The 72,089-nt window shown below is 38.5% G+C and overlaps 1 protein-coding gene across 2 annotated transcripts; it reads left to right on the top strand.

Annotated features, from left to right (window-relative positions):
• Window positions 1-20,692: 20,692 nt before the first annotated feature.
• On the top strand, window positions 20,693-58,051 carry LOC132605991 (uncharacterized). Of its 2 annotated transcripts, none has more exons than XM_060319290.1 (4): window positions 20,693-20,768; window positions 22,930-23,141; window positions 24,425-24,573; window positions 57,802-58,051. In XM_060319290.1, the coding sequence occupies exons 1-4, from the start codon at window positions 20,714-20,716 to the stop codon at window positions 57,863-57,865; spliced, it is 480 nt and encodes a 159-aa protein (XP_060175273.1). In that variant the 5' UTR covers window positions 20,693-20,713; the 3' UTR covers window positions 57,866-58,051. The 2 variants fall into 2 exon arrangements, with proteins under 2 accessions (XP_060175273.1, XP_060175272.1); XM_060319289.1 differs by lacking the exon at window positions 57,802-58,051 and adding an exon at window positions 24,654-25,040.
• The last annotated feature ends 14,038 nt before the right edge of the window (window positions 58,052-72,089 follow it).

The raw sequence follows: 72,089 nt of genomic DNA, 5'->3' as shown, positions 1-72,089 counted from the left end.
AAGGCTAAACACATAGTCTCTGTCACAAGTCATATTAGTTCATGTTTTATTTACCCATACACATACATCGGTACCCTCACAAGTGCTCGACACCTCATGAGTACGGGACCCCCAATACCCCCATTATGCCTCTTGATTAGATTAACCAACGCATAACACTACATAAAGGGTCTACTAAGTTTCAACTTGCCCAATCTGAAGCCGACCAGTCACTCCGCGGCCTTCCCTTTCCTTAAAGCTTTCAAATGAGCCCAATCAATTCAATTACAATAGCTACATGAGAATATGAGTCTAACGGTACCCATAAAGCCATACTAGGAAATTGTGTCTAAAAAGTCAACCTAAAATTCTGTCCCAAACGCTGAAGGTCAAAACGGTAATTTATCGTAAAATCGAGTTCAACATCATCAAAAAAGTACACTATGAGGTCATACAAACCCAATGATACCATATTGCTATATTTTAGTCCGAATTCCAAAATTGAACCCAAAAGGTAACTCCAACCCCACAAGGAAAAAGCTGGAATTTAAGCCTAAAATGGACTTACCCATAGAATAGATAGTTGATATCCTAAATATCATCAAGCTCTAATCCCAAATGGACCTTCAATATCATAAAATCTATCAAACCCACTTCTATGGAAAAACTTTATCATCTAGTTTACAAATCATGGATTGAAGCATAAACTAACGAAAGAAATCCATGAAAATCACTTAGATTAAGGCTTAGATCATACCACAACGATGAAACTTGAACTTTGCACTTGGAATCTCTTAATTTCGAGCACGATAGTTTCTAAAATGGGTTTAGGAAGGTGAAACAAAATATGGGGGTTTTATTCTGTTCCGGTCAGATTTGTCGTAGCGAGCTCGAGCTAGTCTCGCGAACGCGGTACCTGACCCGGCCCGACTCATCGTGATTGCGACATGGCCATCGCGAATGCGATGGGTAAACCAACCCGACCCAGACCAAAAATCATCTACATGAACGCGACCCCTCTGGTCGCGGCCTCTCGGGAACGCGAGCCGTTCTTCGCAAATGCGAAGAAGGAAACCAAATCAGCTGAAACCAGAAAAATCTGGTTTCTCCAATTCTCGATCTAACACAAGAAACTCACCCGAGACCCCCCAGACATAAACCAAATATGCATTTCTATCATATAACACGCTACGAACTCGATCGCGCACTTCGAATTCCCAAAAGAGGTCATCTTGACCCGGGGTTGACCAAGGTCAACTCTAAATCATCAAAAACACAACTTTTCAACCAAAGACTCAAATCATACCCGAACACCTCGGGTCCCGAACCAAAGGCTTGACTAAGTCAAAAATCACCTCCCAGAACTAATGAAATCGACGAAACTCCCAAAATTACGCATTTAACACTGATGTTGACTTTGGCCAAACCTTTAATTTCATTAACTTAGAAAACTCTAATTCTACTAAAACAAAACCAAAACCCACCCGATAACTTCAGGAACTGCGTCACCTATCCCCGCAAGTCACAAGTACCAAAACAAACCACGGGAAGGGTATTTTAGGGGCAAAAAAGCAAAAGCTCAAAACGAACAAGCGAGTCATTATAAAGGAAGAGTTGGATAATCAGTGGTGCACGGAGGCAGAATTTTCACTAACAGGACTCACGATATATTATATACATATACACAACAAATTAACTTTATATATATAGACACTGTGATAGTCAAGATACATTCGATTGCACGCCCAAGAAACAATTCTCAGGAAGCCCTTGTTTGAGCACCAAGGCTACATGAAAACTTGTTGACTCATTGATTCAATATTGATAAGTTAATGATACAATGGATTTATTGTTCCTCTTCATGGATTTCCTCACTATATTACAAAAAATAGGAATTAGCGATGAATAACTTTAGTCACTCAATGATTCACCTAGGAAATTGGTGAACATCTCTTTTCTTTATAGAACTTGCTTTTCCTCCACGAGGAAAGTCATTTTCCTGATATTTTAAGGAACTTCTTTTCCTAAAAAAATGTTTGTCACAATACTTTTACCAATCAAATATGAAAAAATTAAAAAAGAGAAAAAAATACACAAATTTTAGTTTATAAATAAATACTAAGAAAAGTATCACCTCTTATTATCTCTATACGAATGAAAAGTTTCAATAATGTATGAAGAAAAGTGTTTATGGTTATAAATTTTTATATCAAAATCAATGATAAACATTGTGTCCAAAATGTAATGACTTGCATATGACGTGATCTCTTTTCTTTCCCTTTATCAATGATTCTTGTAATATATTTTTCTTTTGACATCAATTCTTGCAAATCCAACATAATCAACCTATATAAGTTAGTATGGTAAAACGTCTACGCCTTTTTTTATTAGGAAAATTTTAGTAACACCTTATCTCTATGTAGTTTCAAAATAGAAAGCACTAAATTTGAAAGTCTATGATCACGCTGCAACCGTGTGTGAAGATTTGAAGTGACCTCCATTTGGTTGCGCCACGACAAAAATACTGAAACTGTCGCTATCCAGACGCAATCACATGAAAGCAAATCGAGCCCAATTTTTGTAGGATTGATACAATTTACACTATTTTTAATTTATTTTAGAGTCTGGTTCAACTTTTTGAGGTGCAATTCCACAACTATTGTTTTTATATTATTTTAGTTTCTAGTGGAGTTTTTGTTGCATATTTTAGAATTTGATGAGACTTTCTTGGTGTGTATGACTAATTTTTTTTTATAGTTCCAAAAAGATTTAACAAACTGAATCCGTTAAATATTTGACGGAGACAAAAAATATTAACTTTTGAGAAACTGAAAGGACCAAAGTATTTATTACCTACTGAAGGGACTATTTTAGACAAACCCATACAGGACCATTTTTGTCATTTGTCGAGAAATATCCCCTGCTAATTTATGAGACACAATTCAGATTTCGATTATCAAACTTCTTTATATTTATCGTGAATTTGGACATACAATCTTTAAAAAAAAAAAAGCAATTTACATATTTAGAAACTACAAAAAAGTACTGTAAGTAACAATAATTTTTTAAATAAATTAACCATAAAACTTAATAAGAAATAGAGCCCCAAAATTTTGGGGGCCCAAAGCCACTGCCTTAGAGGTTTTGGCCTTGAGCCGGCCCTATCGAGCGACAAGCTCATCTCTTAGCACAATCAAACTTCTATATATAATTCTCTTCCTTCCTAATACACATAGAAACAAAAACAATAACATATCTAGGATACCCAACCAATTTCCATCCATGTAATAACACAAGAACAAGCCTCAAAATAGTCCAATATGCTAAAACATCTCAATTACAATTTCCGACATTTGCTTCGAAAGTTCTCAACCAAACAATATAGCTGCGACTTGTATAAGCTCAAATACATCTAGAAGAAGGTGAATCTTACTTCAAACACCAATAACAACCCTTAATTTGAGCTAACTTCATCTTGAAGAATTCCCCAAATTAACCACAAGAATGAGAAGGACAATCTAACATGCAACATGGGATTCCTAATGTTTGATTTACGTTGTTTACTTGGGATTTCACTCTTGGATCATATAGGAACTTTGGCAGAGAGTTTTCAAATGTTTGGGATCTACAACATATGAGAAATGAGGTCAAAATGAAGGAGCACCAAATATATACACATTTTAACAGCTATATCGCCTAAATATATGGATTGTATATCCAATATACGGTCCGTATTTTGGACTGTAAGTCATACTTGCAATTTTCTAAGCTTCTGATCTATGAGATACGGTCGAACCCTGACAAAGTACTACATGTACTTCATATGTACGGTCCGTAAAAGATGGCCAACAGTCCAACTTTCGATGAAATGTTTCTCTTCGATTTCTTTAACCTCTAAACCTTCCAATTCCCACTGAATATGATCTTAAACCTATATAACTTAGGATTAAACCACTTATAACCTCAAATATAATCTCACTCTCTGAGCTTATGTCGATTAACTTAAAACGAAACTTAACGTATGAAAATATGGAATGTAACAAGAGTATTGATATGGCTCCATTTGATGCTTTATATGGTAGGATATTTTTCTCTCCGATTGTTTGGTTTGATGCATTCGAAGTGAGAACATGGGGTACCGATTTGTTGATAGATTCCTTGGATAAGGTGAAGTTAATTCAGGAAAAGCTTTTTGCGGCGCAGAGTAGGCAAAAGAAATATACGGATCTGAAGGTTTACAATATGGAGTTCATGGTTGGTGATCAGGTTTTGCTGAAGGTTTCACCCATGAAGGGTGTAATGAGATTTTGAAAAAAGGACACGCTAAGCCCGAGGTTTATCGGTCCTTTTTGAGATTCTTCGGCCTGTTGGTGAGGTTGTAATGACCTAGTGTCTTTTGATCATTTTACCCTTCTTGACCAATTCTCGAGACTATAAAGCGGTTCTAGTGAAAACTGAAGGATTTAGAATCCTTAAGTGTATGTATTTGACCAATAGTTGACTTTTGGGTAAACGGATCATTTTCGAATTGCTGTCAATTTTGTGAGGTCCGAAGGGTCGATTATGACTTAGTGGGGTGGATGATGCGGTTCCCGAGGCATTTGGTTGTGTTTTAGGTACTTGGTTGGAAACTCGATCTTATCCGTTTGGAGGTTGACTTGCTAAATTAGACCATCGTTGGGAATTCTAAGGCTACAGGTGAGTTCGTAGAGCCTTTTTATGTGTTTGTGCATATCTGGTATGTATATGGGAGGCCTCGAATTTATGTCAGAATTTTGGGAAAGACTTGTGAAAAAACAGATTTTTGCTGGTTCTGGTGTGACCGCCATAACGGGCTTAGTGCCGCCAAAGCGGTACCGCCATGGCGGGGTTTTGACCACCATAACAGTGGCATGGACTTTCTTTATACCACCATGGTGGATGGTCTAATTGCCATAGCGGGGCCGCTATGGTGCAGTCTTGGCCTCCACGATGAGGGATGGCCTTTAATGATTTTCGCTATAGCTGAAGGCCCAATCACACTAGCGGGATCAACATGGTGCTCCTGGCAATCGCTGCAGCGGATCGACAGTACCAGAAACTCCTTTTATATTCCTAGGTTCGGACCATTAGTCCAATACTTCTAAAACCTAATTCTAAGATCTTGGGGAGGTGAATATTGAAGAGACTTGGTGCAATCATCTTTGAGGGTAAGTTCTAAACCTTTATCTTTCTTATCTACCTTCCTTCCTTGAGTTTCCATGTTGGTTTAAGGTCCTAGAGTGTTGGGTGTTGAGACTTAGATTCCTAATAATGAAACCCTTAGTACAAATTATTTATTGTTGATTAACTTACTGTTTTTATAATCTAGAAGTGTAGATTAACACATTCCAGGATGGAATTGTTCTATTGTTCAACAATCTATTTATGAGACTTAGGGTTTCACCCAAATTTGGGGTTTTTGACTAATTTATGAAATTGAAGGGTCTAAAGTGATTAGAAGCCCATGAATTTGAGGATTATGATTGTTGGGACTAAGGGTAGGGTAATTCTACCCTTAATTTCCAGTTTTACCCATATGATTCGTTAGGGGTATTTTGGGTATTCTTTTCCAAATCAATTTGTCTTCCAATTAGATGGTCTATTACTTACTTAGCGTTGCTATGGCTAGACTATGAGTGTTCCGAGGCATTACGTAAAGGGAAAGCTTAGGTGGAGTGGCTCGCGTTCCAGTTCTGCATTCGAGGTAGTTTACGGCTTACTTGAGTTAGACTTTGATTAATAGATTGTATATATAGTAGAATTGATAGGAGAAAGCATGATTAGGCTTTAGGGCATGAAGTCAGGTTTGATATTATCTAGGTTGGTATGACTTCTGATTATGTGGGCTTGTCGCCATTACTTTATGTATTGAACCATTAAGCGTATTTATTGTGTTATTAGAAGGAAGGGGTTGATATATATACTCTTCGTGTTGATTGAGATAGCTTGTATGTTTCATGCTATTGTTGAGTTGGTTTATCTGAGTCATGTTATGACTTATGGCATTGTGACTTGTACTTCCTAAGCATTGATATTATTGATTGATTATTCTTACACTGGAGTGGTGCTTCATATTGGGTTCTAGACTTGAACCATATCTTGAGACTCAGCTTGGGTATGGACACGCACACACACACACACACACATATAAGGCACATTTGACAGGGGGGTGAGGATGTGGCCTAGTTATGGGCTCGTGATCCGAGGTCAGTTTTGGAGCGAGTGGTACATGGACACCATAGGTCCCCCCCCTGATCATGAATATCGTTCGAACAAGGCCTTTAGCATGTGTGTACGGATGAGATACTTGTAATTAGTTGCATTGCATTGGACATCATCTTATTCCTGTAATTCATTTTTGATTAGTGGTGGTGGTGGTGGTTGTTGTTGTTGTTGTTGTTGTTGTTGTTGTTGTTGTTGTTGTTGTTGTTGTGTTGTGCCTATATGTCTATCTTGTTGGTTTTACGAATGTATGCATGATACTAATCTTAGTTGGCCTATGATATCTACCGGTATATAGTGTTTGTACTGATACTACCTTACTGCACCCTTTTTGAGTGTAGATTGCATTTCGGAGTCGTCTTCTAGACCTCGCATCCAGCCTAAGGCTACTTCATGACCAGATTCGAGGGTGAGCTCCTATCCATGTCATGCCGCCTGAAGATCTCTCTTTATTTGATTTCTATTCCATTTCCAGACATTATTGTTATATTCAGACACTTATGTATTTCGTAGACATTATTTATCATTAGAGTCCTTGTACGAAATTTTTGGATTTTAGGGTTGTAATATGAAGTATTCCGCACTTATTTACTGTCCATGGCATGACTTAGACATATTATTATTGATTCTATTGTTCTTTAAGTTGTAATCGGATAAAAGAATGATTAATTGGTTATGGGGAAGGTTCGCCCACCAGGAGGGGTTAGTGTGAGTGCAATCATGACGGGTTGGGTCATGACAGAGGTAGCCTATGAGTTGGTATAGCCACAAGGTTTGGCAGGTATTCACCCTGTATTTCATGTCTCTATGTTGAAGAAGTACCATTCCGATGGGACGTATATAATCCATTGGGACTAGGTGTTTTTTGATAAGAATTTGTCATTCGAGGAAGAGCCGGTGGCAATCTTGAATAAGCAAGCTAGGAAGTGGAGATCTAAGTAGCTAGCTTCAGTAAAGGTACAAGGGAAGCACCGATGTAACGACCCGCTTGGTCTTTATAGTCCTTTCGGCACTTTTGACCCTTCCCCGAGCTTGTTTAGCTCATATTTAACCCGAGGGGACCGTTGACACGTTTTCTGAGGTGTTTATATTTGATTCGGGTGAATTTTTGTGAAATTTGATCTATAAGCGAAAAAGAGTTGACTCAAGTTGACTTTTGGGTAAACGGACCTTTTTTGAAAATTTGTCGATTCCAAGAGGTTTGAATGATCATTTAGAACTTGTGTGCATATCTGGTTCGGTCCCCAATGCTCTCGGGTGCATTTTGGGACTTGGGTGAGGTAGTTGGAATTGAGGTATCGGGGGTTAACTCGGTCAATGAGACCTCCATTGGGAATTCTGAGGCCACGAGTGCATTCGTAGCGTGTTTTTATGTGTGTATGTATATGTGGTTTGCGAGTAGATGGCCTCGGGTATTAGTTGGATTTCAGATTAAGAGTGTGATTATTTTTGGGGAAAATCTGGTGCTGGTGTCCTCTTAGGCGGCACCCTTACCACCTTAGTGGTACTGCCATAGCAGCGGGATGGGCTGCCACAGCGGCTAAGAGCATTTGAGGCCCGACTCACAGCGTTCTGAGAGACCGTCGAGGCAGCGGTCCCGCTGCCGCAGAAACGGTATCGGGCCTGGTTATTTCGTTAATTGTGTATTAAAATCCCTAAGTCCCTCATTTATTACTATTCCGAAATCTGAGCTTTTGGGAGCAAAGTTAGGATATTCTTGGTGGTAAGTTCTTCTAATCTCTTTACTATTCCATTGTCCTTAATCAACTTAGATTTCCTTTATCTTGATAGTTCTTCAAGTGATTGAAGATAAAAAGTGGGTTTAATGAGTATTCTTTCTAGGCTTCTAAATCATGATTTGTTGGTTGGGTAAGCTTCTCTAAGCATTGAATTGATGATTAGAATCCTTTATTTCATAACTTCTTCCTAATTAGTGGTTAATTTATTGAATTGGAAGTTAGAGTTTATACCCAAATTTGGGGGTTTTGCCTAGATTTCGAATCTGAGTAAATTGTTGATTATTCTAACTTGCTATTGATGGCCTTCCAGGTAAGTTACGGTTTACCCTATGGTGAGACTTCGTTTAGCGAAGTATATATTTAGACGATATTGTCGGAGAAATCATGTAAACCTTCGAGTATGAAGTTGGGTTGGATATTGTCTTAGATTGGTCCCTGTTGTGTGATTGGGGTTAGCCACCCTATTGTGTTGTGACTTGTCTTGTTCTATTGTTGTTGGTTTGATGTCACATAGAGATAGTAGATATTAGAGACTATTGATATATCTTGACCACGATATTGTAATATCTTACTTATTGACGTTTGATACGAGGATAGTGTTCTATTATGGCTTATTGTGTAGCCTTTTTCATGATATTGTCGATGTGCCCATGCGTGGTACTTGTTATACTGATTTGATTATTGACATTTAACTCATACATTGCACGCATTCTTATCCTTCATGATAATTCTTTTTTTGCATGAAAACCACCAAACCAAGTTTGGCAGTGTTTTATTAAAAATAGAAAGTTTTCTGTACAAAAGTGTAAAGAAAGAAAAGAAAAGAAAAGCCAAATGAAACTATCCTAAAAAAAGAAAAAAAGATAAAAAGAACTGAAATGTGAACCACATCCAAAAGCTATATGGATACTAATCTACTGCAGATCCTCTGGCCTTGCCTTGATACCATCTCAAACACCTACAAGCTCTCACCAGGTGCTATGGTTCAAAGTCAAAAATATTCAGGCTTCCAGGATGGAGTAGAAATCCTCCATGTTCCTTCAGATGTAGCTGCTATCTCCTTGTGTTGATGGTGACCTTTGTTTGCCATTGTCTCAAGTTGCCTGACTGAACCAATCTTTAGAAGTCTTACAAGAGAATGAGCTTCAAGCTAATACCACTCTTGTACTCCTGCCAAAGATATTGTCATACAGGTCCATGTGCTATTCATGGCATGTTGAGATGCAAACTTGTTACTGCTACTGCTCTCCAGATTGTTATTAATCTCCAGGAATGTGATGGTCCTTAGCTAGCCTGATCCTCATGTATGGTATATGTGACTTTTCTGTATTTAGAATTTTCCTTGCTTTCATAGGAAGTGAAGTAAAACTCTGAAAATGATGATCACCTGCAAAATCAAAAGCATAGTTAGTTAAAAAAATCAGCCAGTCCATTTCCTTCTCTCAGAACATGCTCCACCCTTACTTCCTTATCCCTCCTCAGAGATATCATTTATGATTATTGATATACTCCATGGAGTCTCCCACTGACCAGTTAAGATCATCTTCATAGTCATTGAATCTGTTTCCAACACCACTGGTAACAAACTGTGTGTAACACAGTACTTAAGACCCTCATGTAGTGCCCTTGCTTCTGCTATTAAATTTGAACCATCTGGTATCCTTCTTACTGAAAATCACCTACTGCATTTCTAATACAAAAGGCCACAGAATAGTCCAGGATTTCCCTTAGAAGCTCCATCAGAATTACATTTATACCATCCTGGCTTAGGAAACTCCCATTTCACTATCTTGCTTACATTTCTTGGCCTGTATGCTTCAAAGATTTGTAGAATTTGAGGTATGCATCTTGGAAAGTTGATCTGCCCTGGAAATCTCATTCTACACATTTGATATATGATCATGTTTATCTCATAAATCACTTTGTTGATGGACATCCTCCCTCCATGTAGGACTGTATTTCTCCACTTCCATATCTGCCACATGGTGACCATTGGAATAGCTTTAAAGATGGTTCTGAACTTTGAAGGACAATCTGTATTCCACCAGACTTGAAGGAGCTGCCTGACTTGTTGAAACTGTGCTATGATGCCAACAACAGTTTTAACATAAGTCCACACTTTTGTAGCAATATTTCCTGTAACAAACAAATGATCCACAGTCTCATATTGCCTATGATCACAGCAATAACAGGTTGCCTCAGTATCTACCCCAATCCTTCTGACTACCTCTCCAACTGGTATTTTGTACTTCCACAACCTCCAGAAAAAGAAGGATATCTTAAAAGGTATCCCTGATATCCACATATTCTTAAAGACATCTGACTTGACTGCTTTGCTCCTCATTAATTCCCATGCAGTGCCTACTGATCCTTCATGATATATTGTTGATACATTGATGATACTTGAGGAAACACTGTGATGAGTTGGGCTCAGTTGGATGAGACTAACGTGAGGATCGATATCCAAAGATCGTCTCGAAATTGAGGTGTGCGTAGTGATTGCCGAGGTTTTTATCGGAATCGTGAGGTAGCAGTTGTCTAGGTTTGTGCCAGAACCGTGAGGTATATGGACTTCGCGGGTCCCCCATTGGTTGTGCTGCCGAGATGTGATGTTCCATCATCGGAGTATATGTGTACACAAAATTGCATTTCATTCACATTCCATGTATAATTGCATTGCATTGCACCATGACTTCTATTGTGATATTTTTGTGATGTAATTGTGATTATACGGATTCGGACTGAGTATTTGAGACTTGGCACAATTGGGTTTAGATGCTAAACATAGGTGATGACGTGTACTTGAATTCTGGCTCGTGTTTGACTTTTGCCTTGTTGATTTATCTGTTTATCCTACTTTATTGACTTGATATGTGTTAGTTAAACTTAGTCGGCCTATGATACCTACCAGTATTTTTTGTTTGTACTGACCTGCACTTACTGCATTCTTTTATGAATGCAGAGTTCCAGGTAGGATCAACCTCTGCTTCTCGTGGCTGATTGTGGTGCGAGAGTTGTTTCTTTGAGTCTGACAGGGTGAGCATGGGGACGTCCGCCGCCTTGGAGATTCTTCCTTTATCTATGTCTTATTTTGTATTCCGAGACATATTCAGACTATTGATGTATTTTGTTACTTTCAGACTTGTAGTATCTAGTTAGAGGCTCTTGTATGGTTAGACCAGACTCTGGGTGGATTTGATGTATTTCCTTATTGCCGCACATTTCAATATGATTATCGTCAGACTTACATATTTCTATCTCTTCCGCTTATTTATTTATTATTTCACGTAATTAAGATTGTTGCGATAAGGGTTCACCTACCGAGGTGGGAAAGGTAGGTGCTCGCGCAACTTAGCTAAATTGGGTCATGACAGTCCAGTTGAGGAGGCTACCTGGGAGACCGAGGCAGATATGCAAAGCAGATACCTCCAGCTGTTCTTTGATTCCGGTACCTTTCACTTGTTTCTTTTCTGTTCGATTGTTTAATGCGTATCTGATGTAACTACACATTCGGTCGTTTGGGATTTTACCTTTTCTTTTCCTAAACTACCCTTCCCATAGTATTTTTGGTGCTTATGAATTATGAGGATGGGTGGTACGGTTCTCGAGTCAATCGCGCGGGTTTTGGATTGGTTTGGAGGTTTTTGATTTAAAAAATGAAAAGGATTGACCAAAGTCAACATCAGGGGTTTTTATGTTATTTTTGAAGTTCCATCGATTCCACTAGGTCTAGAACATCATTTATGACTTAGTTGAGCTTTTGGTTCAGGTCTCGAGGCATTCGGGTGTGTTTTGGGTCTTTGGTTGAAATTATGGGATTTTAATGTTTTGGAGTTGACCTTGGTCAAATCCGCGTTAAGATGATCTCTTTTGGGAATTCTGAGTGCACGAGCAAGTTCTAGCGTTGTTTATACCTAATTTGCATATTTGATTTGTGTCCGGGAGGTTCCGAGTGAGTTTCCGTTATTCACTCCAAATTCGCGTGGGCCATCTCCATCGCAAAAAAGAAGTGGGTTGGGCTGGCCCAGGCGAGAAGCCTCGCATTTGTGTGACTCTGTCCGTGATAGTGAAGGCCAAAATGGCTGGGCCGGGTCGCGTGTCTTCGTGGTTGTGGAAGCCGGGCTTCCTTGATCATGATGAAGAAATTTTCACTGAACAGTGATTTATTTCGAAAATTTATGGGAGACCTTCATTCTCAAATATTTGGAGTTCGAGAGCTCGGTTTTGGGTGATATCAAGTTCTACTTTCAAGATTCTTCATTCGGGCAAGTTTCTAACCTTTATCCGACTTTAATTCATGTTTCATCCATTATTTTCCAATTCAATCCATGATTTTAGGAATGAGAATAAGAGTTTTCTATAAGTTGGGATTTTGATTAAATAGTTAAATTGAAGGCATATTTATGATTAGATTTTCATGAATCTTAGGATTATTAGACTATGGGTAATCTATTTCCACTATAAAATTCCAGTTTGCTCTTGGGGCTCAGGTTTGATTGTTTGGGTTCATTTTGGGGTTTCGGGTAAAAGTATGGCAATATGGGTGTCCATAGATTCGTATTCTAACGTAGAGTTCATATTTATTAGACTTTGATGGATAGGAAGCACTTCGGAAAGGAAAGGCTCCGGTGTGAGGGTTCGTGGCTCCTGTTGGGCTTCAAGGTAGGTTATGGTTTATTCTCTAGACTTCGATTGGAGGGCATATATAGTTTATAAATATTGAAGGGGTATTGGGAGTGATAGGGGTTCTACCTTAGTGATTGCAATAAGCACTTGGGTGGGTACCGATGTATATTGTTGGGTATTTAGATTGACTGGGAAAGCATGTTTGAGCCTTCAGGCATTTGTTATGGTGATAAATCCACTTAAGTTGGTATCATTGGTATTTATGTGGGCTATGATGGCCGTGATTGACTTATATCTACTATGATTGATTTTCTTAGCTCATTGTTCCACATCTCGTATAAATGATAAAACGAAATTATGTGGACATATATGATTTGACATTTGTAACTTACTAATGTCACATATCCATTCTTGAAATTCATAATATTGTTGGTATATTATATTGCTCATGTTGCACTCATTCCCTACTTATGTGTATATTCTTGGATGAGTTATGATAAGGGGAATATGAGATGGTATAAGGACCGAAATAAAGGTAAGGTTATTGTTCTCAAAGTTCGGCAGTAGAGTCGGGCGGTATAGTAAGTATCTCACATTTCGGCTGTAAACTCGGGCGGTACAGTGAGTGGTCATAGTCCAAAGGAAAAGGACCTCGAGCGGTACAGTGACAGGTATATGGACCTTGTGAGTCCCCCATGGGTCAAGACTAGATGGAATGACCGCTAGCATGTGTGTACCAGGTTTGTTCTTGGCCAATGCATTGCATTCACGCATTTATATATTCATTTTTCTCTTACCTTCCTAATGTGATACTTGCCTACCTGTTTTAGAGTGAATATGAATTAATGACGTAGTTGGTGAAGCTAAGTTGAATTGAGCTGATGAGTGTGTAACTTGAATCTGTAAATTCTGTTTATCTGATTTATTGTCGGTGTATGATACCTGCAACTACTAGTGGTTGTACTTGTTGCACTTTATTTAGGTGCAGATACCACTCCATGTTTCAGTTTCAGGCCTCGTGGCTGATTCCCGAGGTGGTCCATTAGAGATTTTAGGGTGAGCCATAAGATCTATCAGCAACCCTAGATCACCGTCTATCTTATTTTCTGTCTTTTCTTTTCTATCAAGACAGTTATTACTACTCATTATTCCAAACTTGTTATAAATATTTAGATGCTCATGTACAAGTTTAGACCAAGTTTTAGGGTTGTAATTTCTTAATTACTTCCGCACTTATTTATATTATCAAGACTGTTAAGTAGTACTTTATTGTGTTTTACTTCCGCATTTCCTTCTTGAAAATGGTTAATGATTTGAGGATAGTCCGTCTACCGGGGGATAGTGTAGGTGTCATCATGATCCGTGAAATGGATCGTGACAGAATACGTGATGGATATTTTTGTAATATATATATTCTTTCAATTATACACTTACATCGGTCAATATTTGAATAAAATCACATTTCATGGATGGAAACAAATTTAAGATTCATGAAGAACTGTATTGCATTGGTAATGTATATGTATATATAGTTTAAAAGTCGATGCACTGACGATAAACAAAATTTGATACAGTTGATTATAATATACTACAATTATTATTGGTAAATCTCTATAATAAACATTAATTGATATTCCGATAAAAGTACAAACTTATAACATGAAAAAAAAACCCTCTCCAATGATTATATGGAAATGGTAACAGTCCTTTGACTCAAATAACTCGATATTAAGGTGATTAAGATCTCATTTGCTTTTATTAAGATTAAAATATCTGAATTTGAATACAAATATGAATATTAAGATGTTGGGTTAGGATCTGAATACAAAACAATAAAAGCTATTTTTTTCTCGACACTTGAATGTATAAATCTTGTCTTTATTTAAAAATTAATCAATATAAATTCAAATAAAATAATAAATAAATCTTATACTCTATCAATAAAATATTTTTTTAATAATTATTTGACGGTCGGCGGCTGTGGTGAGACCTTTTCCCCTCCAAAACCCACCAATTGCAATATGAAAACGTGACTAAATTGGTCCTAGTTACTCTTCGGGGCGAAGTGGAAGAAGGGGGAATTCTCGAACGCAGAAAAGGATCTCATGAATTTATCTTGAATTGAGATCTTTTGGCTCGATTTTATCCCTGTTTTGCTAAGGGAGCAACCCCATTTTTATCTTAAATTGGTCAAAATATGTGGACTTTCTTACTTTTCGTGGAGGATTAGATCCATTAACTGAGGGTATGTGGTTGACTAATATTGCCCATCACCATTTAGCTATTGCAATTCTTTTCGCGATAGCTGGTTTGTTATCTTCTAATTCCCCAGTTTCAACCTTAATTGGAATCAAATCATTTTGTACAGGCTTGCTGCTGAAACAAACAAAGCTAGAATTAAACATATGTTATAAAATAAAAGCAGTGCAATAAATTAGAGTAGCAAAAATGAGGGGAGAGAGAAACAGAAAGTACTAAGTTTTATTTCCATATTGATCTGTTTTTCTCATCTATTACATAAGGCTATTTATAAGCCTTTACATAGTGTAGTTGCTTGGGCGAAGATGTTTGCTACAGTGGAAACGGCCCCACATGGACATCCACTTGTTTATTTACAACACTCCCCCTTGGATGTCCATTAATAGATGACGTGTCTCGTTAAAACCTTATTAGGAAAAACCCTGTGAGGAAAAAGTCCTAATGAAGGAAAAAGAGTACACATATCCAGTAATACGCTTTGAGAGCTGCCTCATTAAAAACCTTACTAGGAAAACCTAAATGGGACAAAACCTTGGTCAAGGGAAAAAGAGTACAGTGTGTATTTGCTCCCCCTGATTAAAGCATCACATAATTCTTGACGATGATGTAACAAATCTTGTATACCAACTTATCATATCTTGAGATTGACAGAGCTTTTATCAGATCTGTCAAATGATCATTTGACGAACTGGTTGATGATTTGCATCTTCCTTTCTCAGATAGAGTTGCATTATCGTCGTATAATATTGTTGCAATCAGGACAAGTACATCATGACTTGCTTCATAATCTGTTGTTGTCTTTCTATGATTTGACTGTCAGGACAATAATCCTTCATGGAAGTAGATAACACATCTGGATTGAACTCTTATGTCGATCAGATGAATGCCCTGTATGTCCAAAACACTTGACAATATTTGTTAGGATAAACACATTCATGCCATACTTTCATTAGCAGTATGCAATTGATCGTATTTCAATATCTCCATATAAGAGTAAATTATATCATGCTCGTAGTTATAGCGAGATATATAAGTGCATCAATTGCATAAATATATGGTACTTCAGGACCAATTCAATTTTCTTATTTCAACTTCTTTCAGCAGATAATGTACTGCTTTTGTAAACTCTTCAAGAGCTCCAATAATATTCATATGAAAGGTTCTGACTATCATAAAGAGACAAGGGTAAACATAGTATATTTGTATCATTCGTCAATGAATATACATTAAGGCGATTTCAGTACATCAACCTTGATTCATTTAACCCATTTAAGGATTGTAAACCAGTTTCCCAAGAATTTGTATATGCTTCAAGCATTTTTTTTTTATCCTTCAAAAATTTTCGTATAAATTTTGTCAAGTAAGCCCTATAGGCTATGAAAACTTCCATCATTATAAATTGTGACATCTTTTAATGTCTGGACTACAGGTCCAATCGCTTACCAAGATGCACATTTCACTTGGTAATTATTTCTACGTCAGCATGCTTTAAGAGACGTAGAACTCATATCCTCACAATCTTATAGAATATTGCGCGCCATACCGTATCAAAGATATCGTCGATGAGATATCATCTCGTATCGGTTCGCAATTCGACATAACTTACTGAGATCTCATCACTTCATTATTTTCAGGTACCTAAACCTCTCATAAGGTTTATGAAGTGTTATGTCGTAGCTCTTCAAGAGCACATTGCCTCCTTATTATGATCATTTGCTCCTCCCTTTTTCAAGGATTATTATATTTGGAACCGATTGGTCTACCATGCTCCATGCACGCCGTAGGCTTTGTCCTTCAGGGACATTAAGAGCATTTTGCAGATGAAATATGAAATAGTTGGGTCGGCAAATGCTTCCAGCATTTGACTTGAATTATTTGAGGATCATACTGATGATAATTCACAACATATTTCTTAGCTGCTTATTCTCTCTCCCTTATTTTAGTGACATATGTCCCCATTTTCTTTGGGAAAATTCATCTGTGTGCATCATGGTATATCCATTAATCATGTACCGCACATCAAATGCTAAAAGATGAAAATATCTAGTTCCTGACCCTGAACCAAATATGAGGGGAGAATTTATCAAAATTTATTGATCTGAAGCATACAAGTGTTGTTGTATGCAATATATCATATCTCAGACCAACCTGAAGCCCTGTTCTCATAAGCAATGGTTTAGCTGTATTATGGAGGCATCTAATGCCAAACCAGCTTAGATATAAACCAGCATTATCAATATGATGGTCTTGATTATATATTCTGAAAATTGTGCTTCCAACTCAATTATTTTGAGTAAGCAACTTTATAAATGTCAAACTTCCAGTTAACAATAAACATATATGTGACCGTCTCATAGATGCATCTATTTAAGACATCACATTGCAAATGAAGGGGCCCATATTCACCTTTTATATTTTTCAGAATTTTGGGGATTCAGTCCCAACATTAGCTGGTGTAATCAACTTATCATGAGAACAAGCAACACAAACAAATTCTTGAAGAATCTTCTAGTTCTTTAATATATTTTAAATACTCAATTAGCACATCAGATTTAAATCAGGAAGACCAAAATGGTCTTGTCAACTGATAAAATTATCTGTACCCATAAACTTCAAGTTTACCATGACGAGTGCTATTTATTTTAGTAAACTTCTGATTTACTATTGCATGAGATCTTATGTCATAAACTTCTAGTTTATCGTGAAATGTAATCCATCATGCTCGGGTAACGTTTCATATATGTATTTCTTACCCGTAATAACTTAAAGATATTTAATATTCCAATCATTTGTAGTCCCAATATGATAACCATTTTTATTGTTAGTAAACTTCAGGTCTACTACAGTGTTTCGATCGTACCAATTACGATATACGATGAATGATATTATCATATATAACATCTTCAAGAGACTTCAATTTATTTATCATAATCAGATATTATTTGGACATTGCTAGTGTCATGATACTTGTAAATAAATAATTAGCTCTTCTGGAGCCTTTGATCATTAATTTCTATTACCAAATATTTCTTAAATACTTCTGGTACCATGAAAGAAAATTTCGACACTACTGATGTCACGAAATAAACATTGAATTCTAAACTTCAATATTTCAAACATCTCCTTCAGGGAGATTCATCATTAACTGAGTATTTTGTATCTAAGCTCAAACACATAATAATCAAATCCTTCATAAAGAGATACATTAATTGTTATTTCATTCAAGGAAATCAATAACAACTAACCATAATGTATTAATGTGGTTATAGGAGAAAGCATTCTACTCTGCTTCCTTTTGCCTTAGAATGATACTTTAATATGTTTCGACGTACGACAGGTATGTGTAGCAATGTTTGAATTTCATACCACAAAAATATAACATCTACATTCCTTGTATTTTATCCCTCCAGGAGATAGGTTGTGGTATTTGTTCATTCACTTCGGGGAACGAAACTTGATTATTTAAATGTGCTTGAAATACGACGTTCATCAATAGCTCGTTATTTTGCTCAAACACAAGCAGACATTGCTTCAGGATATTTCTCAGATATTTTACTAATTCTTTCTGCTTCAGGAGTAACGTTTCAGAGTTTTACTACTTCAAGAGTAAAGTTTCAAATTTTACCACTTCGGGAGTAAAGTTTAAAGGTTTACTACTTCAGGAGTAAATTTCAACGTCTTACTGCTTCAGGAGTGAATTTAAAAATATTTACTAATTCAGGAGTAAATTTCAGAATTCTACTACTTCGGGAGTAGATTCAGAGTTGTACTATTTCAGGAGTAGAATTAAAAGCCTTACTACTTCAGGAGTAAAATTCATAGGCTTACTACTTATGGAGTAGAATTCAGAGTCTTACTATTTCATGAGTAGAGCTCAAAGTTTTACTGCTTCGGGAGTAGAATTCAAAGTTTGCCACTCGAGGAACAAATTTATGAGTTTAGTACAATATTCAAAATATTTCTTTTCAATTATTCTACCTCTTCTGGAGATGAATCATGATACTTTCACAATCAAATGCACGTTCATATTTATAGGCCTTACTACATACTATCGCATTCACTTCAGAGAATGAATATGTATTTACAACATTTATCAGAAGTTTTCATTCTTCAGGAATAAAACATAATTGTCTGAACGTACCTTAAGCATATCAAATTGTGATAGCTTATAATCTCTTTTAAGATATTGCTACTTGTGGAGCAAATTGAGGCATACATATTTAGTCCCAACAATAAGCCCATAAAAATAATCCCACTTCTGGTGGTTATAGACATAAATGAATTTAATCATAACGAGATTTAATAAATATTATCACTTCGAGTGTCTTGTAAACTTCTCATTCTTAGTCATTTAAGGGATATAAAATTAACACCATAATCCCTTGTAACAATATTGTTCTTCAGGAACACTTTGAGGCATAAATGGTCTAGAACTAATTAGGTTCTCTTAGATCCGATGAATCCAACAAAGTGATATCATTAGTATAACAAGATTAAAAACAAGTGGAATAATAATTTACTCACCTGGCTTTCGGAGCAATTGCTGCTACTATGAAGCACTGCAAGATCTACACTTCTTATACCTCTGAGCCTTACAGTTAACAAAGACCAGAGCTTCTTCGCTAATATCATAACATCTTGTTGATAATCTTTCACTCGTGTAATTAATTGCACAACGAGCTAGATAGAAAATTAAACTTAAAATGGAAGAGTCTCGTGCTAATAACGTGTTATAAAATAAAAGCAGTGCAATAAATTAGAGTAGCAAAATGAGGGGAGAGAGAAACAGAAAGTACTAAATTTTCTTTCCATATTGATCTGTTTTTCTCATCTATTACATAGAGCTATTTATAAGCCTTTACATAGTGTAGTTGCTTGGGGGAAGATGTTTGCTACAGTGGAAACGGCCCCACATGGACATCCACTTGTTTATTTACAACAACATATACATAGTGCACTGAACTGTTAACAATAAGGACTGCCAGCGCACCATGGGAAATATTAAGGATAGTTTTATGTCTCTACTAAAACGTAAGACTAATTTAGTGATCTTATCTAGGAAAGTGCAACAGTACTGAGAAATATCCAGAAAATGACAAAAAAGGTCCATTATGTTCAAGAGTATGTTGAAAATAGTCCTTTAAGTTTGGCAAAAGTTCACATTTGAAGTTTGTTAGATATTTGCTGTATGTTAAATTTGAAGGGAACTATGAAAAAAAGAGAATTACTAGAAACTCACATTTAGAGGTACATTTTTTTCAATTTCTGCTATTTTTTATTTATTTGTAGAGTCTGGTGCAACTTTTAAGGTGTGATTTCTATTACTCCCTCCGTCCCAATTTATGTGATATAATTTGATTAGACACGAAGTTTAAGAAAGAAATGAAGACTTTTGAAACTTGTGGTCCAAACAAGCCATAAATATTTTTGTTGCTATGAATTATTACATTAAGGGTAAAAGATGAAGTCTTAAGTTAAATTATTGTATCAATTTTTTTTTTAGATAAACTAAAAATAAAAGTTTATCACATAAATGGGGCAGTGGGGGTATTATTTTTATATTTTTTTAGTTTCTAGTGTAATTTTTGCTACATATTTTAGAATTTGATGAGAGTTTTTCTTGTTTATGGTTAAATCTTTTTTTCACAGTTCTCGAAAAATCTATCAAACTGAATTCGTTCAATATTTCTAGTCTCCGGAGACTAGAAATATTAACTTTTGACAAAATTAAAGGACCAAAACTACTCAGTATATAATTAAGGGATTATTTTGGACATGCCCTCAAACATAAGGGACTATTTTTGTTATTTTCTCGAGAAATATCCCCACTAAAACAATCTGTGAAACGGCATTTTAACCATAACAAGATGGGGCTCAGATTGCTGCACACTCTCTCTCTACACTTTTCCTCTTCTATTACAAGTAAGATTTTATACAATAGTTCTTATTTCAATGACATTATGTTTCTTGGCTCATGAGGTTTAATTTGTTTCTGGTTTACACCTGTAAAGTTAACACTGTTATCCATTATTTCCATTGGTTAGAATTCAGTAGCTTCACCAGCTATAGCATTTAGTTTTGTATTTTTTGTTGCCATTACATATTAAAATGAATACTCTTTCGTCTCAATTTATGTGATGATGTTGGATTGAGCATGAACTTAAAAAATAAAGAAAAACTTTTGAAACTTATAGCCTAAAATAAGCCCTGCGGCTATAAAGAAGCTCATTATCTGTAAAAATGAGTATTTTAGAGTTAAATTTGTTACTAAATGTAGAAAGATGTTATACTGTTTTAGACTGACTAAAAAAGAAAGAGTGTTACATAAACTCGGACAGAGGGAGTATTAGAATAAAACAGGTACATATGGAGCAAATTGGACATTGAAATTACCATATAGTCGACCCTAACTAGCTAATTCAGGATTGAGGCATAATAGTTGTTGTGGTTGTTTTACTACAGATGAAAATGTAGCGAAAACTAGTTTATGGGTTTGAAAGGTATTGGTTTGTTGGAACAATTGTGAAGTGATTGTAATGGATTTTGTCCATATCAAAGTCGATTTCATTTAATGTTTTGTATTGGGTGATACTGAAACTACAATTTACTTAAAATGGTGTAATATTGTTCGTTTTGAGCCAAACCCGCATGGTTTTCCTCGAAAAGCCTCACATTTTAAGAGGTCGTTTGACTCGCGGACTAAGTTATCCCTGGATTATTGGCCCGGGACTATAATCTTTGGACTAATTTAAACCCATTGGGGTGGTTGGATAAAATAACACCAAGTTTGATGGGATAAGGTTGGATATCCATAATTAAGTTTGTTCAAGATAAATTTATACCTTCAACCAAACAAAGTAGAAGTTTAATCCCAGACATAATCCTGGAATATCCCATCTTATCCCATGAACCAAACAACTCCGTAAGATTATCCAACACCTTATAAGTAACTTACTTTTGTTTTTCAGCTACTGATACAGGACTTTGTCACACACAGTTAACATGTAATTATATATAAGTTTGAGTATTAAGCAAGTTTCACATGGTTTTGATTTGCTTGTCCGTATCTGACTCTTCCCTTGCTTCCCTTGTTTTCCTTGTTTTTTTTTTGAGCCGAGGGTCTTTCGGAAACAGCCTCCCTACCTTCCAAGGTGGGGGTAAGGTCTGCGTCACTTTACCCTCCCCAGACCTCACGTTGTGGGATCCAACTGGGTATGTTGTTGTTGTTGTTTGTATTAAGCAAGTAAGATTCACATAGGGAAGAAATTTCTAGTTATGCTGGCAATAGGTGAAAAAGCGTTGGAGGGCATAGGATTCTATTGTGACAACCTGCAGGATTTACTGGTACTCAGTTATAGGTATGCAGGAAGAAACTAAAATTTATCAGAGACAGAGTTCATTAACAGTGATTTATGATGCTGCTGTTGTTATCTTGATGCAGTTTTGATCCAATTTCTATGCTTGTTTTAGAACACAAGTCTAAAAAGTCTTCTTTTTTCTATTAAACTTTGTGCCTAGTCAAACAACTTCACATAAATTGGGATGGGAGAGTACCAACTAAGAGGCACATAATAATGAATTTGCTGTGTTTTGTAAATTAGTAGGTAAGACGATTGTTAGCAAAATGATGGTTTCAAAATATTTCTCTTTTCATCAATATCCCATGATTTGAACATGTTATTATGATTATTTAATTGTCTTAGCGCTGAACTTTTAAAAAATTGCTGCTTATTTGTTATCTTGACTCTTTGGATAGGCATAAACCCTGTGTGATACAAAGCATCTTAACCAAGTGCTGTGTAGTAACCAAAGCCTAACTAGTGAAGAATTAGTCCATTTGAATTTATGTTGAAGACACACATAAACAGATTGAAATTATTGTAGCTGAATCAAATGCAGAACATGCTTCCCAATTTGAGTACTTTAACTACGTGCTTTGTTGCCTTAAGTGACTTATCGTTAGGTGTGTAGTTTCGGTTTTCCTATCCACTGACCTATCTATTAATAGAATTTTATATTGATGCATGAAAAAGTAGCTAAATTAATATTTTCCTATAGCTTAACTTGCCTTTGATCCTTGAAGCAACTGGGACGTTGAAAGCTAGAGATTGCAATGCCTTGTGTACAAGCATTTCTCCTCGTGGTTCTACCAAGTTAAAAGCACCTGCTAGCAGAGTGCTCAAGGTATCTTCCGCGCTTGCAGAAACAGCAGCGTCTATTGCAGTTGCGGCTACAGTTGTGGGGGCTGCGGCAACTATTCTTGTAAGGAGAACTAAAGCTTCTGAAGTAACTGAGGTGCGTTGAAAGCTGAAAAGAGTGAGTTCTTTCAATAGAAATATTTTCTTATATACTAGAGCAGCTTAAACAATATTGTTAGCTTAAGGCTGAAATTACACTTGAAGGGTATTTTCTGATACTGATCTTGGAGTACAATCAAAATCTCCTTGCCTTCTGAATGATCCCAGAATGAATACCTTTTCATTTTTGACCTGTCAGCCGAAGTTAGATACGGGTTCTAGCCAAAATGTACAAAACATATACAATGATTATGTATATAATATGTATATTTATGCTTAATATACAAAATATATACATTTGTCAGCTATTATTTTTTAGGGCAGCCCAAAAAGGTAATTATCCCTGATTTTTATACCTAAAAGTTATGAGAAGGATTGGCCTTTTCTACCATTGTTTGCTGACATTTTTATCTTTCAAGAAAAAGAGGAAACATATTTGTCGGTAAAGGGGTTCAAGGAAAAAAAGTATTCAGCAGCAGAAATCTTGAGAGTTGAATTTTCAGTCAAATATTGCATCAATTTGTATTTAGATATCTATCCTGCTAAAAGTTTCCGTTGCAATGAAAAAGGAAACAAAATTTGTTTCTTGCCATTAAGTGAGGTTAACCGTTAAGTTACCAATCTGTAGCTGGTTATTTTCTGCTCCTCTCGGTTTGATTTTTGATGTATCTCATCCGTCTAAAACACTAAAATAAACCAAGTTTTGCCGGGCTTCTGGTCAGAAAAAAATCAGAATTAGTTTTGCATTAATGATGGAAACAGTTCTTTCAGGTTAAGGGAACAACTTTACCATTTCATTATCCATTTTCAGCTGGTTCTCTGTTTGAAGCAATGATTAAAGCTTTGTGCATACATTTTTCCAAACTAACCAGAAAAGTGGAAAAATATTATGCAGAGTTGTTAAGTTTAAGGGTGTGTTCGGTATGTAAGCAAAAGATATTATCCTAAAAGCATTTGTATATAATGTGGACAAGTACTATGGGAGGTGGGAGTGTGTGTGTGGGGTGGGGGGGGGGGGGGAGGTGGTGGTGGTGAAGATGATGTGTGTTGGAGGATGGGGAGGACACAATCAATGTGGAAAGCCACTTGTGGAACTTATTTTCCTAGAGAAAATGTTTTCTAAAACTTTTTACAAACCGAACATTGGGAAATTGAAAAACATTTTCCTCCATACCGAACACACCCTAAGTAGGGCGGGAAAAAAATGATTTGTTGCTCAAATGCGCTTGTGATTATGCTCTTAGACTACCCCTTTTGATTGTTGTTCTTACCAATAGACAGGCCCCGTCGATAATCTGTGAAGACTGTGGTGGCTCTGGAATTTGTGCCGAATGCAGAGGGGAAGGATTTGTGCTAAAAAAGATGTCCGATGAAAATGCTGAGCGATTAAGACTGATGGCAAAGAATGCAGCTACCAGATATACAGCAGGGTATGTTTCCAATTTCATTCAGCCCCACATACATATACACTGATCTCTAGCTACACGAACTCATATCATGCATTTGGCAGGCTTCCCAAAAAGTGGAGCTACTGCATGAAATGCAATGCTGCCCGATCCTGCAGTTCATGTGGGGGCAGTGGGAAGTTTAACTAATTGTTAAATTGCCCTATGATATCATATCAATTCAATTGTGTTGCAGTTTCTTCTTTATCAGAAAGATATTGTGGCAATACACTGGGAAGAAAATTGAAGAATATGTAGGCGGTAATTCTATGCATATCCTGATTATGAATAGTTTGTCGATAGTTCTTTTGGAACACAGTGTTCTTTGGTAGTGCCATAGCTTTATGTCCATTTTCAAAATTCAATTTGTTAGTGTCAATTTGTATGCTTTATAGAACTGTGGCAACCACGTCCTATGAGATACATGGAATAACATCATGATATTTTCATATTGTTGATGATAATACAATTATAATTGAAAAATAAAATGAACGAAAGAAAGAAAATATCTTCACATTGAGGCGTTGATATTTTGCTCTCTTTAAGGAGATTCAAGCTAACTGCCGCGAAATCTTCACCGACTGTTCCCTGCAGGATATTACAGCCCGGCAACATCGTATAACTCAAACAAACTTTGGGCAAGTTGTTGAGTCCAAAACTCCACCAAAAGACACACATTCCTTCAACAAATAAAACTCTCTTTTTCACCTCACTTTGTTCTTATACTCTACAATATTTTGCACTTGCCATAACAAGGTAAGAATGACTTATTTATACGCGTTGAAATTCTTCTATGGAATATATTGTAAGAAAGTTGTCACGACTAACTCGTGAGGGCACCCACACTAACCCTCGGTGGGCGAACCCTTCCCTTAAAACTATCTCATTTTAGTCAACATTCATTAATGCAGAAGTAAACAGATATTATACGAACAGTCTTAATATAATAAGTAAGATCAGTGCGGAAGTACTAATAAATAATAATGTCAAAACCTGGTCTGAAACTAATACAAGAGCCACTAATGTACAAATACAGTCTTGTAGAAAATACAAGTACCAAACTAGAAATACAGTCTCACGAATAAGAAAAGAAAGGCATATAATGGAAGAGTCTACGGACTGCAGATCTGGCAAGTAGCTCACCCAGGAAATCTCTGTCAAGAAGCTTCGGGATCACTTACTAGGTCAGGAACTAGAACCAGCGACGAACTCTGCACTTAAACAAAAGTGTCGCAAGAGTAGTATAAGTAGAAACACAGTTACTCGAAGATATCATAGGTTGACAATGATTAGTTCACACATATAAATAGACGTGAATTAACAAGCAGAGCAGATAAGCAGTCAAACATAGACACAAATCAATATTCAAGAAAGTCCCACAGTAATGATGTCACAACAGATCTCAATAACTCAAGTTATAATCCTAGGTGGAGACTTTAATCCAAAAGTCCGTCAAGTCATTAAGTAAGTCCTCACAACAAGCAACAGCTCAATAAATCAACATCCAAGAATCTATAAGTAAATGTGCCATGCGATGATGTGGAATGAAGTGTAATGATATGCAACGCAATTCAATGCCTCCCAGGCCTCCTCTTAGTAACGTACACACATGCTAAGGAAAATGTCTCATAGCCATAAACCATGGGGGGACCCACGAAGTCCATGTACCACTCGCGCTCCGGAATGTACCTCGGATCACAACCACTCTCTTCTGCTCCAGTAACAACCTCGGGTCATGGGCACTCTCTCTCGCTCCAGAAATGACCTCGGATCACGAGCACTCTCTCCCTTTTATGCCTTTCGGCAAGGACCTTGGAGATATCAAAAGACAAAGAGAACCATATCAAATACATGAAAGGCACAAATATGGCGACAAACCCACATAACAACTGACAATAACAACTTAGTCGGAATACAACTCCACGCCATGCCTGAAAGCCTATCATGCTTTTCTCGTCGATGACTACTATAAATATATGATTCGCTAACCAAAGTCTAGACATAAGTAAGCCGTAACATACCTCGAAGGCCAAACAGGTGCCACGAACTAGTTTGCTAAAGCCTTTCCCTTTTGAATAGCTTCCGAACTATCAAAGTCCAATGGAAGAAATCTCAAAAGCTCCAAAAATTTTCCCCACAACATTCTCTAGGTCTCAATTTTGTGAATCGAAAGAAATGACTTCAAATTGGGAAATTATATATTTCTGATTCCCAGCAATTTCGCACCTGCTGATCATTTTCCGCTAGTGCGGCCTCGTATATGCAAGACAAACTTCTTCAGATACAGCCTCACTTAACAGCTCACTCTAGTACTTGCAGACCAAGGCCCGCAGGTGCGGCTTCAAGTCCGCATTTTTCACCAAGTTCTACCCAAAATTCGAAACTCATCCGAGACCTCCCCGATATAAACCAAATATGGAACCCACTATAAAAATACGCTACGAACTCATCCGCGCCTTCAGAATTTCCAAACGAGGTCATCATGACCCGGTCAACCCCCAAACTCCCCAAACAAGGTTTCCAACCCAAAGAACAAAATGCCTCCGAGTGTTTTGCAAATCGAACCAAACACCCTACCAAGTTATAATCAACCCTCCGGACCTAAACCGATGAAAAACCCAAAAAGACTCATTTACTCATAAGTCAACTCTCTTCAACTTAAAAGCTTCTAATTTCCTCAAATTCCATCAATACTCACTTCACTACCTTGGGAACTGTACCACCATCACCGCGGGTTAAAATCACTCTAATGAAGCTAGGGTAAGGGTCAACGGGGTAAAAGGGTCAAAGGGCCTAAACGACCAAACAGATCGTTACATCAGATACTAATTAAACAACCGTTCGTTCTCAATCGGAAAAGCGAGACAGAGAAGGAAAGTACCTAAATTAGTAAAAAGATGAGGATATCTACTACGCATATCAGCCTCGGTCTCTCTTTTGTCCTCCTCAACTAGACAGTGCTTCCATAGCACTTTCACTGAAGCTATCTCTTTTGATCTCAACTTTTTCACTTGCCTATCCAATATCGCTATCGGCTCCTCTTCAAAGGACAAATTCTGATCAAACAATACCGAGTCCCACCCGATTATATAGGACCCATCTGAATGATACTTCTTCAACATAAAAACATGGGCCACCAGGTGAACACCGCTAAGCCTGGTGGCAAAGCCAACTTATAAGCCACCTCACCAACACGTTGAAAAATCTCAAGGGCTAATGAACCTCGGGCTTAACGTTCCCTTCTTCCCAAATCTCATCACACCATTCATGGGTGAAACCTTCAATAGAACCTGGTCACCAGCGATGAACTCCAAATTCCGACCTTCTTGTTTGCATACTCCTTTTTCCTACTCTGAGCCGCAAAAAGCTTTTCCTGAATCAACTTCACCTTATCCAAAGACTCTCTCAACAAGTCAGTACCCCACAGTCTTACCTCGAATGCATCAAAACAACTAATCGGAGATTGATATCTCCTACAATACAAGCCCTCAAACGGTGCCATATCGATACTCGAGTGATAACTATTGTTGTACGTGAACCCTGCCAAAGGTAATAACTGGTCCGAATGACCACCCAAGTCGATCACATAAGCCCGCAACATATCCTCTAGCAACTGAATAGTCCTCTCGAACTGACCATCTATCTGTGGGTGAAAAATGGTACTAAGATCCAACTGAGTCCCTAATTCCTTCTGCAAAGTCCTCAAGAAATGAGAAGTGAATTGAGTGCATCGGTCTGAAATGACAGAAATGGGCACCCCATGCAATCTGATAATCTCTCTAATGTAGATCCTCGCCAACCTCTTCGAGTTATAGGTAGTCTAAACTGGAATGAAGTGCTCGACCTTAGTCAACCTATCCACAATAGCCCAAATGGCATCAAACTTGACCAAAGTCTCCAGTAGACCAACCACAAAATCCATAGCTATCCTCTCCCATTTTCATTCAGGAATGGGCATCCTCTGAGTCACACCACCCACTCTCTGGTGCTCATACTTAACCTGTTGGCAATTCAAACACTGAGATACAAAATCCACTATGTCCCTCTTCATCCTACCCTACCTATAATGTTGTCTCAACTCGTGATACATCTTTGTAGCACCAGGATGAATGGAGTATCTAGAACTATGAGCCTCCTCCAAAATCAACTTAATGAAATCACCAACCCTAGGAATGCAAATACATCGCTTAATCCTCAAAACACCCTCATCATCAAGAATAGCCTTCTTAGCATCTCCGTTTAACACTTTATCCTGAATCTTACACAATTTTGCATCCTCAAACTGCTGAGCTTTAATCTGCTCCAATAGAGACGACCTCGCCTCAATAAAAGCTAGAACCTTGCTAGATTCTGAGATATCGAGCCTCACCATACTGTTAGCCAAAATTGAACCTCCATAGCTAAGGGATGCTTCTCAACAATCAAGCATGCCAAGCTACCCATACTCATTATCTTTCGGCTTAACGTATCAGCTACCACATTAGCCTTTTCTAGATGATAAAGAATGGTGATATCATAATCCTTAAGCAACTCCATCAACCTATGCTGCCTCGAATTTAGATCTCGCTGATTGAACACATGCTGAAGGCTATGATGATCTGTGAACACCTCACAATGGACTCCGTACAAGTAATGCCTCCAAATCTTCAAAGCAAAAACTACAACCACTAACTCTAAGTCATAAGTGGGTAGATCTTCTTGTGAACTTTCAACTGCCTCGAAGCATACACAATAACTTTCCCCTGTTGCATCAACACACAACCTAAGCCAATCCGACAAGTATCACAATAAACGGTAAAATCTTTACCCTCTACACGTAAAGCCAAAACCGGAGTTGAAATCAATAGAGCCTTGAGCTTTTGAAGGCTCTTCTCACACTCATTGGACCACTGAAAGGGCACATTCTTCTGAGTCAACCGAGTTAAATGAGAAGAAATAGCTGAGAACCCCTTCACTAACCGACGATAGTAACTAGCTAAGCCCACAAAACTCCGAATCTCAGTCACCGAAATAGGCCTAGCCCAATCTCTAACTTTCTCAATCTTCTAGGGATCAACCATCCATCATTGGACTCCACATGTCCCAAAAATTCGACGGAACTAAGCCAGAACCCACACTTAGAAAATTTGGAATACAACTTCTTCTCTTTCAACAACCTAAGAACTATCCTCAAATGCTTCTCATGGTCTTCCTTACTATGAGATTACACCAAAATGTCATAATGAAGACAATAACGAACGAATCCAAGTATCTCTTGAAGATTCCATTCATCAAATCCATTAAAGCTGTAGGGGAATTAGTAAGACCGAAAGACATCATCAAGAACTCATAGTGACCATAGCGGGTTTTGAAAGCCATCTTTAGAATATCCTCGGCTCTAATCTTCAACTGGTGGTAGCCTGATCTTAAGTCGATCTTAGAAATGACTAACGCACCCTAAAGCTGATCAAACAAATCATCGATGCGGGGTATCCAATACTTGTTCTGAATAGTAACCTTCTTCAATTGCCGATAATCGATACACATCTGCATAGAACCATCGTTTTTCTTCACAAACAACACGGGAGCACCCCAAGGGGAAATACTAGGTCTGATGAACCCCTTACTCAATAAGTCTTGCTGCTTCTTCTTCAACTCCCTCAACTCTGTCGGAGCCATACGGTAAGGTGGGATAGAAATAGGCCGAATGTTTGGCTCCAAGTCGATGTAAAAGTCAATATCATGATCAATCAGCATACAAGGCAAGTTTGTGGGAAAAACCTCCACAAACTCGCTAACTACAGGAACTGACTCTAGGGAAGGAGTATTCACACTCGTATCCTGAATATGCGCCAGATAAGCTAAACACCCCTTATCCACCAATTTCTTCGGAACGATATAATCTTCTTGGGAGCAGGGCTAGGAGTACCTTTCCACTCTAATCTCAGAATGCCGGGCATGACTAATGTGACTATCTTGGCATGACAACCCATAACTGTTTGATAGGGAGACAACAACTCATGCCCAAGATAACATCAAAATCTACCATACCAAGGATCACCAAGTCTACTCGCGTACCATAACCCATGAATGTAACCGTACAAGATTGGTAGACTCGACCTACTACCACAGAATCTTCGACAGTAGTAGAAACATGAATAGACACGTCAAGTAGGTCACAAATCATATCCAAACCCATTGAGAAATACGTGGACACATAACAACTGTCATGACCCTAATTACCGATCGTGCGGGCACCTACCTTATTATCACTAGTAAGCGAACCCCCCTTACCCGTTAACCCATTAATCATTAGCCAATTTCAACTTCTTTAATCATTTATTAACAGTTAATAGATAAGTGAATGAATGAATAAATAAAACAAGTCAAAATTTAATAGATAATATGCGGAAGTCTTAACTATTACACCCCAAAGATCTGAAAGTCATCGTACAAGGACTCTAACTAACAATGTCTAAAGAATGAAGTATATCTCGACTATAATAACAAACAATGTCTGGTATAAAAGTAGACATTTGAAAGGAGAGATCTTCAGGTGGCATTGCATGGATAGAAGCTCACCCTTAGATCTAATCGAGTAAACTAGCTTCAAGCTAGAGATGTAATCTGGATGAAATCTCTGGAACACAATTTGCACTCAAAGGGGTGCAGCAAAGTAGTATTAGTACAAACACTATGTACCGGTAAGCATCATAGGCCGACTAAGATTAGTATAAAATCAACAAGATAAACAGATAGACACTTAATACTCAAATCCAAGTCACAGAATATCCCATACGAAGTCACAGCTTAAGATGAAGCTTCTAAACCACAAGTCTGTCAAGTTTCAATAATCTCACCTGATAATCAGAAGTCCAAGTTCATTCCATAGGTGGAGTCACTAATCCACAATTTAACTCAGTCAATGGTCATATTTATATCACAATTAAGCATTCAACATCCATACCAAAATCAGAAACAAACGAGCATAGAATATTGCAGAATAAAATATAATGATGTGCAATGCAAAATATGATGATGTGCAATGCAATGTAATGCAATGCACTGGCCAAATACACATTGTACACACATGCTACTGATGTCATAGCTCAGTAGTTATGGCATGTCGGGGACCCATGGTGTCCATGTACCCTCGTTCCGGACCCACTCCTCGGACCCGAGCCATAAATCCTCCGCCCCGAAAAGAACCTCGGTCGCGGCCATATTAATATACCTCTCGTCTCCGGAATGAACCTCGGACCACGAGCCCATAATCTAGGTCACATATGTGCCTTTCCATAACACCGTCCTATCACTCCCAATGATCAATTCATCAAGTACCATGTATCAAATAGTATTACAAGTGCAACAAGAAAATTATATTAACTTCTTCACTAATTTCACATCACAATGTATGTCTCAATGTATTCCAGTTCATCAGTATGTATGGACTATGAACAATTAGCAATATCAATGTCAACCCAAGGCATCATGCCACAAGTCTTCCAAACCATTTCCATCATGCATGAGGGTATGAATGCATAAATGAGTGTAAACGTGGTATGAAAATAGCCTCTCACATTCTAAGGAAGTGTTTTTGGGTTTATGAAGGGAAAACTTGAAAAAACAACAACTTAAAAACGGATTCTGCCCAGTGCACCCGCTGTACCGCTACAGCGGGTGCCCCTTTTTCTGATTTGTTCAAAACTTCATTTTAGCCCCTGAAACTCATCCGGAACCTCCCGAACACAAACTATATATGCGTTTTGATTGTACACCACGCTACGGACGCAACCATGACCTTGGAATTCCCAAAAGAGATTATTTTAATTCGGTGTTGAGCAAGTCAACCCCAACACTATGAAATTATGCCTTCACTCGAGACTCAAAACATCCCTGAACACTTTGGGACCCAAACTAATGGCTTCACTAAGTCATAGGTCATACTAACGGGACTCGGGGAAAGGGTCAACAAGGTTAATTAGGTCAAAAAACTATAACGACTAAACGAGTCATTACATCAGATACCAATTTACCCATCGTTCGTCCTCGAACGAAGAAGGGGAGTACGAAGGTTGACAATAACCCAGGGACATGCATTATAACCACATGGAAGCCTCCACAGCACCAAGTGCGCTTTGACTACTATCTGTTCATCTTATCAGCCAAAACTCTTTCTAACTTTAGCTCAAAGACCCAACTTCCATAATTCTATACTCGAACCTAAGAAATCTCTGTCTAGAAGCCTCGGGATCACTCATAAGGACGGGAACTGGAACCGGCGACGAACTCTGCACTCAAAGAAAAGTGCAGCAAGAGTAGTATGAGTACAAACACACGTCGTCATAGGTATCATAGGTCCATGACGATTAGTTCGCGCATATAAATAAACAGAAATAACAAGTAGAGCAAATAAGCAGTCAAATATACACACAAATCATATTCAAGAAAGTCTCACAATAATGATGTCACAATAGATCTCAATAACTAAAGTTATAATCCTAGGTGAAGTCTCTAATCCACAAGTCCGTCAAGTCATTAAGTAAGTCCTCACAACAAGCAACAACTCAATATATCAACATCCAAAATTCTATAAGTAAATGTACCATGCGATGATGTGGAATGAAGTGTAATGATATCCAATGCAATTCAATGCCCCTGGCCTTCTCTCAGTGCCGTACACACATGCTAAGGATAATGTCTCATAGCCATGACCCATGGGGGACCTGCGAAGTTCATGTACCACTTCGCTTCGAAATGTACCTCGGATCACAACCACTCTCTTCCGCTCCGGTAACAACCTTGGATCACGAGCACTCTCTCTCACTCCGAAAATGACCTCGGATCACGAGCACTCTCTCTTTTTTACTCTCTCTGGGAATTATCCTGGAGGCTCCACTCTCTTACTTATCATCATCTCAAAACAATCATATCAAATATATATCACATGAAATGTGGAATGTATGCCATGCATGAATCAACCTCATCCATATCACGTATCGTAGGATCCACAATAATTGCCATGAAATGTAAATCACAATCCAATTTATCCATATTAACCTCCTCGTTTCATAAGATAAGTGAGATATCAAGAGAGGCAAAAAGAACCACATCAAATACATGAAAGGCACAAATATGGCGACAAGCTCACATAACAGGTGACAATACCAACTTAGCCGGAATACAACTCCACGCCATGCCCAAAGGCCTATCATGCTTTACCCGTTGATAACTACTATAAATATATGATTCGCTAATCGAAAGCTAGACATAAGTAATCTGTAACCTACCTCGAAGGCTGAACAGGTGCCATGAACTAGTCCGCTAAAGCCTTTCCCTTCCAAATAGCTTGCGAATGATCAAAGTCCAATGGAAGAAATCTCAAAATCTGCCCACAATACTCTCTAGATCTTGATTTTGTGACTGGAAAGAAATGTCTTCGAATTGGGAAATTAAAGGATTCTGATTCCCAACGATTTTGCACCTCCATACCGTTTTTCGCAGGTGCGGCCTCGCATCTACGGGAAAAACTTCCACAGATGCGGTCTCACTTAACAACTCACTCTTGCACCTGCGGACCAAGGTCCACAGATGCTTCACACTAGAAACCAAAAAAATCTATTTTTTCACTAAGTTCTAGCCGAAACCCGAAACTCATCCGAGACCTCCCGAATACAAACCAAACATGTAGCCCACTATAAAAACACGCTACGAACTCATCCGCGGCCTCGGAATTTCCAAACGAGGTCATCTTGACTAGGTAAGACCCTAAACCCCCCAAACAAGATTTCCGACGCAAAGACCAAAACGCCCCGAGTGCCTTGGGAATCGAACCAAACACCCTACCAAGTTATAATCAGCCCTATGGACCTAATGAAACCGTCTGAAAACCCAATAAGACTCACTTACTCATAAGTCAACATTTTTTCACCTATTCAACTTAAAAGCTTCTAATTTCCTCAAATTTCATCAAGACTCACCCGACTACCTCGGGAATCGTTCCACCCATCCCCGCAGGTCAAAATCACTCTAACGGAGCTAGGGAAAGGGTCAATGGAGTAAAAGGGTCAAAAGAGCCTAAACAACCAAACAGGTCGTTACAAAAGTGGGGTAATAAGCTATAAAATGACAAATCGTTACGGAGCTATGACTAATAGTTCTTATTTATTTATTGATGTCAAAGTGTATATTTCCATCCTGTGTTCTCCAAAATGATAACTCTTTGGAAATGTACATTTTGAGGTCAATTATTTTCGTCCTTCTCATAATAAAATTTGTACCTTGTGTTTTTTTTCTTTCTCGTACCAAGTTATCTATTCTCTTAGAAACAAGGTAAGAGCATTAGATTTTTTGGTTAAATCATTAAATAAATTAAATTTCGCATTCATTTGCACTATTTTTCAAGTTTTCTGTGTAGCAAACCATATGAAGTGATGTTGTATCGTTATTGATGTTGCCCAAGTTAGACCTTTTAAATAGGCATAACGTGATCATTGTCAAATACAGAAACCAACTAGGTTGGGGTTAAATTCCATAAAGAATACGGTGAGAAGCCATTTGTGTAATTAACTTTATTATGGTTTCTATTCCTAAATCAACCAGGATTGTGATTACTAGCAATAATGTAAACGATTGATTTGAAACTATTTGATTAGGGGGTTGGGATCGTGGAGTCATTCAATGAGTCTTGTGATATATTACTTAACAACAATAAGTGTAGGGGTAGGGGTGTAACATGGGTAGTGAGAACTCATGTACTAGTGGGGATTTCTCAATACACCCACTAAATGTCACAATTAAGCTTTGTCAAGCCTAAAGTGTTGAATTCTTTAATTACCCACTAATACCTTTTGAGATATATTAAATGAAGTTTAAAGCCTCAAATCCTAATTAGTTTACTCCTTTCGTGGACTCTAGTTCCTTTTTTTCAAGTTTAACTAGAGTCAAAAAGCATAAGAGGTGTGTTTGCAACCACCACTTAACTATAAGAATGACGAGTAATTAAATACCCACACTTACTACACCATTTTCATATTTTAAAACTCAACTCATTCACAAAGCTTCATTTAAAATCGATTACCCCAATTTTATATTTAGCTACTCATCATAAATGAAAAACAAAGCAAAATAATAAAAAAAGACATAGTGCACACAATGATGGTCCTTGAATTATAAATGAAATCTTCAATGATTATAGTGGAACAAAATATCAAAAGATAGAGTACTTGACTGTAAAGAGGGAAATATTATATAGCTTGTTTATGCATAAAAATCTAGACTTAAGAATATATAGGGTCCAAAAAATGAGGAACAAAATATTACAAAAATGCCACCGCGTATTCACTCTACGACCACATAACATGTCTGATGTCCGCAAAGGAGGCTAGCGCTCACAAAGTGGGTCTTTAATTTTAGATTTAAATCTCTATCCAAATTTGCGGTCTTCAAAGTGGATCGCAAAACTAATTGTGGTTCGCAAATTTTTTTTAGTGCTCCGCAGTTCTTAAATTGACTTGGACTAAGAAGTCGGTCGCAGATCGAAATGCGGTCCACAGAACTGGAATGCGGACCGCAGATGGTCGTCGCACTTTAGGTTCCTCCCTTCTTCTTTTGTCGGCTAAGTGGCCCATTCTGCGGCCCGCAGTATGGTTTTGTGGTCCGCAGTTTGGGTATTTTTTTGCACTTCTTCACTTTTTCCATTTTTTATCCACTCAATGCACTTTTTCCCATTTCGTGTGTCCCAATATAAAAATCCTACAAAAAGCAAAATAACATAAGCAACACACACTAAACATGCATTAAGGACATGAAAAGTCTATGAAATTGGTATAAAATGTGCCATAATTTCATGGCACATCAACACCCCCAACTTAAACTATTGTTTGTCCTCAAGCAATTAAAAAAAAAAAAAAAGCTACGACTATCCATAAAGCAAGATCTACTATGGTTAGTTCTAACTATGAGTTTACAAGAATGGTACCTAAACATTAACAACCCCTCAATTTTCTCAAAAACAACTTAAGATGCTTAGCTACCAATAATCATTTCATGAAAATCAAGCCTCAATTGATGACTAGGTTCTACTAGTGACTAGAGGTGCATAAGTACACCAATTCGTGAAGTTCATGATTCATAAAGTTCATGCAGTCCATGTGCCTACACAACAAGATAAGTCCCAACACTCGTTAAGAACAATGCAAAATATGGGACATATACAAAATGACTTACACTCCCAAAGAATGTCAAGTGTCACAAATATTATGACATGGACATGCCCTTATTTTAAGTCACAACTACTTAAGGAATGCTTGGTTTCAGATCTCAAAGGGCTTTTTGAGCATGTAATGTAGGCTTAGGATAGGTTGGATGTTCATTTGGGTACAAGTGACTTTTCCCTCCTCTAGCACTACACATTTTTTATTCCTTTGCTCAACCCCTTTCTTTCTTTTTCCACTTCTTTTTCCATCCCTGTTATTCTAGGATCCTCACTTTATTACTCTTTTATTTTCCATTTTTTTTTCATTTTATCTTTTTATAGAACTATTCACTTCTCAATCTTTTCCCTTTTTTCATCTCATGTTTCACCGCCAACTTAGGCATCTAGCCTCAATCTTCACATTTCAAGCACTTCAAGAAGAGATTTAGTTCAAAAAATGGTATTGTTTCAAGAAGGGTTTCGATATGTAATGTGGTAGCTAAAGAAAAAGTAAAAAGATTCAAAAGAGGGCAACTAGGTACTCTAATCTCACAGGTAGGTCGAAGAAGTTTCAAGAAGAGGTTTACTCTTATAAGAAAGTCTAAGATCATTTCCTCAACCTAAAAAATCCTACAATTGTGGTGACAAACCAACGGGCCAAGTTCTAGATAATACAAGCAAGCAAAACAAGAAATCAAATCCTTACCGCACAATGCACATCAACTACAAGAACAACTAAATTTTCTGCTTGAATACAAGGCTATCTATCACGACTCAAAATTATAAGTCATGATGGCACCTATTTCCCAACCAATAGGTAAGCCAACCCTAAATGATTATGATACAATAAAGTAAGTACGCGGAAGAAATAAAGAAAAAAAATCAATTATCCATAATACTAACTCATATAATGGAGAATGCGTAAGAAATATAATTCAAAACCACCCAAGGTTGGTTTCATAAGTACAAAAGCTTCTAGAATAATAGAACAATACAAGTCTGAAACTGTGAATACATCGTCTGAACAAAAAATAAAAGAAAGAATGCTAAAAATAATAAAAGAAAGAATGCTAAATTATAGAGGGAGGAAGGGTGCTACGGAATAGCCAAATAACTAACCACAACCTCCGAAATAGGCTCAACACGAACTCACTCCGCCATGAGTGATCCACTGGTACTAGGGATTGAATCTGCACCACAAAAAGTGCAGCAAGTGTAGTGTGAGTTCGAGAAACATGTGTATTCAGTTTATCTCATAAACCGACAACAAAAGAAATAGAGAGGAAGTAAAGTAGAAAATCAAAGGCAAAGAAAGGTTAGAATAAAATAGTTTTAAACATGTAAAAGAAAGATGAGTTCATTTTCTAGATAAATCAAGGCTTTCATTAAATTTGATAAATAGAAGTACAAACTGTGGTCCTGAATCGGATCAACATCGAGTCATTTCTATTTTGAAAAACATCACGAGGAAACAAAAATGCAAATAGTCAGTAATCGGGCATCGTACAATTCACACCAATTTTTTGGAAATTTAAATTCATTCTTTCTACCGAGGAACCCAGAATAGGGTAGAGGTCCAGTTGGACAGTTGCTCGCCCGAGTCAGCATCCCGAATGGTGGACGCTTCAGTGCATTCTTCTAAGACCACAAAGCAATCTTCTCTTGGAACAACAGTCCTATCTCTTCCTCCAGACCCTCTTCACCAAAAAATCACATTTTGATCGGAAATGACTTGTAAAAACTCAGAATTGGTTTGTGCAAGCTCTGAGTTTTTCTTCTTCTTCCGCTTAGGTTCGGAGGCTTCCTCATCACTAGGGAAATATCCCAAACCAAAATAGAAATTCTCATGAGAGATTGGGACAGGCTCCACTATTTCATGCAAATTCTTCCCCAAACCTCGTCTTGACTCAAACCCATTCTGAAAAAGGGTAGTAACAATCATCTTGTATGGAGTTTGCAAGGTGGTTTCATCATAAACATTCCCTAATAATTTCTCCACGAGGAAATATGTTCCTCCCGAGTTTCCTTCAATCACCGGGATAGAGTTATCAGAATAACTGTGGGTGCTACCTTCCCCGTGAATTACGATCTCATGGCCTTCCTAAGAGAATTTCACTAAATGATGCAGAGATGGAGGCACCTCTCCAACTTTATGAATCCATGATCTACCTAATAATAGGTAGTAACTAGTGGTTATCGCCATGACTTGGAATCTGGTGACGAACTCATCGGGTCCCATTTGGATGCACAGGTTGATTTCCCGAAGGCTATCACGTTGGGCTCCATCAAGAGCTCTCTTATTCGTGTGACTCTAGTGTATCTTTCTGACGTTGTAGCCTAGTTGGATAAGTGTAGACTCAAGACAAACGTTGAGGCCCGCTACATTGTCAATGAGGATACGAGCCACGATCTTATCTTTGCACTTTATCATTATGTGAAGCGCTTTGCTAGGCATTGCCCCCTCTATTAGTAGATATTCTCGACTAAAGGATATTTGATGGTCCCCTATGACGTGGGTCACCATGTTGGCTAGGTTTTTACTGTTTGTGCCGGAAGGGGACATGGGCTTTGTCCAATACCCTCATTAATGCTTGGCGGTGTTGAGGAGAACTTAACAGTACTGCCAATAGTATATCTAAGCTAGATTTTTCTTTAGGTGCTCAATGATGGAGTATTCTTATGGTTGTATTCTTCACTAGAAATATTCGGCTTCACCTTCTATGATCGCCCTTCTCTGGATTTCTTCTTTCCTTAGCGCTCCTTGTGCCAAATCTTCGGGTACATAACAAATTCTTTCCTTGGTACTTGAGTGGAACCTTTGGATACCTGCGCTACAGTCGTTGCCGGGATTAGGATTTTGAATTGAGGGCGTTCTTCAATGGTCAGTGAGTCTACTGTTTGTTTGAAATTCTCAAGAGGTACTCGAACTAGAGGCTTGCACAGAGTCCAATCTTTTTCTCTTTGAATCATGTGAATGTTAACGTTTCCATGATTAGGCAATAGATTGATGTTCACATTGGGAGCTTCCATTTGAAGAGTTATTTCCTTCATGTTAATCATATCTTGTATCTTATGCTTGAGGTTGATGCAGTGTTACGTGTTGTGCCCAGCTCTACCAAAATGGTAGGCGCAGGTTTGATCAACTCGATAAAAGTGATTTCCTGAATTAGCAGGCTTCGGTGCAACATATTAGATCATTCTAGCTGTCCTTAGTCTTTCAAACAATCGGGTCCACGTTTCAATCAGAGGGGCGAATGTTCAGGCCAGCTTCTTCTCGAAGTTGGGCCATGGAAGGTTATATATGGTAGGTGGTGGATAATTTTGGTAGTTCGTTATAGTTGCTCGATAATTTTGTGGTGGATTTTGATAGGTAGGTGTTGGTGCTTGGTAATATGGCTATAGAGCTTAGTAGTTTGACTGTGGAGCTTGGTAGGTTGTGGAAGGTGCTTAGGGAGTGTGAAATACTTGTGGGAGAGACACCTGGTAACTTGGTTGGGAAAAAAAACTAAGGGTTGGTGTGTAATTGGTGGAAGGTGGTGATTGGTAGATTTTGAGAGGCATTTGTGATTCCTCTCGTCTTTTGTTCTTTGGACTGGGAGTGTAGGAAATATTTACCACGTCCTCTTTCTTCTTTTGGGTGGATCCTGTGGAGCTCTGATGGACGGATTTGCTGGTCGAACTGGTGACTCTTCTTGATTTGAGACCATCTGCTATAGCCTCTTCTATCTTAGCCAATTCAGTAAGTGGTCTTCCTGCAATGGATAGTATTCTTTCATAGTATTTAGGTTCTTGTGACCTAATGAAAATAGAGACCAGCTCCTCCTCAGGCGACTTCGGCCCTCCACCTACTGCGTATTCTCGATATTTTTCAGTGAACTTCTGCTTGACTTTCTCCAAATAGTATCGGTCTGGCACCATTTCGATGTTGAACCGGAATCTTTCCATGAACGACTCTACCATATCTTCTCATATGGCCCACTGGTACATGTATTGTGGGGTGAACCATCCTGAAGCTTCTTCAGTCAAACTTTGGCTTAACAGCCTCACAATCAAGGCTTGATTGCTCTATACTCCGATCAGTTGGTCACAGTAGGATTGTAGGTGAGCCTTAGGATTTCCAAGCCATTGAACATGTCATATCTTACTCCAGTAGCCTTTCGGGTGTTTCGTACAAATTGTACGACCATTTCTAGCATTTCTTGCTTCATTCTTTCCTCGTTCCTGTCTTGCTCATCTCTCCATTCCTTTTCTATCTCCTCATAGTGATCCAACTTTGGTTGCTCAGCGGAAAAGTCATTTTGAGTGATAGGGGCACAAAAGGATACAGTTGGATGTGCGGATCGATTCCGAGGGATGTTGGTATTTCAGGTAGTGGGTAGGCTGGTAATGTTTTGGTGAGTGGTGGGGTTTGATACGAGGTACCCATGTGATATGTTTTAGCGGTAGGTGGATTTTGAGGGGAGGGATGGTTCTAGCAGTGTAGGCAAGAAAATGTTCTGGGACAGGAAAGCTTAGGGATGGAAAGGGCGGTGGAGGCCTCCTTGACTCGAAAGGCGGTTCAATTCCAGCGTTGGCTAGCTCAGTTTGTTTTATCTTTTCTTGGAGATCAGTGAGTTTCTCCAGTAAGAGGGTGATGGCGTTCTCGTGGTGCGTTGCATCTTTTGGGTCTAGCAATTCTGAATCCCTTAAAATGAGCTCAATCTTATTCCGATCGTCTCCGAAAGTATTAGTCATTTTCTCTTTTCCTTTTTCGTTAGTCTGGTCAAGAAGGGATATTGTCGCAACTTTGGATCTTGTGAAGTATGCGAGCATGATACGATATGAATCAACCTTCTCTTAAAGAAAATAAAGACTCAAAGGCTGATGACGTTAGTACATTAGGTTATAATAAGTGACACAAGATTATCACATACAATTTGCAAGTAAACACAGATAATCACAGAAAATGATACATCCTATCTAAACATTCGATTGATCTCTATTCTATGGATTTTGGTTTTGTTCTGTTTTTGACTGGAGATTATAAGGTTGACTTTGCTCCATGTTATTTTCTATGATTGAGTCCATTATGCTGGGGTGGCTTTGTATAATGCTTCTTCCGTGGGGGGGGGGGGGGGGGGAATAGATATCTTAATAATATAGGGACCCAGTATTACATAGACTGCCTACGTATTCCATCGTGGGAAGTCAAGCCTTCCGTAGTTCAGTTAACACAGAAATATTCTTACCGACATTCTACCCAAAATGTTTTCCAGACCAGGCCTTATACGGGATTCCTATGTAACCCCATTGGGACATTAGGTCAGACGTAGTTTGTTCTATAAGAAAAAGATAGAATTTTTTTTATTGAAAAAAATTAAAAAACACCAAAATTACCAGAAAGATGACTTCTCCTCGAAGTCATAGCGGGTTGTTATCCTTACAACCACACATTCGGCGATGGCCTTTTTTACTACCGATATAGGGCAAGCACAATCCAGATTCTGGTGTGGACGAGTAATTCAGCATAAAATACATTAAGGTAGCAGGCTGAAGTGAAGCAGAGGTTCAGACATTGTAAAAGGTCCGAAAACACAGAAAACACATGACGGGTAGAACAGGTCTACAAACATGTTCCATTGCACAAGAGCATACACATTAACCCAGAGTGCAGGGATATGGACTAATATAGAAGACTAGTGAAATGAAGCAGATCAGAGAGAGAATGAATGGTCCACATGCATGATCTATCAGATAGACAGATGTAAAGCAAAGGATGTGGAACGATGAGTTCATAGGGTGCGTGGAACGGGTTCAAATACATGTTCCATCAAAGAGATAAATGCAAATGACTCAGTCACAGAGCAGTAGAACAAGCATGATTACATGTCCCATCAGAGTCAACAGGTGCAGTGGATGAACGACCTAGACGTGAGGAAATCATGAGAAGTGGACTGATTCTGACTCATGAAAATGTTCATAAGAAATTGTTCAACTAAAGGGTTTGCAGACTAATGCATGTGAGTCAGGTTAAAAGAAGAACCAGTTCTGCAAACATGTTCCATCATAGAGCAAGAATAAAATCAGAAGTCAAAGAGTCTGTCTACATGTTCGAGCCAAGATCTCCGAAGCAGTTCAACAGCAGATGAAGAATGAAAGATATTGGTGGAACAGGTACAAGAACATGTTTTAGCTTAGTCAGTGCAGAGATTTAGAGGCAAACGAACTAGGTGGATGAAACAGGTTTGTGAACATGTTCCAGGACAAGTCCTACAACGACTATGATTTGCAGAATTATGGAAAGAACTTTCCGTGAAAGTATGAAATATTCCTTGCCATAATTTTAGGGATTAGTAAGCCTTCTACAAGGAAAAGAAGTAGATTCAACAAGGAAAGAATCCAAGTATGACATAAACCCTACGTGCGTGTCAATGACTGACTAGGAAAAGGTTTTGTGTTCAACCAACCTGCGGAGCATAATGTTATAAATACCCAGGTCTTTCCAAGAAGAAGCTTTCACAGTCACAAGAGAATTCAAAATATTGAGCGAATAAGTTATATCCATCATATTCGAGAATCTGGGATTGTGTCCCTAATATAAGAAGACGGATTAAAGGAGCCCTTCTACTGAATAATGTTTTCTAGTTCTTAAGTCTAGAATCTTGTACTAGGCTTATGCTAGCTTTCTGTTTTAAGGAAAAGTCATTGGGTGTTACCCCACTGACTATATGTTTATTAATAAGTTAAAAACATGTCTAATACATAAAGTAAACAATATGCAAATAAAGAAAAGGAAATAGTTAAGACGCATTGAAATTGGGAAAGTGTACTCTTCTCTCCCACGATCTTCATCTTCACTTATGGGAAAATGTGGGCCAAGATCAAAATGAAATTTTCTCTCCATCTTCTAAAATCGAAGGTGCGTTTCCCCTGTTAGTTGATCCTTCTTTAGATACATACCATTTTGTCCATCGGTTTCTTCAGCTCGCCGAGTCATAATACCTCGAATTCTGGATTCTCTATGTTTCCTAATTGTAAAATTGAGCAACTAAACTGTATCATCTTATTATTCAAGCTCGAAATCTATGGGTGGTGATGATTGTGCGAGCATTTGTCGATAATTTCTTCTTGGATCTCCCGTTGGTCTTCCATTTGAAATTGTTGTCTTGTTATTGGTTTTTCCGTCAACCGAGCACAGGTTTGTTTCTGATCTTTCTTTTGCTAGTCTGTAGATCTCTAGCTGGTTGTCTCCAATGTCTGAATAGTTGTTGTTGGTGTTGAAATCGGTAACTGATTGTGCTATCCTCTCTTTGTTATTCTTCATTTTTATGTTGATGCTGTATAAAATCTGCTTGTATTCATTACACCATTCGATTCTCCCTAGTTTACAATTGATTTTTGTCATCAACCATAGCTGAATAGAATCAAGATGGGTATCTTTCCATCCATGTTTATGCCTATTTTGCCCTCATTGTTGTTGCTTATCTGCACTGTGGATAATTTTTTGTATGTGATGTTTTTGTTTCAACTTTGATCCTCCATCTCTCCTGTTTGTTGATGTCCCTGTATAATTGTTTGGACCTTCTTCATGTTTCCAAATTCCACTCAACCCTTTTCCAGCTTCCTTAATACGATTTTGTTATTTGTACTTGCACCAAAGAACAAATAGTTAGCAAAAATCTGATCTCCCCTATTCTCCTCCCAAAGGATTTAAATATTGGATCTCCTTCTTCTCATCCCTTTCCTATTCTCTTCATGTCCTGCCACATTTTCTGATCCTCAAATATGGTATTTCAAATTTATCACTATTTATCAACTTCCTACTATGACTATCTAACTCCTGAAAGTTATTGGCTGCAACTTCTCCTCTGTCAAGAGCCAGATTTGCTAAATGATCAACCACCTTATTACCTTCCGTGTAGATATGATCAAAAACTACTGTTTTCCCATCTATAACTGTCCATATGTCCTCTATCATGTTAGAAATCTACCAAGGCACTTCCCAAACTCTTTGAATTATTTTCTTTAGTAGAAGGGAATCTGTTTCTATCACAATCTTATTAGCTTGGTCGTCATCCAAGTATCTAAGTGCTTGAAGTATTGCCATGGTTTCAACTTGTGTATTGGTACTCATATGAGCTTCCATTTCTTTAGCTTGTGCTTGTATTACATCCCCATTCCCATCCCTCACACAAAAACCCCAAGAACTTCTCCGAGGATTCCCTCTAGATGCACCAGTATTCACTTTAATCCAACCTCTATCAGAAGCTTCCATATCACAATGCTGACTTTAATAGGCTGAGAGTATCTATTCAGGGCTTCCACTACACTACTCCACTTGTAAGGGGCATACTTGAAATTTCTCCTCCTCACCGTCATAAACATTACCAAAGTATGCATCACATAATAAATAAGCCTTGAGTATTCCTCCTTTTCCAAATCTCCTAGAGTATAATTACCGTTACAACCTTATAGATGTATCCTAACTGGACTCTGAGTACCGCACATAAATGTTCTACATGCTCTGCCTCTAATTGGGAGTAGACTAGAATATCATCGATAAATACAACCACAAACTGCTCTAAGAAAAGTCTTGTTCATCAAATCCATAAATACTACTGGGGAATTAGTCAAGCCGAACGACATCACACAAAACTCAAAATGACCATATCTGGTCCTGAAAGCTGTCTTTGGAATGTCTTTCTCATTGACCTGACCTCAGATCTGTCTTCGAGAAATATCTAGCACCCTGCAACTGGTCAAATAAATCATCAATTCTTTGGAGCAGATACTTGTTCTTTATTGGAAACTTATTCAACTGTCTGTAATCTAAGCACATTCAAAACGAGCCATCTTTCTTCCTTACAAATAACATTGGTGCTCCCCACGGTGATGTACTAGGCCTAATAAAGCCCTTCTCGAGCAAGTCCTTCAAGTGCTCCTTCAGCTCCCTCAACTCAACAGGTGCCATCCTGTAAAGAGGAATAAATATCAGCTGAGTATCTGGTAAAACATCAAGAGCAAAGTCAATCTCCTGCTCTGGAGGAAGGCCTGGAAGCTTTTCTGGGAATACATCTGGAAACTCATTAACCACTGGAACAGACTGAAGAGCCAGTGACTCTGTTTCTTTATTTTGAACTCGAACTATATGATAAATATAACTTTTTGCACTTATCTTCTTTGCATTGAGATAGGAAATAAACCTACCTCTTGGCGAAGCTGTATTACCTTTCCATTCCAGCATTGGCTCTCTTGGAAACTGAAACCGAACCATCTTTGTTCTGCAATCAGCATTAGTATAACAAGAAGCCAACCTGTCCATACCCATGATAACGTCAAAGTCCACTATTTCTAACTCAACCAACTCAGCTACGGTATGCCGATTACAAACTATAACTACACAATCTCTGTATAGCCGTCTAGCTATCACTGAATCACCAACAAGTGTAGACACTTTAAAAGGCCTAATAGACTAAGGTTTTATCCCAAACTTACCAGCAATAAAAGGAGTGACGTATGATAAAATAGATCCTGGTCTGTCAATACATATACGTCATGGGAGAAGACTGATAATATACCTATAACAACATCAGGCGACGACTCAAGGTCCTGCCAACCAACCAAAGCATGCATGCTGTTCTGTGGACCGCTCGAACTCGAAACTCCACCCCTTCCTCTATCACAATCGGTTGGTGTCTAAGAACCCTACCGAGGAGGGCGTACCGATGAAGAAGAACTAGCTGCAGATCCGGTTGGCTGAACGATACCCCCACCACCTCTCGACGGATAATCTCGCATAATGTGGCTTAGTTGACCATAGAGGTAACACACATCCTAACCCAAACGACACTATCCATCGTGTAACTTACCACACTAAGCATATTGTGGTAGAGATGGCCTTATCTGGTTAGAACTACCTTTAAACTGGGAACTGGAAGCCCTGGAACTCTGGCTTGGCTTAAAATAAGTAGGACTATCAAACCTCGATCCTAGGAACAGCGAAGGGGCACTAGCCACTGAATAGGTTGAATGCCTAGAGAACTGCCGTCTGTGGCAACCCGATACTCACCAAAAGACCTAGAAGATCTAACTCTCTTGCTCTGACCCCTATCACGCTCCTGATCAGCTCGCTGCTACTGCTTTCTCTCCTTTAAACCCTGAGCATATGCCTGAATACGAGAGATATCCATACCCTCTTAAAGTGAGGCCGTCATGCAATCATAAATCAAATGCGGTCTAAGTGCAATCACAAATCGGTGTACCTGATCTTCCATCTCAGCTACAATCATGGGAGCATACCTGGCTAGTGAGTTAAAGAGGAGACTGCACTCCCAAACACATATTTCCCTGGCGTACATTCAGAAATATATCAACTCGAGCCCGTCGGGCCTCTCCTGGCAAATAATGTCGAAGGAAGGCCTCAGTGAACTCCTGCCATACTGTTGGAGGTGCATTAACCCCTCTTGAAAATTCCCAGGTCTCGTACCACTGGACAGTACCAGCTCACAACCGATAAGAAGCTAACTCCACCGACTCTTTGTCAGAAGCATGCATTACCCTCAATGTCCTTAGCATCCAATCTATAAAATTCTACGGGTCCTCATATAGTTTCGATCCAAAGAATACTAGAGGGTCCATATTAATGACGTCTCGAACCTTGGCCTTAACAGCCCTGGCAACATAACCTTTACCTGTACCCTGACGCTGGGCCTGAGCGGCCACTAACTGAGTCAATAACCGAATAGCATCTCGCATCTCCTAGCCTGATGCATCATGTGAAGGAACTGGGTGTACTATAGTCGTGCCCTTTTGGGATCCGCTGGAACGAAAGGGCTCTGAGAAGACTGAGATGGGGCCTCACTCTGGGACTCAACCTGGCCCGCCGCTACTGATGGTACCTGACTGCTACCCTCATCTGTCACAACCTTGCCTCTCTGGCCGGCTAAAGCTCTCTTCGTCACAGGCATCGCTGACATTGTAGTATGTTATTAGAAAAGAAATTCTATTAGTGCAACTCTAACGCACAATCTAAGATAAGAAAGAAGGACAATCTTCCTAATTGCCCTGCAGCCTCCTGTTTATAAGTGGCGCACAACACACTATAAACAAGACTCTGCTAAGCACATTTTTTAGAAAACCCTAGGACGCAACTGCTCTGATACCAAGTTTGTCATGACCCTGACGAAGGGTCGTGATGGGCACCCGGGCCCTACATGCCGAACACCACTAATCATGCTTTCATATCATAATCATAACCAAAAGTGGACTTTAAGGGTCATCAAACGGAAATTTACTAAATCATAAGAGAAATATGTTGAAAAAGAGATGAGCCCGAGAAGACATACTATACAACTATGCTGGACAAAGACTGAGCAAATCGATAAGGCCACCGTAAAATACTATACAACAAAAATATAGGCCGGCCGAGAGGGCCATACAATATCCAACTATACCATTACTGTCTACAAGCCTTTACTGGAATATATGACATAATAAGGTCACGACAGGACCTCGCCATACCCATATGAACACAAAAATTATAACGTACCCAAACACAACAACAACTTCGGAATGAGAGGAGTGCTCCAATCTCAGCTGAACAGCAGCCTACAGTGGCGGATCGTCAACCTGTCTAACTGAACCTGTGGGCATGAAACGCAGCCCCCCAAGAAAGAGACGTCAGTACGAATAAAGTACTCAGTATGTAAGGAATGAAAGTAACATGAAAGAAATATAAAAGTACATATGATAAAATGAATGCAGCCTGTATGTCCGAACTGCCTCTATGGGCCAATGATATACATAACACAGTGCATGCATGCATAGGGGTCATACATATATATACGTGTATAACGTCTATCAAGCCTCTGTGGGAATCCCGTCATATCATATCAGCTTCTGTGGGTATCACCATCATGATCATGATTATGTGATCAACTGATTAGGTGGTAGTGCGTATATAACGCTGTCACCTTCCTCATACCCCATATATTAATACATAATATACGTGTATATATATATATATACATAATGAAATGCAATGCAAGAATATGATAAGAGTACATCCTGAATCTGTCGAAGTGACGTAGGTCGTTACATCTCCGAACATGATTATGAGATAGCATTTTCATCAACATGAGACTTTATGAATCATACTGAATCTGAAGAAAGACTTACTGAAAATAACATTGTAGAACATGAATCAACATGGAACATCCCTAGCTACTATGAATAGAGCTTTTATGGAGCAGCGTTATGTTTACGTTTCGTTCATAAGGCTCATGCCAACGGAAAGAAAGTTATCCTTAACATACCTCACGTCGCTAACACAATCCCACAACAAATCCGTTGAAATAGTACTCCTGTCCTATAATAAAGGAAGGTACTTACAAGCTTAGATGGTACTAGTATATCACTTATATCAAATGATAAATCGATTCTAAAATGAATCGGACAACATTTCCCCCATTTCTGAACCATCACAACACATCCAACAACCTCAAATAAGTCTCTTTCATTCTGCATCACTACTTCACCCAAGGTTTTCACCAAAACAGCCCAAAATACGCTTTATATACAACACCTATACACATTCTTCTTCTAAAAATACCAGGCATAACAACCTCAACACAATCTCAACACCAACCGCTATCCTCACCATAGGATTTTAGCTCTAAAATATATTAACAACATAATTCAAGTTAGATTACAACTCAAAATAACATCAAGTTCATGTTTGAACCTTTCCTCTAATTTCCTTCTCTCCAACCCTGGCATAACTATCACATAAACTCATAACCATGGAAATAAGATGAAATCTTATCTCAAGAACTCATGAACACTTTAATTCAAAGATCACTTCACCTTGAATCAAAGCTATTACAAGAAGGAGAAACAAGCTTCAACAATATTTTGAAAACCTTTGGAACTTGATTCTCACTTTTAATCCTTGATTTCACTTGAGGTTGATTACATATGTTTGAGAGGGTTCTAGAAGTGTTTGGGTTCTGAGAAAAGATAAAAAAGAGGGGGTCAGAAATATAACATAAAATTTTTTTGGCACCGAGTTAAATTTACTGTCAACTTTTTAAGAATCGTAAAAATTATACGGCTCGAATAATTGGACTGTAAAATCCAATTAGTGGCTCACCCTTACTGTAATCGATTTACGGTGGTAGGTCAACTAGATATACGGTCCGTAAAATTTATACAGTCCATATACCCAATCGTAAAACCTAACTTTTTTCGAAACATACTCTCGTCGATTTGTTCAACTTCAAATCCTCTCAACACATACTAAGCATGGACTTAACCCCTCGTATACTCAGGATGAACACGTCTAATCTCACATATCCTCAAAAATATCTCCGCTTCCGAATCTACAACAACCAACTCATGAAAAAATTAATGTATTAAAGTACGGAGTGTAACAACAACCATGGGAGTCCCTTTCACGGACAACAGCTGCAGCATCTAACGATTATTTGAGAATAGTTGTGCAAGCTGAACTTGACAAGAGAATGGTTGTAGTCATGGATAAGGAAGTGAGTTGACAATCTAATAAATGCTCGACAGAGAGTGGTCATTTTCGTAGGATGAGAAGGATGCTAGTGTTGGCAAGAAACTTGAGGCAAGCTAAAGCCGAATTAGGGATTTAGAAAGTTCAGTAGGACTAGGTGATGTCATGATACTAAGAAGATGAATGACGGGAAATTGGGAGGATACCGATAATTAATAAAGGAATAACTATTGTAAGTCAACCACAGTGGCAAACGTCACTAGTAACCTTCATAAGGAAAGAAATATATGCCACGGTTAGATATAGTATGTGTAGATGTACATGCCCTTTCTGGGCACCCAAATAATGCCGAAGCTGCCGTAGTACGAGATGTATGTCCCGACAAGAAATTAAGTCATAGGGAAAGAAGAGAAATTGAAAATAACAAATCGATACGTGGGAGGCAGCAATCTAAGGAGCTAAGGTGGTGGTTACACCCCCTAAAGGATGGGAGGACAACAAAATAATATCTAGAAAACTGGATCTTCCAGCAATCAATCAACAAGAGGATTATAGCAAGGTTATGGGGCAAGGGGAACTATGATGTAGAATAACAAAAGAGGGTGCGTGAATACGAACAATGAGCTTAATAAGTAAGGAGAAACAGAAAGGGAAATATAAGAGAACATCAAAATACTCAAAAGGTTAAGGTGATGAAGGTAAAGTAGCCAAAAAGATGTTGACTTAAAAAAAGCTACTACGACTATGGAGGAAGGTAAATGGATTCACAAGTTAGTAACATGCTAAGAAGGATCAAGTTATAGACAAAAGATTGCAGATGTGATGGGAATGGATGAAAAAAAGTATATCATGAGTCTGAATGAGTACGTTTCGATTATCTTTCTGTACAGAACCTTATTTTTATAAAATTCACAACTATGCCTAGTGCTAGTTGTTTTATTAAAAAAAATGTTTCGGTTATCTAACTAATCACCTTCTTCATAAAGCATGTCGACAGTCAAGGCTAACAGATAAGCAATGAAGTAAGCTCATAACAGAAGAATTCAGGACTGCCAATGCAAGGAAAAAAACGTGTGAGGTTCCGAGAAAAGTTATTACTGTAAAGAATATGGTGACAACACGACAAAAAGGTAGTAAAATAAATTACCCCATAACATCGGGTTTCCAAAAGTGGTAAGTACTAATACGGAGGCAAAGTATTAACATTATTGTTGTTAAATATGTTAGTTGGGAAGTAAGGGACAACGACAATGTTGAGACTACACAAAAGGAGTTCCAAGGCATAAAGGGACTAAACAACTGGTGTATATATAGAGAGAGTGTCGGTGGAAGGTCAAGTGGGGAAATCACCCAAAGGATGACACTAAAGAAGGAACTACAGAAGTTAGCACCTCTTAGGAAGAAGCAATGATAGCGTGGGGGTGTGCTAATAAAAGGGAAGTCGGTAAGAGTCATGGGAATTTCATTACCCTAAAAGAAAAGAAGCAGGCAGTAAAAAGGTAAGGTAATGACCTGGATTGCTAGTAGAGGGTGTAAAGCACAGACTGTCCACGGAGTTTAGAACACATCGCAATCATAACTGACACCCTTGGTTGTAGTTTAAGGCAAAGGTCACTAGGTGAATAGCATGATATATAGGGAAGCTGGAGAAAAGGGAATGTACCAGGGAACTCCATCAGCTAGACAGGTCGGGGATAAGCCCTTGGATGTCGTGAATACATGAGTGGTAGTTCTGAATTCAACAAAACCACTGTTGGTAGTCTGAGTAAAGAAATATAGGGGTCCAATTGTAGTGCAATACAAGTAGGGGATTCTGTGTCATGAGACAACAGTTTCCTAACTCGAGGAAGACAGAATTCTGGGATACCGAGAGCGATTATGGGCACTTGATAGGATGAGGCTACAGAAAGGGAGGTCATGAAAGGAACTCATTAAATAAAGTTATTCTATAAATTCTAAGTCACCGAAGATGTATCCTGAGCATAGAATAACATACTGTGGATAGACGCGAAAAATGATACGATAGAACTTCTAGCTTAGAGTTCGAGTTGTCATCAAGTGGAGATGCGACACCAGAGATCAGAAGTTCGATTTAGGAATATGAAAGATTCTAATGTGAAGGTGGGACACGGTTAAAGTAGGCTTCTCCACTGGGTTGCGTCGTGATATCGCAAGTTGATTTTAGAAATTTGGGATCGACGCACAACATCAGCCCATTTCCTACTGTTGAGTCAACTTATACAGTCGAGTATTATGTTAAATAGTACCATAAAGAGATTTCTTGACTTTGTGGTGAAACGATTTTATCAGATAGGACGGAGGGGCTCATTTCACGGCTACCTCCTAGAAGTTATTTTATATAGGTTTGGGATTTGAGGCATCGGGAATGATGCCTATTGTTTATCGAGTGGGTTACATCAATAGCTAGGGCCCCAGCACTAAGACGGTATCTTATGAGAGTAGATATGGACGCAAAAAGCAGGCTTTCCGTTGGATGGTTTGAAAATCAGAAAAACAGGGTAGTATGGGTTTGGCGTAGTTCTTCAAGCAGTAAAGAGAGTGAACTTGATCAGCAGTCAACTGTAAGTAGCCTGAGGCCAGTGGTTATCATGATGGGGGCCTTAAGTCTAGAGGTTGGAGTTTGAGGTGGAGATTTGGAAGGTTTCGGCAAGATGATCGAAGAAATCAGAATCGACAAAAGTCTATGGTACTCCTATCCATATTAAGTCATTCGAAAGTTAGGGCAATTAATTCATGAATTAAAACTTTTTCACGGTAAGAATTCAGTTATTCAGTACTCTACATATTGTTGTTATGAGAATATATCAGAGATCCTTCCCAAGGTGTATGGGTTAAAGCTATCAAAAAAATCAGCTACTATATCAGGATCAGCAGGTTCACAAACCTAAGGTTTAGAATGTGACATTGGTGGAAATGTCGTAAAGGAACAAGAACACCAAGGAGATGACATAGAAAGTCGAAAAGGAAATAAGGTCCAAGGTACTTTCGTTTATACCAAATGGGAGGCAGTGATCGTCAACAGACAGAAACAGAATGAGCTCATAAGGTAAAATATGGCTTAGTCTATTCTTATTTCAGGAAGGGAAATATATGAGATTGGCGTGCATACGATGGGCAAGTAAGGTGACATAGCACAAATGATGGATGTTATTGCTAACAGGATTGAAGTAACGTTCGCGATCAATAGTCATTCCACATACCCCAACATTCGAGGATGAACGTTTCCTGGGTGGGGTGGGGGCAGAATGTTACATCCGTCCTTCCATATGCTAATTCGCACCGATAGTTAAGGCCATGGAAGCCTAAGGGAGGATGTGTCGTAAGAGTTCAATGGTACAACTGCGTTAGTCCCAAGGTTAAGGAGGTTCATAAGCATGATTGGTAAGTATAGAAAGGTTTCAGGATCAAGCAAATCAAAGAAATTCAAGTTCGTCGGAATTCAGGGAAAATTAGGTAGAATTCTAGACATGATTTTGGCCTAACTTTTAGGAGGTATATCTCCTAGTATATAAATAATTGTGGGATGCATACCTTATTAAAATTCAAGTTTAGAAAGTCTTCTTTTCAATGCAACATAGAATTTGAAAATTAGAGAAGTACTGTGCCCGGTACGGCCCACGTTGCGGCGGTGGGTTTGGTATATATAGGTTGTTGGGGCCAAAAATTTCATATTTTCTCATCCCCAAAATGCTCCTCCTCCTCCTCTCTCTCTCTCTCTCTATATATATATATATATATATATATATATATATAGTCTAATCCCTAAGTAATCTACGCAAATTACTACTCGGAAGGTTCGTAGAAGTAGCAGGATCATCATTTTCCCACTTTTTCTTGGAATTGAGGTGGTTGTGGACGAAATTCAGCTAGGGTTAAGGATTGATTAGAGACAATTGAGGTAAGAACTCATCCCTTTCTACATGCAATTGAGTAAATTGATTTGAATGTGACCATAAAGTTGGAAAGTCATGAAATTGTGGCTAGGGTTTTGGTAATTGACTTACTAGCTTGATAAATTGTGTTGAAGAGGGTTGCATGGTGGTTGTAGCTATAATTGGTGTTGGAAATGTGATTATCATGAAATTGTTGCCATTAATGAACCGGGAAGGAAGGCGTAACTTTGTCAATCGTAAGCGGAGCTTGTCCCTTGATGTAACGAACTACTATTTGGGATTTGCAATGTATAAACTTGGATTAGGATGGGTTATTGTTATTATGGTCCTCATGGATCTGGAAAATGTAGAGAAATACAGGGAAAATGTTGCCCGAATTATCGTAGAAATTACCTGTCACTTAGATACATAAAATTGACAAATTGTGTTAAAAAACATTATTCTATGATTATAGATCGAGATTGGAACATAACGAGTGGGTCGTTGTGGAAAGCAAGAAAAGCGCCATAAAGGTATTGAAGGCTTCTTTATCTCCTTTCTTCTATGTCATGAGTGCAACTACTCGTATATGTAAACGAACGTCCCAAAAGAAATGATGCTACTCTAAGTCTGACAAGGTCCATGTTCCTTCCTTCCATATTATGTGAAATAAGCTAGATGCCCCCAGCTTGATGCTTATGAGAAATCCCAAAATCATGAAAGGCTATGAAATCATATGTATGTATATTCTTGTATCTTGCCAAGGTTTGATGATGTTCATGTTAGCTCCACAATGATATTGCTAATCCATATGTTGCACGCATTATATATAGATATATACACACACACACACACGATAACACCCCAGGCTATAACCGGTTGGCATGGCACTAATGTGTGCTATATATGTATATTATAACACTCCGGGCTATAACCAGCAGGTATGGCACTAATGTACGCTATATATGTATATTATAACACCCTGGGCTATAGCCGGCAGGCATGGCACTAGTGTACAATTACACCACTGCAATTGGGCATGTTGTATGATGAGATGAGCCCCAAAGAGCAGCATATATGACGATACTAGCCCACAGAGGCCTATATATGTGTATGTATATGTAAAAGAGTCTGCATGTATAATATACGCCCTCAAAGGTATCCAGGTTCCAGGTTGTTTCTTCAAGTCTTCCATACTCATGTTATCTATATTTATATTAGCTTTAGGCTTAATGCATGCAGGCCCCTAAACTTGCCCTTTTTTTTTTATTTTGGCACCTAAACTAAGTGTTGTTCCTATTGAACCCCTGAACTCGTCCCAAATATGTCTATCAAACCCCCTAAATCTGATTTTTATTAGAAGCAAAAATTAAATTAGGAAAATGAAGGTGGAGTAATATTTCAGACATGTGGTAAGCTATTCTTTAGGTCATGGATGTGTCAATTTCTGCTCTTTCACTGCGAGCTTAATTAAGAGCTACTTTTTCCCCCCCCTCTCAATTGCTGCTAATCTTAGCTAAAAGATTACATGATTAAATTAGAATATATATTAGCATGTTCTTACATTGAAGATGGAATACTATGTAAGTCAGATTGTGTTTGATAGACACACTTGAGGACGAGTTCAGGGGTTCAATAGAAACAACACTTAGTTGAGGTGCCAAAATGGAAAAAAAAGTGACAAGTTTAGGGGGCCGCATATGCATTAAGCCTCATCTTTATGTCATGTTTATCATGCCTTACGTACTCGGCATACTTTCCGTACTGACATCCTTTGCAGGGACGCATGCCTGCAGGTCTGACTCCTTAGATTGGCGTACCCTATTAATAGGTTGTTCTAATTCAGCGGTCGACCTGCAAGTTTGTAACACCCCATACCTTTAACCTAAGCTTTGACTATGATCCTAGACGTAGAAAACCAGATAAAGAATGTGGGAATTGGAAATTTCCTCTTCAGCTGTAAGATGGTGGTTTACGCCCGTGAACAGTGACCGTATTTCAGTTTACGGGCCGTAAATCAAATCGTAAACTGGTAGTTGAATTTCATATGGTTAAATACGGACCGTATTTCAAATCGTAAACTGAAACCAAGGATTTCTGAGCATTCTGGAATTTGGCAATTTGATGTAAAATGGTTAAATACGGACCGTATTTCAAACTACGGCCCGTATTTCAAAATGTATTTGGAATTTGGGAAAACTTCCTTCATGAAAGTTGTAGAGCTTTGAAATACCTTTCGAACGGTATATTATGGGGGTCAAACGGACTTCTGTGCAAAGACTTATGGCCATTTTACTGAAGAGAGGCAGTGCTGTCCGTATTTCAAAATACGGCCAGTATTTCAAAATACGGCCCGTATTTTGAAATACGGCCAGTATTTAACTGGGCCGAAAAATGAATTTTTCCAGAACAGTATATATTCGTCCATATCAGTTCAAATCATTATTTTTCATTCCTTCAAGCCCTAGAACGACTTCCTACCCTCTTGCATCATCAAGAACACCAAGGTAAGCCTACTCTAATTATTCCAAATCAATTCTAATACCTATCCTTGTAATCTAAACAAGAAATTATCATTGCTAAACTAGGGTTTTCAAGAAAACCCATCTCAAGGTTCAAGAATTCAAGATTTTGGAAATCTTCTTCAAAGCTCAAGTCTTTAATTCAAGTTTTGGAGCAATTAAGATATGTAGAACTTCCATCCACATGTGGGAATCTCTACGTTCTTCCCCATGCTCCGTTTCTTGATATCCATGAAGTTCAAACCCTAGGGCATTAAACCCAACATATTGGTAGCCCGTATTTATGTATTTATGTACATGAATTTTGTATCTATATTCGTTATTGTATTCCTAATCTTCCATTACGGTTATTAGGAACCCTAGCTTAATCTATGAATCATGAATTATTCCTCATGTATTCTCATTATGTTTATATGAAACTTTATGATTTTATGTAGCAAGTTACAAGCATGTTTTCAAGTCAATTATATATATATATATATATATATATATATATATATATATATATAATTATGAACTATTGTTATTACTCATGAATCAAGAACATGTTTGCAAGACTATGACAAGTTATCTCATGAAACCATATTACAAGATATTTCATGAAACCATGTTTACAAGTTATTTAATGAAATCATGATTACAAGTTATTTCACGAAAATCATGGGCTTCTTAGCCAACTATATCACGTTTTTGGGAATTGCTTAGTTAACCGAGAAGGCTCAGATAGCCTGAAACTACGTTGCCACCGTAGGATAAGGGTTGTCAGTAAGGAGGCAACACCTTCATTATGCAGTTTGGATCCTTACATGCTTATTATTACTTAAATCTCATATCCCTGGCAAGGTTGTGAGTGTTCTGCTGGTAGGACGCAAGTACCAGACCATGTTGTCGGTTATACTATAGCATTCCCCACGTTACAAGCAGTTTTACATACATGTATTTCCATTGATTTACTGTTTTCAGACTTTACTCACGTTTTATGCTCATGTCCAAGTTACATTCAGTTTCAGTTCATGTCCTATACCTATACTGTGCCATGTTCTTCATTCAGCAGGTTTTACATACTAGTACTATTCACCATGTACTAACGTCCCTTTTGCCCGGGGCCTGCACTTCACGGTGCAGATACCGGTTTTCAGGAGCATACATCTGCGCAGTAGGATCACTTCAGATATCAGCTTATTGGTGAGCCCTACTTCTCTCGGGGTTCAACATGGAGTCTGCATTAGTATTTAGTTTATGGTAGTCCAGGGCCATGTCCTGGTAGTTAGTATTCAGACATGTTTTAGAGGTTTCATAGACATATGTTAGTTCACAGAGTCAGTTATGCTTTTATGTTTGCAAACTATTGTGTTTCCATGATATTTCATACTATGAGATAATTTCAAGACTTTATTCCGCAAATTACATTTTCATGCTTTATTTAAATTGCATCATATAGATTATATTGTTTTGATGCCCATGTTGACAATCAAGCCATGAAGTTCGCTCGGACACATGCAAGTAAGGCCCGTGTTCCGTGTTACGCCCAGGCCATGGTTCGGGGCGTGACAAAGCTTGGTATGAGAGCCCTAGGTTCAAGTGTCTTAGGGAGTCTATGAAACCGTGTCCAGTGGGGTCACTTTTATATGTGTGTGGTGCCCACACATATAAACAGTTGACCACCAAGACATTTAAGATTGTCTCACTTCTTTCATCTCTAGATCGTGCAATAGAGCTGTGTTCTCAGAAATCACTCGAACTCATGTTTGTTTCCCATTCTACCGAATACGCCTAGTCTCAATGGATGAGGAAGATGTAAAGGTAGTCGTTATCGATGTGTTTCTCTCCGATAGAGGCATCAGGAATTATTCTAACTTGTGTCATGAAGCTTAGAGCAGTAAGTAACATTCTCTTTCCATCGAATTCTAAACGTATCGAATGCGTAAGCGGCGAGAAGGAAAATTCGAGACCCAAGACTTACCAAATAGTGCATGGTGTGTTTATCAGGTGATAATACCCTTTTAAAAACAAGTTTCGGCATGGCAGTATACATAGGTTATATACCTTACAGAATACGTTTATTTGGATTATCTAACCATGGAGCTACCATATAAGGGTGATGGTTCATATTTAAGACCCCAAGAGGTAGGATGTTATGAAGTTAACCGCAGCAGGCATAAATTGTCCACGGTAGTTTTAAGTAGGAAATAGCCTAAGAGCCAATCACCTGTAATACTAGAAAGTATCGATTTTTTTTTAAGGATATATATATTTTTGTCATATGGTCTATGCACATGACTAAGAAGGGACTGATGCGGTAAGAAAACCACGAGCAGACGATATAAATTTTTGTAGGGTTAATTTTAAATTATTTCAGCTTATTCAGATCAGACCTAGAGAGTATGACGTTAGTAAGCTACTAAAAGAAGCAGATATTACTACGAGATAAAAGATATGACAATTCTCTCTTAGGTTATGTGATTAAATTTATCCCTGGTGTATAGTATGATATAAATTTTGAAAGTGTATAGAGAGTTTGGGGTTAGTTGATCCAATTCCTTGTTTAAGACAGATGAAATTTCCCTAAGTGTGATCTATGTCTATAGTTCAGAAAGATAGTATACAACTCCAGAATAGAGTCAGATAAGGAGGAAAAGTTAGAAATAACCTTATGCTTCACTTTAGTACTCAGAGAAGAATTAGAGATTATGATGCTAGTAAGTAGTCAACAGAAGCATAGTGAGTAAGTTTGAATAGACACAGTGAATTAGAAAATTTCAACAGAGTTAGTAGAAGTACGATTTGAGTTACTTAGTCAAGTTAGCACTACTAAGGTAACTGCCTGAATACACCGAAGGCGTGTTAGAACCCAAAGGGTTTAAGATAAATTTGAGGTATAGAAATTGGTGAAAGAACAAAACCATCTAAGCAGTAAGAGAGCAAGCTACAGAAGAAAAGTCTTTAAGAGTTATCAGAAAAGAGTTTTCCCCAAGACTGACAAAGCTAGCATGCGAGTTATGTACATTAGAAACCCGTTCATTTAAGTAATCCAGTTTTCCCTGTAAGTAAGACTTGCTTGAAGTAAGCGGAAGAAATGAGTCGTCAGTATTTTTGAGGAGATTAGCAGAGCCACTAGATGACCACTTATCGCTAACGCGAGAGATCCACAGGCTTTAAATGTTAAATTTTGAACTAAGGGGGAGTTTGTGTGATAAGGTACCGATATAGATTATGTGTTTCGTAAGTTTATATGTGTTGAGGAGATTATGTTAGAGCATCACAGTTTTATGAACCCAAAATAAGATGCATAAAATGTGATTTTTATCATATTGTTGAGATCAAGTACTAGGTAATTATGTTATAAGATAAAGTTCTAGAGCGAATAGTGGGTTTTAAGGGTATAACGGTTCCAATTCCAGAGCAATTCATGTACTATGTGGTACTAATGCCCAGACGTACTCTACTCGTGCCTTTCGTACCCATATCATGCCCATGTTAGAGATTGATACTCTGCGTTTAAGATACAAGAATTAAGACTTCATACGATAGTAAGGTATGCAAGGGAATGTCCTTTCATGTTTCGCACATCAGGTGTGCTCGTGTCTAAAGTTAAAAAAAAAAAAAACCGTATTCAGGTCTCACGTATCTGTCATGCTTTTATACTCATGTCCATGTTCTAGCATCTAAGTGCTTTTCAAATCTGATGATGATCTTGACCCCTATGATTATGTTATCCATGTTACCACATACTCGTGCCCCAATTCATTTCGCTATGCATTCCATTTATAACGGTATTGTAACAATGATTTTGTGAGATAATAATGAAGGTGAACCAAGATGGATGTCCTACCCCCCTTCTATGTAATTCATGCTTATGTTCCTTTAGCTAATGTCTTACGATCATGACGACATGATTCTTTTTTTTTTCCTTTCGCTAAGTATCTAGGTCTCGTTATGTTCAAGGTGACTTTCTATCCATGTCTTAGATGCTCGAGGAACGAGTTATACATGCCTATAATCCATTCTTTCATGTGCCTTATTTATAACACGGGCGTTTACTCACGGTGATAAGAGTAAGCTATGTTGAACCATGTCCTATTTTTTTTCGGTATATCTAAATTCTAATGGTAATGTTTTATCCATGCCTTAGTCTCCGAGTACCCAAGAGTTAGCCTACAACTTGTGCTCTATGCAAGTCAGACTAACGCCTTAGTCTTACTTCAATACTCGTGAACTCAAGTCCATACGCCATGGTATGTAGGTACTCATATAAACGTTATATTTTTCATGGTCCCATGCCCCATGTCATCCTATTCACATTTCATGCCATATGAATCACGTTCCCATATACGCATGTTCCATGTTATGTCCTCCATGTATAATGCACCATGCCATGTCTGTTCTCTAGAGCAAAGTATCTCATGTGAATAGTACCAATAATTCTTTTTCTCCCAGTCCTCTATAATTCGCTCATGAGAATGAGCAAGATGAGCTAAGGAATTCATAATCATGATTAACAGCTAACAAGATAAGCAGAAGTAAGATGCATTCCTATATTCAAATAGATAACTTTTCATATAACCTGTGGTACTTATCTCAAGAGTATGCTACTCAGATTCGATGTATTCATGTCATGCCTATGCTAGAGATTTATGAATACCTATGTTAGGATCATATTCTTGTTATACAATTCAAGTCTGTTGGATTTGCATCGAGTTGCGCTTACATTCAAAGCCTAAGTCATACTCCTATCTCATATTACCATGGTGACATACGAACGTCTGTGATTAAGTCTCTAAGTATCCAAATCCTACACGCGCTTAGTATTCAACCCACATGTTGTAACAATCGTGTTTTCGATATTCAGATCCCATGTTACGATATCCATTTTCACACGTATTCGTATCTCATGACAGTTTAGCACTCATGTATTCATGTCATCCAGTTTCATGTATTTATGTCCCACGTCATGCGTCTCATGCCCAGGTAATCATGTCATGTTCGTGCCTATTTCCAGTACTTCTGTCATTCATGCCTACGGACTTTCTTCCAAACCCCATGCATAGTAATCATATAATCATTCAGCCAATATCCGTGTGTTCAAGCCAGCTCAGTATATATGTTAGCTACATTCAAGATCCAGTAATCACGTTATATCACATCATGCGTATTAAGACACGGTGTGAGTTGTGTGTTGGTACTTTAGTTAGTTGGCAGGCGTTTGAGAAATGTCGTGAGGGTCCGAATTATGAAGGAAGTCCTACCATAAATTTTGTAGATTCCAGAGTTAGTAGCGATTCTTAACCACTAGCCATAAATCGAGGACAAATGTTTCATGATTCTCATTCATGTAGGCGCTACTCAGTTTCATGTTCCCCATGTACATGTTTCCATGTAATCACGTACTCAGTTCTCATGATCCATGACCATGTTCCCACATAACCATGTCAAGCTCTTATGTTTTACGTCATGTTTCTTTCATGTTCATGAATTCAAGCCATGTCCAGCCATGTTCTTAACCATGACCCATCATTCGAGGACGAATGATCCCAAGGGGGAGATATTGTACCACCCCGTACCTTTAACCTAAGCTTTGACCATGATCCTAGACTTAGAAAACCAGATAAAGAATGTGGGAATTAGAAATTTCCTCTTCAGCTGTAAGATGGTGGTTTACGCCCATGAACAGTGACCGTATTTCAGTTTACGGGCCGTAAATCAAATCGTACACTGGTAGTTGAATGTCATATGGTTAAATATGGACCATATTTCACAATACGGCCCGTATTTCAAATCGTAAACTGAAACCAAGGATTTCTGAGCATTCTGGAATTTGGCAATTTGATGTAAAATGGTTAAATACGGACCGTATTTCGAAATACGGCCCGTATTTCACAATACATTTGGAATTTGGGAAAACTTCCTTCATGAAAGTTGTAGAGCTTTGCAATACCTTTCCAACGGTATATTATGAGGGTCAAACGGACATCTGTGCAAAGAGTTATGGCCATTTTACTGAAGAGAGGCAGTGCTGTCCGTATTTCAAAATACGGCCTGTATTTCAAAATACGGCCCGTATTTTGAAATACGGCCAGTATTTAACTGGGCCGAAAAATGAATTTTTCCAGAACAGTATATATTCGTCCATATCAGTTCAAATCATTATTTTTCATTCCTTCAAGCCCTAGAACGACTTCCTACCCTCTTGCACCATCAAGAACACCAAGGTAAGTCTACTCTAATTATTCCAAATCAATTGTAATACCTATCCTTGTAATCTAAACAAGAAATTATCATTCCTAAACTAGGGTTTTCAAGAAAACCCATCTCAAGGTTCAAGAATTCAAGATTTTGGAAATCTTCTTCAAAGCTCAAGTCTTTAATTCAAGTTTTGGAGCAATTAAGGTATGTAGAACTTCCATCCACATGTGGGAATCTCTACGTTCTTCCCCATGCTCCGTTTCTTGATATCCATGAAGTTCAAACCCTAGGGCATTAAACCCAACATATTGGTAGCCCGTATTTATGTATTTATGTACATGAATTTTGTATCTATATTCGTTATTGTATTCCTAATCTTCCATTACGATTATTAGGAACCCTAGCTTAATCCATGAATCATGAATTCTTCCTCATGTATTCTCATTATGTTTATATGAAACTTTATGATTTTATGTAGCAAGTTAAAAGCATGTTTTCAAGTCAATTATATATATATAATTATGAACTATTGTTATTGCTCATGAATCAAGAACATGTTTGCAAGACTATGACAAGTTATCTCATGAAACCATATTACAAGATATATCATGAAACCATGTTTACAAGTTATTTCATGAAATCATGATTACAAGTTATTTACAAGTTATTTCACGAAAATCATGAGCTTCTTAGCCAACTATATCATGTTCATGTTTTTGGGAATTGCTTAGTTAACCGAGAAGGCTCAGATAGCCTGAAACTACGTTGCCACCGTAGGATAAGGGTTGTCAGCAAGGAGGCAACACCTTCATTATGCAGTTTGGATCCTTACATACTTATTATTACTTAAATCTCATATCCCTGGCAAGGTTGTGAGTGTTCTGCTGGTAGGACGCAAGTACCAGACCATGTTGTCGGTTATACTATAGCATTCCCCACGTTACAAGCAGTTTTACGTACATGTATTTCCATTGATTTACTGTTTTCAGACTTTACTCACGTTTTATGCTCATGTCCAAGTTACATTCAGTTTCAGTTCATGTCCTATACCTATACTGTGCCATGTTCTTCATTTCAGCAGGTTTTACATACTAGTACTATTCACCATGTACTAACGTCCCTTTTTCCCGGGGCCTGCACTTCACGGTGCAGATACCAGTTTTCAGGAGCATACATCTGCGCAGTAGGATCACTTCAGATATCAGCTTATTGGTGAGCCCTACTTCTCTCGGGGTTCAACATAGAGTCTGCATTAGTATTTAGTTTATGGTAGTCCAGGGCCATGTCCTGGTAGTTAGTATTCAGACATGTTTTAGAGGTTTCATAGACATATGTTAGTTCACAGAGTCAGTTATGCCTTTTATGTTTGCAAACTATTGTGTTTCCATGATATTTCATACTATGAGATAATTTCAAGAATTTATTCCGCAAATTACATTTTCATGATTTATTTAAATTGCATCATATAGATTATATTGTTTTGATGCCCATGTTGACAAGCAAGCCATGAGGTTCGCTCGGACACATGCAAGTAAGGCCCGAGTGCCGTGTTACGCCCAGGCCATGGTTCGGGGCGTGACAAATTTCCATTACTTTTAGACTTACTTTGTTGTCATTTTGGTATGCTCTGTAATTATGTATATTTTTAGTATCGGGGAGGGGGGGGGGCTATCTCGATTGTTATGTGAGTTAGATGCACTCTTCGAGTCTCGTAGACATGTGTACTGTGTACTGTGTACTAGATTCTTGTGTATAGCCTTGTCAGCTCATGACTAGTATGTATAGCTTTGGGTATGGCCTTGCTGGCCTAATTAATACTTATGCATCCTCGTGGTGGCAATGCTTCGAAAGTTAATGATGGCTGACATAATTTCTACTTGTTAGTCCCGTATACATAGGCTTTGTTGGCCCAGGTGTTGTGAGCAATGTATGACATATATTACAGGTAGGCGCTTGGCCTTACAGTCGATTACTTGTCCTGCCACTCTGGCTTGGGGGTGTGACAAGTAGACATTGGGCTTCTTGGAAACATTTATGTCTACCTATCAAGGGGAAGGATTGGGATTTAGATCTATTCATGTTGTTTAAATGGCATTATATTGGATGTTATAGTGGCATTTTAGAATAAAACCATCACTCTGGAGTGCTTTCCTCAGTAATAAGTATTTCAAGAAAGAAACTCTAGTGGTGAATTGATTAGAAACCCATGAATGGGAATAGTATGATGGTTGAGGTTGATTCTATGATGCATTCACACTTAATGATAGTTCACCCATTTGAAAAGGGTAGAAGTAGTTGGGTTCTCTTCCCCAATTGTTGTTTTTTTGAGTAGATTATCAACTTAGCGTTATGATTACTAGACTTTAAACGTTCTGAAGATTTGCGAAAGGGAAAAGCTATTGCCCAGTGATTGCATTGTTCCAGTTCGGCTTTGAGGTAAGTTACTGTCTACTTGAGTTAGACTTTGATTAGTTGATTGTATATGTTATGAATTTGATAGGAGAAGCATGATTAGGGCTTCAGACATAAAGTGTGGTTGGAAATTTCTAAGTTTGACATTGATTGATTTATTATGTGATGAATTGTTATGATATGATGAAGAAGAAGTTAATGAATACTATATCTGTTGACTTAGAGTATCCCTTATTCGTGATATTGATGCATTAATTATTGAGTCTTGATATAACTTGTGACATGGTGACTTATATTCCTTGATATTGACTTATTGACTGTTCACATTCCTTATTGATTGTTGGAATGGAAATACATTGAGATGAGAAAGAACCTATAAATATGAAAAGGCACATTTGACAGGGGGTGAGGATGTGGCCTAGTTATGGGCTCGTGATCCGAGGTCAGTTCCGGAGCGAGTGGTACATGGACACCATGGGTCCCCTGCAGGTCATGGCTACTTAGGCAAACAATAACATCTAGCATGTGTGTACGGATATGTGACAGAGTTGAGATAATTTGTGAGTTACGGTTGTGTTGGTAATAACATGGGTTGAGTTACTCTTATTGATTGCCATTTGTACGAGCTTATCTTATTTCGGTGTTGGATGATTCTTGTTGATAGTTTCATGTGGTTATGTGTTGTTGTGCTTATCTGTCTATTCTATTAATTTTATGATTTTATGCATGATACTAATCTTAGTTGACCTATGATATCTACCGGTACATAGTGTTTGTACTGATACTACCTTGTTACATTCTTTTGAGTGCAGATTATGATCCTGTTACATCTACCAAACCTCATACTTAGCGTGAGGCCAGTTTCCGATAGATTTGAGGGTGATTTCTTATCCATGCTAGGCTGCTTGAAGATCTTCTCTTATTGATGTCAATTTTCATTCCAGACATTACTTATGTTGTTCCAGACTGTTGTTAACTCCTTAGATAGTTTATGTTTTAGAGTCCTTGTACGATGATTTTAGGATTTTAGGGTTGTAATAGTTAGACTTCCGGATTCGTTATTTATTTATGGCATGACTAGACGTTTTGGGTGATTATTACTTATCTTTTATCCTTGATTTATCAAAAAGTAGTTAAATAATATGTAATCGTTTAGATGGTTGGTTAAGTCGATTGTTTGCCCACTAGGGGATTTGTGTGGGTGCCACTCACGGCTACTTTGGTTTTTACAAAGTTGGTATCAGAGCTCTAGGTTCGTCGATCTCGTTGTACAAGGGCATGTCTCGTAGAGTCTTGTGGATCGGTATGCAGACGTCTTTACTTATCTTCGAGAGACTATGGGACACTAGAAAAATTCAAATTCTTTCTTTCTTTCGTGCTACTTGATTCCAATTGGTACCTAGATGATTCAAATTGATATCTGACTTTTCTTTCTATTCTCTCACAGATAGTGAGGACTCGTTCGGCAGCATGAGCTAATGAGGTACCTACGCCGGCTGCTAGGGTTGCAACTCGTGATGGAGGGCAGGCCGCTGAGGCTGCAGTTCATGATGGAGGGTAGGACAGGGGCCATAGTCGTGGCCGGGGAGAGGTAGGAGAGTAGTAGCACCAGCCAGGGGCTGGGCTCCTGCAGTTGGTCAGGTCCACGCTGAGTCCCCTGAGCCTCAAGTAATTCCAGATGAGGTAGAAAAGTTTGCAGCAGCACCATCTCAGCCAGATATTATGGCTCCTCCAATGTTATCAGACGTGATGGTTCGAGCGTCGAACCTGCTGAATGGGTTGATAGAGGCAGGTGTGTTACCAACTGGTCCAGGTGCCCAGGATGCCAGAGTGGGTGATCCAGCTCTAGGTGGAGCTCGTGCACTGGGGTTGCAGCGTACTGCAAGTATGTCTCCTCGTTCGGATGAGGCTCCAGGACTGAAGGTATTTTTTAGACCAGTGGGAGGTCTGGTGTTGACCGAGGATAAGCATGATCTGTTTTGGAGGTTCACTAAGATGAAGCCGCTAGTGTTCTTTGGCACTGAGGTTGAGGATGCTTATAATTTCATTATGGACTGTCAAGAGAGGCTCCATATGATGGGGGGCAGTGGAGAAGTATGGTGTTGAGTTTGTAACCTTCCAGCTCTTGGGTGATGCCAAGTTATAGTGGAGGGCTTTTGTAGAGTGCATGCCAGCGGGATTACCCCCATTGACATGGACCTAGTTTCACAAGGTGTTCTTAGTCAAGTATGTTTCTCGTACCTTGAGGGACCGCATGCGTGATGAGTTCATTAATATTAAGCAGTTGTAATCGGTTTGTGGCTGCTTATGAGGCCCGATTCCATTCGTTGTCTAGCTATGCCTCCAGCTTGTGCCTACTGAGGAGGAAAGGGTTAGGAGATTCGTGAAAGGATTGAACACTGCTCTTCAGTTGTCTGCTCTTCAGCTTGCAGCAACAGGTGCTTCCTTTTAGGAAGTGGTGGATCATGTTAGGACAGTTAAGTGTGTTCGGCAGGATGGTAATAATAAGTACGCGGAGAAGAAGACCCGAAAGGGTGACAGTTTTAGTGGCTCTTTGTCTAAGGGCCAAAGTTCCCAAGTCTATTCGGGACGCCCTGTTCAGTCGGACATGTAGGCCTCAGTTGAAGGCCCATCAGGGGACTTTTAGTATTATTTCAATCAGCCAGGGGGTTTGTAGGCTAGAGCTCCATATTATGGTGGTTATTCACTTCATCAGCTTCTATTCATTATCCGACGCTACATCACGGATGCTTTGAGTATGGTGATATGGGGCACTTCAAGAGAAACTGTCCCAGATTTTGGCAAAGTGGCCAGGGTACTCAGTTTTAGGGCCCTCGAGCTCTAGTATCAGGTAGAGGGGGAGGATCTTATAGGGGTAACAACGCTCAGTCTGGTGTGGCAGTCACATAGCTGGTTGAGGTGACACCCAGCCTAATAGAGGCGGGTTTGGGTTTGAAGGTTTGTGATATAAGTTTTGGTTAGGGAGTGGTGGCTAGTTTTGAACAAGGTATTCATATTTTCTTGGGCGACTCATTGAACCGATAGATGAATCTCCTTCTTCATACTTAGGGGTGGAGCTCAGATAGGACAGGTTAATCGCAATGGTTCACAGGCTACTGGCGGTCGGGTTCATTGTTATGCCTTTTCTGGTAGGAAAGAGGCTGAGGGCTCAGATGCAATTATTATAGGTAATATCTCAGTCTGTCATCGGATGGCTTTTGTATTGTTGGATTCTGGTTCTACATTTTCTTATGTGTCTACATATTTCTCTACGGGTCTTGATATGGTCTGTGATTTGCTTGATGCCCCTATACATGTATCTACTCCAGTTGGAGACTCTGTGGTTGTAGACAGAGTTTTTTGATCTTGTACTGTCACACTTATGAGGTATGGCACCTGGGTTGAATTAGTGATTCTAGACATGATAGATTTTGAAGTCATCCTGGGTATGAGTTGGTTAGCTCCTTATCATGCAATTCTTGATTGTCATGCTAAGCCAGTCACCTTAGCTATGTCCGGGGTGACTAGACTTGAGTGAAAGGTAACCTTAGTCCCTCCATAGAAAATTATTTCCTTTATTCGTGCAAAGAAGCTAGTGGATAGGGGGTGCTTGGCTTATTTGGCTCATATTTGTGTTACCAGTGTTGACGACCCATCTCTTAAGTCAGAACCTGTGGTGTATGATTTTCCGAAGGTGTTTCCCGCAAACTTTCCGGGCATGCCTCCAGACCGTGACATTGATTTCTGCATTGACTTAGAGCCAGGGACCCATCCTATTTCTATTCTACTCTATCGGATGACACCAGCAGAGTTGAGGGAATTGAAAGAACAACTTCAGGATCTTCTTAGTAAGGGTTTCATTTGTTTGAGTGTCTCCCTGTGGGGCGCTCCTGTGCTATTCGTGAAAAAGAAATATGGGACTATGCGGATGTGCATTTATTACCGCCAATTAAATAAAGTCACTATTCGAAATAAATACCCTATCCCTCGTATTGATGATTTGTTTGACCAACTGCAGGGGGCTTCTGTGTTTTCAAAAATTTATTTGAGATCAGGTTATCATCAGTTGAAAATTCGAGCAGAGGATATTCCTAAGATAGCTTTCCGGACTCGGTATGGGCATTATGAGTTTCTTGTTATGTCTTCCGGGCTTACTAATTCCCCAGCTTCTTTTATGGATTTGATGAATGACATTTTTAAGCCATACTTAGATTCCTTTGTGATAGTGTTTATTGATGACATCCTATTCTATTCGAAGAGTAAAGAAGATCATGAAAAACACTTGGGAGTTGTTCTTGGGTTGCTGAAAGATCCGAAGTTGTATGCCAAGTTATCTAAGTGTGAGTTTTGGCTTGCATCTGTGTCCTTCTTGGGATATGTGATTTCAAAGGAAGGGATTATGGTTGATCCTAAAATAATTGAGGCAGTAAGAGATTGGCTAGGCCTACATTAGTGATGGAAATTCGCAGCTTTATGAGATTGGCAGTTACTACCGTTGGTTCGTGAAGGGGTTTGCTTCTATTGCTTCGTATTTGACTCGGTTGACTCAAAAAGTGGTACCTTTTCAGTGGTCCGACGAGTGTGAGGAGAGCTTCCAAAAGCTCAAGACTCTATTGACTACGACTCCTATTCTATGTTTGCTCGTGGAGGGCAAGGACTTTGTGGTTTATTGTGATGCGTCTCGTTCTGGTTTGGGTGTTGTTTTGATGTAGGAAAAGAAGATGATTTCTTATGCTTCCAGACAACTGAAGATCCATAAGAATAACTATCCTACTCATGACTTAGAGTTGGTAGCTATGGTTTTTGCGTTGAAAATTTGGAGACACTATCTCTGTGGTGCCCGTTGGGAGGTATTTACTGATTATCGCAGTCTTCAGCATGTGTTTACTCAAAGGGATATTAATTCTAGGCAGCGGAGAATGATGGAGTTTCTTAAGGATTACAATATTACTATCTTGTATCATCCTAGCAAGGCAAATGTGGTGGCAGATGCCTTAAGCAGGAAATCAGCTAGCATGGGTAGTTTCGCTTGTTTGATTGCGTCAGAGCATCTGTTGGCTAGGGAGGTTCAGACTCTGGCTAACAGCTTCGTAAGGCTTGATGTGTCTGATTCAGGCACAATGCTAGCTTATGGTGAGGAGAGATCATCGTTTCTGGAGCAGATTAACGCCAGACAGTTCGAGGATTTAAGCTTGAGTAAGATTCGCGATAAGGTCTTGCGCGGTGAGGCCAAGGAGGCCGTGATTGATGATGAGGGTATCTTGATAATCAAGGGACGTGTTTGTGTTCCCCGTGTTGATTATTTGATTAGGACAATTTTAGCGGAGGCTCATATTTCTAGATATTCCATTCATTCTGGTGCTACCAGGATATACCGTGACTTGAGGCAGCACTACTGGTGGGCTAGGATGAAGCATGATATCGTTGAGTTTGTTACGCAGTGTTTGAATTGCCAGCAGGTGAAATATGAGCATCAGAGACCCGGAGGTACGCTTCAGAGGATGCCCATTCCAGAGTGGAAGTGGGAAAGGATAGCGATGGATTTTGTAGTTGGTCTTCCGAAGACATTGGGTAAGTTCGATTTGATTTGGGTCATTGTTGATAGATTGACCAAGTCTGACCATTTCATACCTGTTCAAATTACCCATACTTCCCAGAAGATGGCCCAAATTTGTATCAGTGAGATTGTTCGTCTGCATGGGGTCTCTATTTCTATCATATCCGATACATGTATGACGTTTACATCTCGGTTCTAGAAGACTTTGCATTTAGAATTGGGTATTAGATTGGACCTTAGTATAGCTTTCCACCCTCAGATAGATGGCCAGTCTAAGCGGACTGTTCACATCCTAGAAGATATGCTCCGATCTTGTTTGATTGACTTTGGTGGCCATTGAGATCATTTCTTACCAATGACAGAGTTTACGTATAACAATAGTTACAACTCAAGCATTGCTATGGCCCCATTTGAGGCTCTTTATAAGATGAGATGCAGGTCTTCTATCGACTGGTTTGATACATTTGAGGTAAGGCCATTGGGTACCGATCTTTTGAGAGAGTCATTAGCTAAGGTTAAGGTGATTTAGGAAAAGCTATTGGCGGCTCAGATTAGACAGATGAAGTATGCCGATCGAAAGGTCCGAGATCTCGAGTTCATGGTTGGAGAACAAGTTTTGTTAAAATTCTCACCCATGAAGGGTGTGATGAGGTTTGGGAAGAAAGGTAAGCTTAGCCCTAGATTTATTGGTCCGATTGAGATTCTCAATCGTGTGGGGGATGTAGCCTATGAGTTGGCTTTGCCCAAGGTCTGTCAGGTGTTTATATAGTGTTCCATGTCTCTATGTTGAAGAGATATCATGGTGATGGTTCATTTGTCATTTGTTGGGATTCTGTCTTGTTGGATGAAAATCTATCTTATGAGGAAGAGCCTATTGCAATTATAGATAGAGAGGTTCGAAAGCTGAGGTCGAAAGAAATAGCGTTGTTGACACCTAATTTTTGACCTCCCGTAGTTTATTTTAATTAGTCAAAGTCCTTGGATGACAAACAAAATGAATCATGCATTTTTCGGAGGTCAAAATGATTTTTACAGAATTGCTTAGGTCAATATTTTTACTCGTTTAAATTGATAAAATAATTTCTATGATATTATAAATCATTTAGGAAGTAATTGGTACATTTTATGACATTTATGAGATATTTGTTAGATTTAATCAAAGAAAAGCAATTTTAATATAATCATTTATTTAATTAGCAAATACATTACTCCCCTTAATCCAAGGAGTTTGAGTAATTAAAGGAATTGACCATTTTACCCC

This window comes from Lycium barbarum, chromosome 8 (genome assembly GCF_019175385.1).
Source record: "Lycium barbarum isolate Lr01 chromosome 8, ASM1917538v2, whole genome shotgun sequence".
NCBI classification, from domain to species: Eukaryota; Viridiplantae; Streptophyta; class Magnoliopsida; order Solanales; family Solanaceae; genus Lycium; species Lycium barbarum.
This window is presented reverse-complemented; position numbering and strand designations above follow the sequence as displayed.

Excerpts from the sequence above, each read along its gene's own strand:
- LOC132605991 (XM_060319289.1), top strand. The coding sequence starts at position 20,714 with ATGGGGCTCAGATTGCTGCACACTCTCTCTCTACACTTTTCCTCTTCT. Across the intron at positions 20,769-22,929 it reads CTTTTCCTCTTCTATTACAA|CAACTGGGACGTTGAAAGCT; the intron begins GTAAGATTTTAT and ends TGATCCTTGAAG. Across the intron at positions 23,142-24,424 it reads AAGCTTCTGAAGTAACTGAG|GCCCCGTCGATAATCTGTGA; the intron begins GTGCGTTGAAAG and ends ACCAATAGACAG.